General features: G+C 41.0%; 1 pseudogene across 1 annotated transcript; it reads left to right on the forward strand.

Annotated features, from left to right (window-relative positions):
• The first annotated feature begins 21,341 nt into the window (after positions 1–21,341).
• Positions 21,342–25,313, forward strand: LOC103117000 (heterogeneous nuclear ribonucleoprotein A3-like; annotated as a pseudogene). The gene is made up of 2 exons (XR_009551110.1): positions 21,342–21,369; positions 23,818–25,313. The product of XR_009551110.1 is annotated as a heterogeneous nuclear ribonucleoprotein A3-like (transcript).
• Positions 25,314–58,330: the final 33,017 nt, after the last annotated feature.

The raw sequence follows: 58,330 nt of genomic DNA on the forward strand, positions 1-58,330 counted from the left end.
CAACTCTGCCACTAGCTGGGAAAGCAATAAAGGCTTCTTTTTTTTTCTTCTTCTATAGGTTACCATCACTTCTTCTTAAATCATTTTATCAGTAGGGGGCTGGTATAATGCTTTATAGTACAGTTATTAGCACATTTCTCATCTGGAAAATTCCTTAAGATAGTGGAGTCTACACGTGTGGAATGACAACCCTTCAGCTTCATTACTCGGGTGAGACCTTTCCTTTTATAGTACACTCTAATTTCATCTCAGGTGGTTCACTTTCTAACAAAGTCCCAAAACCTAGATATACACCAGTTTCTGTGAGAGAGAGCTTATGTTCACACGTATCCATAAACTACTGCAAAATATTTGCCTGAAAGCAGAAGTACACTAGAGTTTGCAGTGAGTACCTCCCTAATACTTCCTCTCCACTATTCCAAGCTTTGGGTACATGATTGCTCAACAATTTGTTTGGCTTCGTATGTTAACTCTCTTTTCAGTCACCAAGTTCCAGATGTCATCAGGATGCCGGCCAGGCTTCCCTGGACTGAAGACCCCATCAATGTGTCCTGGAGCTCCGCTTCCCCAGAGACCCATCCTACTAGGGAAAGAGAGAGGCAGACTGGGAGTATGGACTGACCAGTCAATGCCCATGTTCAGCGGGGAAGCAATTACAGAAGCCAGACCTTCTACCTGCTGCAACCCACAATGACCCTGGGTCCATGCTCCCAGAGGGATAGAGAATGGGAAAGCTATCGGGGGAGGGGGTGGGATATGGAGATTGGGTGGTGGGAATTGTGTGGAATTGTACCCCTCCTACCCTATGGTTTTGTTAATTAATCCTTTCTTAAATAAAAAAAAAAAGGGAAAAAATAAATAAAAAAATAAACAGTTAAAAAAAAAAAGAAATGAAAGACCTGTATACTGAAAATTATGAATCACTATTCATGGAAATAGAAAAAGACACAAAGAAGTGGAAAGATATTCCATGATCATGGGCTGGAAGAACTAACACCATCAAAGTGAATATACTACCCAGAGCCATATATAAATTTAATGCAATCCCCATCAATGTCCCATCTAATTTTTTTTTTTTTAGGAGAACAAAAGCTACACATGTTTATCTGGAACCAGAAAAGACCTAGAACTGCCAAAACAATCTTGAGAAGAACAGAACTGGAGGCATCACACTCCCAGATCTCAAATTGTATTATAGGGCCATTGTCATCAAAACTGCTTGGTACTGGAACATGAATAGACACACTAACCAGTGGAATATAACTGTGAGTCCAGAAATAAGCCCCCACACCTACAGACATCTAGCATTTGACCAAGGTGCCTAGACTATTAAATGGGGAAAGGGGAGTCTCTTCAAAAAATGGTGTTGGAAAAACTGTGTTTGAAACATGCAGAAAAATGAAACTGAGCCACTATATTTCATCAAATACAAATGTAAATTACAAATGGATCAAGGATGTGGATGTTAGACTCGAAACTGCCAAATACTTAGAGGAAAGTATTGGCAGAACTATTTCCCATATAAATTGTAAAGGCATCTTCAATGATACAAACCCAATCACAAAGAAGACCAAAACAAAAATAAACCAATAAGACTACATCAATTAAAAAAGCTTCTGGGGTGGGTGGTATATAGCATAATGCTTATGCAAAGAGACTCTCATGCCTGAGGCTCCAAAGTCCCAGGTTCAATCTCCTGCACCATCATAAGCCTGAGCTGAGCAGTGCCTGGTAAAAAAAAAAAAAAAAAAAAAAAAAAAACTTCTGCAAAGTAAAAGAAACCACTACCCAAACAAAGAGACTCCTCCAGAATGGGAGAAGATCTTTGCATGCTATACATCAGCCAAGAATTTAATAACCAAAATATGTAAAGAGTTCACCGAATTCAGAAAAAAAAAAAAGAGCCATCCCTAAGTGGGGAGAGAACATGAACAGAATATTCACCAAAGAAGAGATCCAAAAGGCCAACAAACATATGAGAAAATGCTCCAAGTCATTGATTGTCAGAGAAATGCAAATAAAGACAACAATGAGATACCACTTCACTCCTGTGAGAATGTCATACATCAGAAAAAGTAACAGCAACAAATGCTGGAGAGGTTGTAGGGACAAAGGAACCCTCCTGCACTGCTGGTGGGAATGTAAATTGGTCCAACCCCTGTGGAGAGCAGTCTGGAGAACTCTCAGAAGGCTAGAAATGGACCTACCCTATGACCCTGCAATTCCTCTCCTGGGGATATATCCCAATAAACCCAACACACCCATCCAAAAATATTTGTGTATACCTGTATTCACAGTAACAGAATTTGTAGGCAAAAACCTGGAAGCAAGTGAGGTGTCCAGCAACACATGGGTGGCTGAACAAGTTGTGGTTGACACAATGGAAAACTACTCAGCTATTAAAAATGATGAATTACCTTTTTCATCTCATCTTGGATGGAACTTAAGGAATCATGTTAAGTGCGATCGGTCAGAAAGAGAAGGAAGACTGGGATGATCTCACTCATTGACAGAAGTTGCAAAATAAGAACAGAAGGGAAAACACTAAGCAGAACTTAGACTGGAGTTGGTGTACTGCACTAAAGTAAAAGACTGTGAAGTGGGGGGAGGGTTTAGATCATGAAACATGAGGGCACAGGGGGGCCAAGTAGGGGCTGAATTTGTTATGTGGGAAATTGAGAAATGTTACACATGTATAAACTATTGTATTTTACTGTTAGCTGTAAACCATTAATCCTCCAGTAAGAAATCCAAAAAAATCTTCTCATCTCCTTGTGATAGGTGTCTGCAAACACTCTCACCCCTAACTTAGGTCCCCCTCCACCATCATGTACTAGGACCCCTGAGGGACCACCCCATTCTACCTGTTCCCTGCCCCCCTTCCCCAGAGTCCTTTACTTTGAGGCAATACACCAAAAATTCAGTCTAAGTTTTATTTTGTATTTTCTCTTTCTGTTCTTGTTTTTTTTTTCAGTTCTGCCTATGAATGAGATCATCCCATATTCATCCTTCTCTTTCTGACTTTTCTCATTTAACATGATTCCCTCAAGCTCTATCTGAGATGAGGTGAAAGAAATACCTTTATCATTCTTAACAGCTGAGTAGTATTCCATTATGTATATATACCACAGCTTCCTTAACTACTTATCTGCTGTTGGACACCTGGCTTGTTTCCAAATTTGTGCTGCTCCCTTGCAGTTTCTGGCAATTACTTGGGTCTGTGTACTGTGTTCACTCCATGTGGGAAGCCTTTAGGCAGTTCTCTGAAGGGAATTCAGGCAAAAGTGTCTGTGACTTTCCACAAGTGGGGAACCAGGTGATAAGCCTTAAAAGGGGTTCTGAGAGAGGTTCCCTAGCCTCTGCTCTGGATACTCATACCAATTCTGACAAGAGAAATGACCCCAAGATAAAGCTATGCCTTGAAAAGAGTAGTAGAAAAGAATGAGGGGTTCTCAAGGTGAGCTGCATTCCCATAGCCTTCCAACAGCTTCCAGGATTTAGGAACTTGTTTGAATTGCACTCTCAGTCCCACCCCAAACTAATAGTCAACAGCTGTGGGGGAGGAGCCCAGGAATCTATGTCTCAACAAGCCACAGGTGATTCTTATCTAAGTTATATAAGACACACACTATCTCTCGGACTCTTGCACTGGCAGGAATGATTATGGGGATAGAGAAATGAAACAAAAGGACAAAATAAAAGAGAAACAAGCTTGGAGACTGAGTGCAGAAGTGAGGTCACAACGGAGGAAGAATAAAAAAGAGGGTTGAAGGACAGAAGGGGGTCCAGTGGACTTGGTGGTCAGTGTGGTGCGATTCCATACATCAGGAAGAGGTGGGAGATTGTACCCTTAAAACATACATCCTTGCAACACAATGTTCCCTCAATGAAAAATTAAAGTCTGACCAAAAACAAGACTTCAAGGAGAGTGCGTTGCTGTTTTCTCTTTTGTCAACAATCATTCAAGGTGTGCCTTAGCCTAGACACAACCTTCATCCCCACCCTGATAGAAACCCTGAACCAAAGCACTCAGTTGTCATTATGGTTGTGGTCACAATGGTCTGCAATTTTCATCCTTGGTCCCATGAAATTAAAAGGCACAGGGAGCTGAATGAATGTGCCATTGACCAGTCCCTGCTATGAAAGAAAGACTACATTTCCCAGCACCCCCTGCTCTAAGAACTATCTTCAAACAAAGGAAAAAAGGCAAAAGCCCACCACGTCAGAATCCTGGTGGGTTAAGGGGACAGAGGAGGCTGGCTACTGCCCCTGCATGCTGGCCCAGAAAAACTGCAAGCTGACTGTGGGAGAGTCGAGTCACTACGTGGGTTTTTTCTGGCAACTCATCAATGTCTAATAATAAAACCTAACAATAAAATGCCCCAAAATAAAATCCCTTATCAGTCATCATAATAGTTGGTTTTATTGTACCAATAAATGCATGGTGTTGGAAGACAAAGAATGCTCTATTAGTTTGTGGGGACTGAGCACCCCCAACCCCCAAGTAACAATTAGCCCACATTACTATTTTGACAAGAAAGGATTCACAAGAGTATTTTTCCTTTCCTTTCTCTCCCTTTCTTCTTTCTTCCTTCCATCCTTCCTTCCTGGATTTTTTCTATTCATCCCATGAGCTACAGAATATATATATGGAGAGAGAGAGAGAGAGAGAGAGAGAGAGAGAGAGCAGACAGACATAGGCAGCCTGAGCAGCAATCTGACTTACATGGTGCTGGGGATCTAACTCTGGACTTCACGCCTACAAGCCCAAAGTTATACCACTGCTACTCTCTAGGTCAAAAAGTACAACCTAGTAGGGGTCGTATTGTTATATGGAAAACTGGGAAATGTTATGCATGTATAAACTATTGTATTTATTGTCAAATGTAAAACATTAATTCCCCAATAAAGAAATTAAAAAGAAAAGAAATGATATAAAAGTATGTGTTTCTCTCTTTAATTTAATTATTTATTTTTAAATTATACTTATTTATCATTGGATAGAGACAGAGAGAAATTGAGAGAGAAGGGGGAGATAGAGAGGGAGAGAGAAACAGAGACACCTGCAGCCCTGCTTCACCACTTGTGAAGCATCCCCCCTGCAGGTGGGAAGCCAGGGGCTGGACCCGGATCCTTGAGTGGGTCCTTGTGTTTAGTACTGTGTGTGCTTAACCGGTTGCACCACCATCTGGCCCCCATTTTTTTTGTATGTAGTATATAGCTGGATATGTTTATAAGTCATTTTATAGTGTCTGTCCTTTATTTATATAATTTTATTTATTATTTTTTAAGATAGAGGCAGAGTAGCAGATAGGTAGGTAGATAGAAATAAAGAGAGAAAGAAAGAAAGAAAGAAAGAAAGAAAGAAAGAAAGAAAGAAAGAAAGACCATTACTACAAAGCTTCTTTTAATGCAGTAGGGCTTGGGCTTGAACCTGGACTGTATATGTGGCAAAGCAGGACACTATCCAAATGAGCTGTTTCTCAGGGCTCATTGTCTTTTTTTTTTTTTTTTTGGCAGGGACATTTATTTATTTTTATTTTAAAAAGGAGACATTGACAAAACCATAGGATAAGAGGGGTACAACTCCACACAATTGCCAGCACCAGAACTCCGTATCCCCTCTCCTCCCTTGATATCTTTCCTATTCTTTATCCCTCTGGGAGTATGGACCCAAGGTCATTGTTAGGAAGGTGGAAGGTCTGGCTTCTATAATTGCTTCCCCGCTGAACATGGGTGTTGGCAGGTCAATCCATACTCCGCAAGGAGTGACACTCTCTTTCCCTAGTAGGGTGGGTCTCTGGGGAAGCAGAGCTCCAGGACACATTGGTGGGGTCATCTGTCCAGGGAAGTCTGGTTGGCATCATGCTGGCATCTGGAACCTGGTGGCTGAAAAGAGAGTTAACATACAAAGCCAAACAAATTGAACAATCATGGACCTAAAGGCTGGAATAGTGCAGATGAAGTGTTGGGGGTACTCACTGAAGACTATTGTGTACGTTGGCTTTCAGGTATATATTTTGCAGTAGTTTATGGATATGTGTGAACATAGGCTCTATCTCAGGGGATCTGGTCTATATCTAGGTTTTGGGACTTTGTTAGGAAGTGACCACCTGGAATGGAATTAGAGAATACTATAAAAGGAAAGGTCTCACCCGAGTAATGAAGCTGAAGGGTGTCATTCCACACCTGAAGTCTCTGGACACAGTCTGAAATGAAGCATACTGAGGTGGTACTCCTTGCGTTGATTAGGTTGGGATTGGTGAATGCAATGTCATTTGGTATGAATTGAGAGAAGCATGCAGGAAAGGGCTCCCAACCCTAAGGTTCCAGGACTAGGGGAAATATAGGCTCTATAGTGGATATATGAGACTCCTGCTGTCTTAGGGTTCAAGAAGACCATAGATAGTTATTGTTATCATCACATTATTTGGTAATTGGGTCAACTTTGAAAAATCTCTTTATTAGGGTTTGCTATAAAATACCCAACATCACCATAATTTTTGTCCTTTGATATTATTTGTAAATAGCTGTGCCACTGGTAGCTTGTGTTCTCCCTGGTCTAGGCTTTTGAGAGAGTCAACACATCAAAGACTCAGCCTATGTATTAAAGAGACTCAGTCTGTGCTTTAAAAAGTTTGAGACATACAATCAATTTCCCCCCTTCATATTAATTAAATAGTAATTTATATGACTACAAATTCATAGGAGTGTACATAAACACCATTCCTACCACCAAAAGACTGTGTCCCACCCCACCCCCCACCCTCTACCACCCCCGGGAAACTGAATATCCACCCTCACCTTCACCACAAGGTTTTTACTTTGGTGCCCTACTCCAGATTTAGTCAAATCCTACTTTTAGTTTCCCTTTCAGATCTTCTTTCTCAACTTCTGTTGATGAGTGGGATCATCCCATACTCATCTTTATCTTTCTGACTTAGCTCACTTAACATAATTCCTTCTAGCTCTGTCCAAGAAGGGTCAGAGAAGGTGGGTTTGTTGTTCTTAATAGCTGCGTAGTATTCCATTGTGTATATATACCACAGCTTTCTCAGCCACTCATCTGTTGTTGGGCACCTGGGTTGCTTCCAGCTTTTAGCTATTATGAATTGTGCTGCTGTGAACATAGGAGTACACACCTCTTTTTGGTTGGGTGTTATGGAGTCCTTGGGGTATAACCCCAGGAGAGGAATTATTGGATCATATGGAAGGTCCATGTCTAGCCTTCTGAGAGTTTACCACACTCCTCTCCACAGAGGCTGGACCAATTTACATTCCCACCAGCAATATAAAATGGTTCCTCTGTCCCAACAACCTCTCCAGCAATTGTTGCTGCTGTCCTTTTTGATGTATGCCATTCTTACAGGAGTGAGGTGGTATATCAATGTTGTCTTAATTTGCATACCCCTGACAATCAGTGACCTAGAATAGTTTTTCATATGTTTGTTAGCCTTTTGGATCTCCTCTGTAGTGAATGTTTTGTTCATATCCTCTACCCATTTTTGGATGGGGTCATTTGCCTTTTTGGTGCTAAGTTTGCTGAGCTCTTTATATATTTTGGTGATTAGTTTCTTGTCTGATGTATGGCATGTGAAGATCTTCTCCCATTCTGTGAGGGGTCTCTCTGTTTGTTTAATAATTTCTTTGGATGTGCAGAAGCTGTTCAATTTGAAGTAGTCCCATTGGTTTGTTTCTGCTTTAGTCTTCCTTGCAATTGGGTTTGATTCATCAAATATGTCCTTGAGGTGTAGGTGGGAAAGTGTTTTACCAATGTTTTCCTCTAAGTATTTGATTGTTTCTGGTCTGACATCTAGGTCTTTGATCCATTTGGAGTTGATTTTTGTTTCTGGTGAGATAAAGTGGTTCAATTTCATTCTTCTGCATGTTACAACCCAGTTTTCCCAGCACCATTTATTGAAGAGATCCTCCTTCTTCCATTTAATGCTTTGGGCCCCCTTATCAAAGATTAGATGTCCATAGGTCTGGGGATTTATTTCTGGGCTTTCAATTCTGTTCCACTGGTCTGTGTGCCTATTTTTGTTCCAATACCATGCTTTTTTGATGATGATGGCTTTATAATATATTTTAAGATCTGGGAGTATGATGCCTCCATTTCTGTTTCTTTTCCTCAAGATGGTTTTGGCAGTTCTAAGTGTTTTCAGGTTCCAGATAAATGATTGTAGTGTTTGTTCTATTCTCTTAAAGAACCTTGGTGGAACTTTGATGGGTATTGCATTAAATTTGTATATGGCTCTGGGGAGAATATTCATTTTGATGATATTTATCCTTCCAATCCATGAGCATGGGATATCTTTCCATTTCTTGGTATCAGTTTCTATTTCCCTGAGTAGCAACTCATAGTTTTCAGCATACAAGTCTTTCACTTCTTTGGTCAACTTTATTCCTAGGTATTTGATTGATTTTGCTGAAACAGTAAATGGGAGTGATTTCTGGATGTCTTCTTCTTCAGATTTAGTGTTTGCATAAAGAAATGCCACTGATTTTTGTACATTGATTTTGTAGCCTGATACCTTGCTATATTGCCTAATAACTTCCAGTAATTTTCTGCTGGATTCTTTAGGTCTTTCTATGTATACTATCATATCATCTGCAAATAGTGAGCTTGACTTCTTCCCTTCCAATCTGTATCCCTTTGATTTCTTTCTCTTGCCTGATTCCTATGGCAAGAACTTCCAATACTATGTTGAAGAGTAATGGTGACAGTGGACAGCCCTGTCTAGTCCCCTATCTGAGGGGGAATGCTTTCAGCTTCTGTCCATTGAGTATGATGTTGGCTGTAGGTTTACTATATATAGCCTCCACTATCTTGAGGAATTTCCCATCTATTCCCATTTTTTGTATAGTTTTGAGCATGAATGGGTGTTGGATTTTGTCAAAGGCTTTCTCTGCATCTATTGAGATAATCATGTGGTTTTTGGCTTTGCTTTTATTGATGTGGTGAATGACATTGATTGACTTATGGATGTTGAACCAGCCTTGCATTCCTGGGATGAATCCCACTTGGTCATGATGAACAATCTTTTTGGTATGTTGCTGTATCCGGTTGGCCAAGATCTTGTTTAATATTTTGGCATCTATGTTCATCAGAGACATTGGTCTGTAGTTTTCCTTTTTTGTTGTGTCCCTATGTGCTCTTGGTATCAGGGTGATGTTGGCTTCATAGAAGGTGGAAGGGAGGATTCCTGTTTCTTCAATCTTATGGAAAAGCTTAAGAAGTATGGGTACTAACTGTTTTCTGAAAGTTTTATAGAATTCATTTGTGAAGCCATCTGGTCCAGGACTTTTGTTGTTGGGTGATTCTTAATAACGGTTTCAATTTCTTTGTCTGTGATTGGTGCATTTAGATTTTGTAGTTCTTCTTGGTTCAGTTTTGGAAGGGCATATGCTTCTAGGAATTGTTCCATTTCTTCCAGATTCTCTAGCTTGGTGGCTTATAGTTCTTTATAGAAGTTTTGCAGGATTCTCTGGATTTCTGTGGTGTCAGTTGTGATATCTCCTCCATCGTTTACAATTCTATTAATTTGAGTTTTTCTCTTTTTTGTTTGGTGAGTCTGGCTAGGGGTTTGTCAATTTTGTTTATTCTTTCAAAGAACCAACATTTGGCTTCATTGATCTTTTGTATGGTTCTTTTATTTTCGATGTTGTTTATTTCTGCTCTAACTTTAGTGATTTCTGTCCTTCTGGTTGCTTTAGGGTTCCTTTGTTCCTCTTCCTCTAAGTCCTTGAGGTGTGCAGTAAGGTCGTTCATTTGAGCTTCTTCTTGGTGTTTAATATGTGATTGTATGGCTATAAGTTTCCCTCTCAGTACTGCTTTAGCTGTGTTCCAAATATTTTGATAGGTTGTGTCTTCATTTTCATTTGTTTCCAGGAACATTTGAATTTCCTGCTTGAGTGAGTCTCTGACCCAGTGGTTATTAAGCAGTATGTTGTTTAGTTTCCAAATTCTGTGACTTTTAATAATTTTCTGTTTGTTGTTAAATGTTAGTTTTACTCCACTGTGGTCTGAGAAGATACTTGGGATGATTTCAATGCTCTTGAATTTATTGATGCTGTCTTTGTGGCCTAACATGTGGTCTATCCTTGAATATGTGTTATGTGGATTTGAAAAGAAGGTGTTTTCCAGTTTTTTGGGCTGAAGGAGTCTGAAAATGTCCAAGAGGTCTAGTCTGTCAATCTCTTCATTCAATTCTCTTGTATCTTTATTGGTTCTCTGCTTTGTTGATCTGTCTAAGTGTGAGAGTGGGGTATTGTAGTCTCCCACTATTATTGTATTACTATTGATGTATTTTTGAAATTCTTTCAGTAGGTGCTTGATGTATTTAGATGGTCCCTCATTGGGTGCATAGATGTTAATAATTGTTAAGTCTTCTTGGCTGATTGATCCTCTAATCATTATGTAATGTCCTTGCCTATCTTTTATTACTTTATTTAATTTAAAATCTATCGTGTCTATCGTGTCTGAGATGAGAATGGCTGTTCCTGCCCTTTTTTGTGGTCCGTTAGCCTGTATGATAGTTTTCCAACCTTTCACTTTAAGTCTGTGTTTATCTTGTTGTTACAGATGGGATTCTTGCAAGCAGTATATGGTTGGGTTATGTTTTCTGATCCATCCCCCCACCCTGTGCCTTTTGATGGGTGAGTTAAGCCATTGACTTTTATTGATATTATGGATTTAATGTATTGTAGTGCCATTGTTCAAAAAAATTTTTTTCTTTTCTCTGATATATTGCAAGTATTATAGTGATGTTCTTGTTTATAAGAGATCTTTTAGAGCCTCTTTCAGGGCCAGCTTGGTGATGGTTGCCTCCTTTAACTGTTTTGTCTAAGAAGGTTTTGATCCCTCCATCTAGTTTGAATGAAAGTCTAGCAGGATATATTATCCTTGGTTGAAACCCTTTTTCATTCAGGGCTTGATAGATATCTTGCCATTCCCTTCTGGCTTTTAGAGTTTGAGTGGAGAAGTCTGCAGATAATCTTTTGGGTTTTCCCTTGTATGTGACTTTTTGTTTCTCTCTTGCAGCCTTTAGTATCCTTTCTTTATCCTTACTTCTTCTCACTGTGACTATGATGTGTCTTGGTGTCTTCAGGTCTGGGTTGATTCTGTTTGGTACTCGCTGGGCCTCTTGAACCTTGATATCCTTTCTGTTATTCAGGTCTGGGAAGTTTTCTTGTATTATTTCCTCTAGAATGTTTTCTTCCCCTTCCTCTCTTTCTTCCTCTGGCAGGCCAATTATACGAATGTTACTTCTTTTGAGATCATCCCATATGTCTCTGTTGTTGTTTTCAGTGTCTCTCAATCTCTTTTTAAGCTCTTTCACTTCTTTCTTAGTTTTCTCTAACTCATCCTCTGTCTGACTAATTCTGTTTTCTGCTTCTGTTAGTCTGTTTTCCCTTGCCTCAGCTTCTTTCTTCATTACAGCTATTTCAGCTTTCAGTTCTCTAATTGCCTCAAGATAATCAGTATTTTCCTTGGGGGTCTCAACTGTTGTTTCCCTAATACTGCCATTCCTTTCCTCCAATGTTGTTTTCATTTCTGTGATTAATAAGTTTATTATTGCTTGCATACTTTTTTTATCTATGGTTACTTCTGGCTGATTTGTAGTTTCTTCTGGGCTCTTCTCTTCATTCATTGGAGTAGCAGTTTTATTTGTTTTTGATCTACCCATTTTTTTGATTTATGTGTTTCTTTTTTTTTATGCTCTGTTGTTCCTCAGTTGTTGTGTCTTGAGTACAAGTAACACTGTACTAAATACCTTTATGACAATTGCACTCACCAACCTCAGGAATTACAGTAGCAACTGAAGCAAGTATTAAAGCAGTTTAATCGTTACCAGTTAGCCAATTTCTCCAGTCCGTGAATAAATAGTAACCAAATCCCAGTGAAGAAGAAAGAGAAAAGAAAGAAAGGATAGCAAGAATAGACAGTTATGCAAATGTACTATCCACTGTATATTCTAGGGGTAACAAGAGGGGAAATGGAACTAGAGCAGAGATACACACATAGAGAGTCCACTCTGAGTCAGATTTCTTCCCCAAAATAATTCACAAATTCAGAAAGGCAAAGAAGAAAGAAGTGTATGACAAGATAAAAAAAAAAAAAGAGGCAAGAGAGAGAAAAGGGAAAAGATAAGAAAAAGAGCTGTAATTAAAGAGCAGTGAAAGGAAATTCCCAAATGTGTATCAGTGAATTCAAAAAGCACACTGTTTGTTGGTGTGGGGGCTGGAGGTTGTGACTTTGGAAGCTGTAGGATTAAGGAAGAAAGGATGACAATAATGAGAAAAAGAAAAAAAAATAAAGAGAGAGAGAGAGAAAAAAGAAAAAGATAAGAAAAACAACAGTCATAAAAGGGCAGTGAAAGGAAGGGTTTTTTAATGTATTTATTTTTAATTATTTAATTAGCTATGCGGGGTGAGGTGAGGGGGTTGGTTACTTAGAAAGAAAAAAGGCCAGAGGTTTCAGAAGGGTATAGACTTAGAATTAATGATAGTCCCTGGTGGGACAGGAATTTGGTAAAGAAAAGGAGCTCCTAGCAGGGGATCCTGCTAGGAGCTGGTCCCCACGTACTGGTTATGGGGGAGGGGGGGCGGGGAAGGAGGTATGCTTAGAAATTAAAAGGAAGAAAAAAAATTTTTTTCCCTTTTTTTCCTACTCTAATTCTTAACCCAAATTAAGTTATAGTCACCTCCTTGGTGTCACCGCTAGAACCCCTTATTGGCTGGCCTACTAAAGCAGAAAATCCAGGAGATGTGGTCAGAGCTCAGCCACTAGCAGCTTCTCAGTCCGCCATCTTCCAGGAACCTTGGGTCATTTGCTTTTTTGTTGCTAAGGGCTTATTGTCTTTTAATGGGTCCCAAGCATGGGTATTGGTTTGGAGAAGTTATAGGGGATATTAGGCATTTTAAGCAGTCTGCAAATTATTCAGGCCCACTTCTCTTCTCCTAGTGTTTGCATGTTGAGGCAACCAAGCCAGGTTATTACTCTCTTCTCTTATCCCTCCCCCCCTTCTCTCTCTCTTGTTCCTAGCTCCTTTTCCTAGGAGCTAGTTTGTTAGATGATGACTATCATGTCTCAGGTCACTGTGTCCTGATCCCTCAGAGTCAGGGGGTATGGGATGTGTCTTCTTCACAGAAACAGACTTAGTTCTGACTTTTGGCTCACACACATATCTAAGAAAAATTGTGGTTTCATGCTGATTTTTTTTGACAAGTTATGGTCCTTTTAATAAATTGAACAGCTGGCCCAGCTAGCTCAGTCAGTAGAGCATAGGACTCTTAATAAATGAACTTGTATTTCCCTAGTGACTAATGATGTTAAGCATCTTTTTAAAACATGTGTTTACTGTCTTTATATTTTCTTTGGTGAAATCTGTTCAAATGTTTTGCCTTTTTTATGGTTGGTTGTTTTCTTATCATTCAGATATATTTGTCTAGTGAATATTTTATCCCAATCTATGACAAGATTTTTATTTTTCAAAGTATCTTTTAGGGTTGGGCAGTGGTACACCTATTTGAACGCACAAATTACCATGTGTAAGGACCCAGGTGTGAGCCCCCTCTCCACATCTGCAAGTGAAGCAGGTTTGTAGGTGTCTATCTTTCTCTCTTTTTCTGTCTCTCTCTAGCCTCTCAAATTCTTTCTGTCCTATCAAAATAAAATAGAAGAAAAAAGGAGAAAAATGCTGTTGGGCTCAGTGGATTCCCAGTGCTGGCACCAAGCCCCAGCAATTACCCTAGGGTAAACAAAAGCATCCTTCAGGGGCTGAGAGACAGCTTACCCAGTAGGGTATCTAAATCAACATACATGAGGTCCTGGTCTAAGCCTGGACACCACTTGGGAGGACCATAGCATCTGGGGAAGATCTATGGATAGAAGTGTGGTGCTGTGGTGACTCTCCTTCTCCCCCCTCCTGCCACTCTCCCTCTCTCTGAAAATTTTTTAAAAGAGTGGGAAAAAAATCCCAGGAGTGGTGGATTCTTTTGAGTTCCTATTAAGTCCAGGCAGTGCCAGAAAGAAAATCTTGCAATGAAAAAGTGTTTTATTTTTCGGTAAAGTCTGATTTTTCACTTTTATATTTATGAATTTTTTTGCATTATAGCTAAAAAATATTTGGCTAACAATGATTCTCAATCATTTTTCTTATATTTTCATTTAAAGTTTTAGGCTTATATATTTTTTTCTTTTGAGCTATATTGATCAATTTTGAGTTCATTCTTGAATTTAAAGTTTTTTGGGTATGAGTTTATAGTTGTTTCAGCATCATATGTTTAGTAGACCATCCTTTCTCCTGAGCCACTTTTGCATTTTTTATTGAAAACCTGTTGTTAATACATATATGAGTCTATGTACATTTTATGTGTTCCACTGATATACCTGTTTTTATGCTGTTGGCTTTCAACAATATTTATCTCCCTTTCTCTTCTCCCTTCCTTTCTTCCTTCCTATCTATGCCACCAGGGTATGCACTGCATGGCTCCTCCACCACTCCCAGTGGCTTTTCTTTTTCTTTTTTGTTTATAAAGGCAAAAGGGAGAGAGACAGACTGTTGCTGAGGAGTTATTCTGATGCAGTCTCCGCCCCCAGGTTTTACTACACCCAGCGAAATCCTAGCAGTGCCCCCTTCAACCAATCCTGGCCCTACACGTCATCCCTGGTTGTCGCCCTATAAAAATCCCCCTCACCCCCCCTCTCTCTGGGCTCTCAGCTCTCCCTCTCTGAGGTCTCGCTCCCTGCTCTCCCCCCGTGGTCAGGTAGTGGGGACGGCCATTGCCGGCTGGCTCCACGTGGTCTGAACCAAACCCCCCCCATCCTATATAAAGATTTGTGTACCCCTTTGCTCTGGACGTCCGCTCTCTTCTCCGCGGTGCAGCCTGACACCAGACCACCACCACAACAACAGACAGACAGAGAGAGAGAAAGAGAGAGAGATTGAGAGAGACTGGCAGCACTGCTCCAATGCTCATGAAGCTTCCTTCTACAGGAACTGGGGGCTTGAACCTGTGGACAGTAACATGTGTACTCTACTGAGCGAGCCAATTCCCAGCTTCCAGAACAGCATTTCTTTGACTTAGAGAATCCATCAAACTTCCTTAAGCTGGTCCTTGTGCTTCGCGCCATGTGCGCTTAACCCACTGCGCTACTGCCTGACTCCCAAAACTTCCTTGGATTTATTTCTTGTTTGCTTCCTATCTCTAAGGGATAATATCTTTTGTTGCCTGGTGTCCAGTGTCTTGGGGTAGGGGGGGAGCAGTAACTGCCTTCTTTTATAACCCAGAGGAATGTAGTTTTAGAAGATGCCACCCAACTGCAAATTTAGCTATTAACAAGTCTTCTCCACCTGAAATTCTCATCCTTACTGAGAATAGAGGCCACTCTTCCTTGTTAACTGAAAAGTCCCTCTCTCTTCCTGGTGCTTTAGTACCCTCCAAACAATTAGAGATGGATGTTCCACTTATCTTTTTCAGAAGACATGACTTTCATAGTTATTGTAGTTCCCCTGTATTAAATTGAATATTTTCCCCATTTTTGGTTGCCTATTTTCATCATTTTATTGGGTGGGGGTTAATGGTTTATAGTACAGTTATTGATAAACGGGTGGAATTTTTCATCTCCCTGCAATAGGTGTCCGCAAAACACTCTCCCCCCCAACTTAGGCTCATTTCCACCATCATTCACTAGGGCCCCAACACCCTCTCCTTTCTCCTCCTGTGCCAGAGTCCTTTACTTTGGGACATACACCACACTCACTCCTAGTTTCATGCTTTGCTTTCCCTTTCTGTCCTTGGTTTTTAAGTTCCACCTATAACTGCAAGCACCTGGTATTTAGCTTTTTCTTTTGGTTTATCTGACCTAACATGATCCTTCCCTTGTTACGTGAAAGCTTCCTTTTCACAACTAAGGATTGATTTTCCATCTCTTCTTTGCAGAAGACAGAAATCTTCATAATTACTGTGGCTTCACTGTGCATACTATTAAATCAAGGCTCTTTTTTACCTTTTACCAGAGCATTATTCAGTTCTGACTTACAATGGGGCTGGACATCAGACGTGGGACCTTGGAGCATCAGACATGAAAGTCTTTCTGTATAACTACTATGCTATGTCCCCAGTCCACTGAACATTTTTCTTTGATAATCCGAGTAATGCTGCTGTGATTACTTATCCAGCCTGAGAAGAACCCAGAGGAGTAGGGGATTTCTCCCTATGATCTGATAAGAGTTACTAAGTGGGGATAAAATCATTTTACACTCAATCACTCACTCATCTCCATAAGCAACCCATCCTTCCTTCAATTTATCCACTCACCAAGCACCTATTCATTATTCATCCATTGTATACATCTTCACCAAATGCCTATGTAACTCAGAGTAATGAGGACAAAAATACTTAAACTAATCTCAAGGAATTCAATGTCTATTTCAAGAGCTCTCAAAGTTCTCCTTGCCCAAACATGTATAATTATAAATACATTTGCTTAGCCTATTAAGTAGTGCCAGATACTGTTCAAAGATACCTACATGAAATGAGTCATTTAATCTTTACTACAGCTCCATGATGTAGGTACTATTATTATCTCCATCACACATCTGAAGAGCAGGTGAACTGTGTTCTCCAGATTGAGAGTTGCCTAGAGGGACAGGCATCTTTATGAATAACATCACTATGATATAAGTGTAATGGGGGCATAAGAGGAGAGTGACTATTTCTAAAGCATTGGAGACCCCTGATTCCAAACAGAAGACTTATTGAGTATAGAAACCCATATATGGAAATTCCTTAAGTTTCCTATTCATGGAATTGTTGACTTTACATGTACTTCTTCATTACACCTGACCTATTTTGAACAACTTTAGTGACAGAGCATTCCCATCTTTGGCTCCACATGAATGATGGGGAATACTCTAAATTGTATCAAAATCACTTCCTGATAATTTCTGAAAACCAATTCTAGTTGTGTTTTGTTGAGAAGCTTTTCCTAGTGATTTCTGTGTAGAATGTTAGTAGACAGTATGTGGAGAAATAAGAGTGGGGATTGTGGTCTAATTAGTATTGTAAATAAACTCCAACTAAGCATTCTTTATTATCCCTTTTTTTTGTCACCTGGGTTTCACTGCTCTGGAATGACTTTTTTAGATAGAGACAGAGACAAAAAGAGAGAGAGAGAGAGAGGGAGAGAGAAAGAGAGAGAGAGAGGAAGTGTCCCCACCTGCAGGGGAAAAGCTTTGCAAGTGGTGAAGTAGGGCTGCAGGTGTTGCTCTGTCTGTCTCCTCTCTATCATTCTTTTTCCTCTTGATTTCTGGCTGTCTTTATTCAATAAATAAAGATAATAAAAATTTAAAAAATAGAAAAAGAAACACCACAGCATCAAAACTTCCTCTAATATCATGGAGACTAGGTTGGAACCTGGGTAGCTTACATGGAAAAACAGAAAGACTGTCCAGCTGAACTATTTTACCAGGCCCAAAGTGTTCATTTTTACAAGATTTTCTCAGGATCTTTTGAATACTAATGCACTTTGTGAATCTAGGGCTTAAGGTGGGGGCAGAACAAGGTTGTCTTTGGGATGTTTCCCAAATGTATTTGCCCACTCATCTTTCTTGATAGTCACATATTAACACCTCATTGGAAATAGCTGGGGAAGTAAAACTCCACTGTTCCTCAATTATACTTACCATGATCTTTGCTTCCCAAGTCAGCTTTCTAAATGGTTGTGCATATGCACCAAGTAGAGGTGTCTTGAAACTAAGCATCTCTACATCTTTCAGGCTCTTCTTTGTGCATAGTTTTTGGACTCATTTCTCACTCATTACACTTCTGTGGGCAGTTACCATTTGCCAGTGTTCCTTCTAAAGAGTGAGGTTATGTGGCACAAAGCCCGAGGACCGGCACAAAGGTCCCAGTTCGAGCTCCCGGCTCCCCACCTGCAAGCAAGTCTGCAGGTGTCTATCTTTCTCTCCCCCTCTCTGTCTTCCCCTCCTCTCTCCATTTCTCTCTGTCCTGTCCAACAACAACAACATCAGTAACAACAACAATAATAACTACAACAATAAAACAATAAGGGCAACAAAAGAGAATAAATATTTTTTAAAAAGAGTAAGGTTTACTTGGGGTGGGGCTACATAGCATAATGGTTATGCAAAGAGACTCTGATGCCTGAGGCTCCAAGACCCAGATTAGAACTAAGTGTTGTCACCCTCAGTTTCCAGTCTTTAAACTGGTCCTGTTGTATACAGTTGGAAATTTAAGAACACTATCGTGTCTTTTATGGGTTAACTGACCCTCAGCACTGAAATGACAAGTGATGGAGGAGTTTAGAACAACACAGAGAGCATATGTGATTTTTATTTTTGAAGGTTTAAAATGTCATGTATAAGCAAACACTTGAAAGCCTACTATGTGAAGGCACTTGAAGGGTAGAAGTAATGTATTTAGTTGCTCATCCATGGAGCTGATCACTGAAATAGTGAGACAGTCTACAGAAAAGACCAAAATATAAGAGGGTGTCAACAAATGCCCAATTATGACATTGATTAGACTGGTAGGAAACCAAGGAAGAGCCAGTCCTAGCAGCTTTTTATAAAACAAAAAAATTAGTGGCAATATCATTTTACAAAATTGTCAGGCTTCAGATATATTTTCATACCCACACAGGATTTATTTAAGCCTTAGTCATGTGGAATATAGATATTAAAGCAAATGAACTTGGAAAATAAATAAATAAATAAATAAATAGCCAGGATGTCTCTTGTAGAATCCTAGCAGTTTTTACTACTTCCACCCCAGAGTCTCATTTACATCCACTGAGGATGTTTATTATTGAATGTGTTCATATCAGACCACCTCACATTTCTCAGAACTTATATTTTCAATAAGCTTCTCTTGGGTATGCAGATGATTTTAAGTTAGAAAGGACCCAGAAGCTGATTTCTCTTGACAGATATTACCTCCCACCTTATCAAAAGCATTTTCCTTCTCTCACCTAAACCCCCTCCTCCGCTCTTCCTTAGGCATCAGTAATATCACTGTGCAGTATTCCTTGCTAGTTAGAGACAGAGAAAAAGAGAAAGAGAGGGGAGAGAGGTAGAAACAGAGGAGGACAATAAAACAACAAGGGCAACAAAAGGGAATAAATAAATAAAATAAATATTAAAAATAAAAGAAACAGAGGAGATATATCACAGCACTGCTCCACCATCCAAGGACGTCCCCCTGGTGCTGTCCATGGTGTCACCAAATCCATTGCTAAGGTACTCCTGCTGGGTGAACTATCTCCCAGTCCTAGGACATACATGGGGTTGTAATTCCTCTGTGAATGTTATTGAATTATTTTTTTCTTTTGCTGATTTGTCTAGTGTTGCTTTGATAACTCATCTAGGCCCAAGAAGAGCCCAGGATGGGATGGGAGGTACTTTCCTCTATGATGGGCCACATGTGTGCCTTGCTTTGAAGACTCTTTGTGCTCTCAGAGAGTTTAGTGGTGAAACCAGTTCCTGATCCGGAGTACTTTTTCCCACTGATGTTATAAAATGAGTAATGTGTTTTCTGGAAGAAAGTAATGTTTACTTCAAGTCTAAATCATGTCCTGAACTAGAGTCAACCTCTAAAAAAAGGTCCACGTTTAAATGCCAAATCAGAAAGGAAATTTTCTAGGGTACAAAATATTATTCAAAATAAAAAATACAAATGTTTTCTTCCCAAGGCAACTCTCACACCCAAGGCAAGGAGCTTGATGGCTTAGCCCATGGATGTTACAGCCAGTCTGTCCTGTTTCCCACCTCTGCTGTTTAAGTTACTGAATGAGTGAGCTTGGTTTATTATTTACCTTCTCAGCACTTGTTTTTTTCTGTTTTGTTTTGTCTTGCTTTGTTTTGCTTTGCGTTTGTCCTAGTACTGGTGGAGAAGCCTCTTTTTTTTTGGGCCAAGTAGGTACTAAGCATTTGACTGTAGATGTGTTGAAATTGAGACTTTACACATCCAAGAAGCATCTGCTGTTTGTATTTCAGGAAAAGAAAGATAAGGGAGAGGCTGGGGAAATAGCATAATGGTTATGCAAAAAGCCTTTCATGCCTGAGGCACGAAGTTCCCAGGTCCAATCCCCAACACCACCATAAGCCAGAGATGCACAGTTCTCTGGTAATAAATAAATAAATAAATAAATAAATAAATAAGGGGTTGGGCGGTAATGCAGCAGGTTAAACACACATGGTGCAAAGCGTAAGGACCAGCACAAGGATCCCGGTTTGAGCCCCCGGCTCCCCACCTGCAGGGATTTCACTTCATAGGCAGTGAAGCCGGTCTGCAGGTGTCTGTCTTTATCTCCTCCTCTCTATCTTCCCCTCCTCTCTCCATTTCTCTCTGTCCTGCCCAACAACAATGACATCAGTAATAACAATAATAGTAACCACAGCAACAATAAAACAACAAAGGCAACAAAAGTGAAAAAAAATAGCCTCCAGGAGCAGTGGATTCTTGGTGTAGGCATCGAGCCTCAGTTCTTCTAGCGTTTGCCCTTCTTCCGTAGCCAGTCAACAGCGTCAGGTTGAGCCTGATGTAAAGTTTCGAGACCTCCTTTGAATCTGGAGAGGTGGCAGTCATTGACTATGTGGGTCATAGTCTGTCTGTGGGTGCATTGGATCGACCTTCTCGTGGTGCATCTCGTGAGTACCCATTCATTGGGGAAACTGACAATCCTTCCTAGCCGACTGAATCCACATGGATCCCAGTCACTTTCAAAGCCATTTAACTGACTACGGAAGAAGGGCAAACGCTAGAAGAAGAAGTCTGTCTGTAGCCGCAGTAATAACCCTGGAAGCAAATAAATAAATAAATAAAATAATGGAAGGTATAGATAATGTGTTAGAAGCCAGACCCCAACCCCAGCTATAGTCTTCAACCCCTCAACCCCTCCCCATGCCAACTCTATTTTTTCCATTTGTTCAGACCCAGTACATCTTGCCTCCTCTTTCTCTCATTTTTCATACCTCTTTAGCCAGCTTGGCTTTACAATACAATCACTGTAACACTTTTCTACACCTCCACTGCTACAACCCTATCCCAGATGGCAGGAGCACACATCTGGCTTTGTACAATGATCTCCTCATGGATCTCTCTGCTTCTGCCTTCACATTCCTTCTTCCTCCCACCTCCAGGCCACCCTTAGCAGTCAAATCCTTCCAATGGCTTCCTGTCTTTCTTCAGGGAGGAACCAAAGTCTTTACAGACCAGTCAGGACCCCAGCTGCTCCTTGACTTCATCATCCCCCCCCCTCCAGGGTTCCAGCCACACTTGCCTCGCTGCTGTGCTCTTCTACGTTGAGCATGATGGTGTTCCAGGACTTCTTTACTGGCGGTTTGTTCAGGCTCGATGATCACTCTCCCTTCACGTCTCTTCCTCACTTTTATTTTCTCAAATGTGACATTTCCAGTGAGGCCGGCCTCTCCTCCCCCCTCCCCACTTTGCACTACTTACAGTTACAACTCTTCACCACCATTGATTTTCCCTATTTGAATGGCACTTAGCATATTCTACTATACTATGTAACGTTTTAATTTTTATTAGGCTTATTTCCTATCACTTCACATGAGAAGGTAAACTTAATGTTGTGAACAGAGATGTTTGTTTGTTTTGTTCTTGCTGGGTCATGAGGTTCTAGGACAGTGCCTGACACTGTCCTTGATATGGGAGACAGCAAATATTTGTGAAATGAGGAACTGAGTTGCATGGTGAGAAAAGAGAAGACACATGTTTCAACAGAATGGCTCCTATGTCATTCATTTCAAAATAACTTGCAAGCTTTTACAGAGTGTGTATAATGTGCTAGGAAGTATGCCTAGCATTCTTACCAGCATTATCTCTAGAAGTCTGGTCTAAGAACCAATCCTGTCATATGGATCTGCTCTTACCCTTACTTTACACACTGGAAGGCCCAGGCTCAGAGAAGTTCAAGAACTGGTCCAAAGTCAAACAGCTCTCAAATGACAGAGAACCTTGGCTAAAAGCTTTGTGCTTTGCCACACACCGTTAAACTGAAGCTAGTATTTCAAATAGATAAACTGAAGCTAGTATTTCAGATAGACTTTCCCAAGGAGTCTTCTTTTATTCTTACTCTCTGTCATTTTCCCATTAAAATTCCAAGGAGATAAAATTAAAAGATGGTCATTTTCTGGGAAAATTGAGGCCATATTTCAAGTGCCCTGAGAATCATTATCACCCCTATATCAATTAAAGTTTTACTATCCTTGGAAGAGATCAGTGGGATACAACTAGAACTACTTTTTTTTTTAACGTTCATTTATTTTCCCTTTTGTTGCACTTGTTGTTTTTCATCATTGTAGTAGTTATTATTGTTGTTGTTATTGATGTTGTTAGATAGGACAGAGAGAAATGGAGAGAGGAGGGGAAGACAGAGAGGGGGAGAGAAAGACAGATACCTGCAGGCCTGCTTCACCGCTTGTGAAGTGACTCCCCTGCAGGTGGGGAACTGGGGGTTCGAACCGGGATCCTTATGCTGGTCCTTGTGCTTTGCGCCACCTGTGCTTAACCCACTGTGCTACTGCCTGACTCCCTAAAATTACTTTTAATGGGAAATCTTGGGGAACCTGTGGTGTGTTGTTAGGATTCTGAGCACTTGTTGGGGGAAAGCTAAGACTACTTGGCAGTCAATTCTTTTCCCAAACCTGTCCAGCAAATACTTTCATACTTCTCTTTTCCTTGCCACAACTGGGCATTTGTGTTTTCAGTAGTTCGTGTTGTTAAGATCAGTCTGCTATTGAGGGCATTTGGTTTAATTTTCTTCTTCTTCTCCTTCCTTTTTAAAGTTTAATTATTTTTATTTGTCTCTAATTTGGCAGCACACTGCAGTGGTTAAGAGCATAACCTTTTCAGTCATATTGACCAGTTTCAAAATCCAACTTCAACATTTGCTAGCACATTTGAAAAGTAATTTAGGCAACATACTTGCTTTGCTAAATTTCAGTCTTTCTGAGAGAATGCTAGCTACCTCAAAGCTGTTAGGAAGGTTAATTTATACCTCCTTTGTGACAAATGTTAATTACTGATATTTGAAATATATGTTTTCATATAGTTTTACTTTTGTTTATTGTGGCTTAATGTGCTGTAGTTATATTTTTGGGTCTAAGTATGTATCTTGTACATTTTAACTTATGATACTTAAAAATTTTCAGTGATTTTTTAAAATCTAGTATTAGTGAATCAGAACAGCCACCTTCACCAGAGGTTACCAATGTGAGAAATGAGGTATCATTTTAGTTTGAATTAGTATGATAAATAGATAATTTTTTCTCATTATTTAAATTCACATTCTCTGGACCCCTAATGAAACTGTAAATTTAAATAAAGAGAAAACATTATTTATCATACTAACCCAAACTGAAATGATACCTCATAGTAGACTTTTAGATCGTTCATAGATACACATACAAATCTGAGCAGCTATTAATAGCCTCTATCTATAAGAAAATTATAGGTGGGAGTCGGGCGGTAGCGCAGCAGGTTAAGTGCAGGTAGCGCAAATCACAGGGACCGGCATAAGGATCCCAGTTCGAGCCCCTGGCTCCCCACCTGCAGGGGAGTTGCTTCACAAGCAGTGAAGCAGGTCTGCAGGTGTCTTATCTTTCTCTCCCCTTGCTGTCTTCCCCTCCTTTCTCCATTTCTCTCTGTCGTACCCAACAACGATGACATCAATAACAACAGCAATAATAACTACAACAATAAAACAAGGGCAACAAAAGGGAATAATTAAATAAATAAATATTTTTAAAAGAAAGAAAATTATAGGCGTGTCCAGTCTCAAAATTGAGGTAAAACCACCGCCTGGTGGCTCCCAGCCAGACTCCGGCAGTCTCCACCACCCCTGGGGGGGCAGGGGGTCATGATCTAAAGGAACCAGAGCATTTGCAAAAACTGTCCATTGGTGGCCTGAACTTTAAAACTACAGATGATAGCTTAAGAGAACATTTTGAGAAATGGGCCACACCAACAGATTGTATGGTGATGCGAGACCCCCAAACAAAACGTTCCAGGAGCTTTGTGGCTTACTCTTGTGTGGAAGAGGTGGGTGCAGCTCTGTGTGCCCGACCACACAAAGTTGACGGGTGAGTAGTGGAACCAGAGAGAGCTGTTTCTACAGAGGATTCTGTAAAGCCTGGTGCCTCTCTAACAGTGAAGAAAATTTTTGTTGGCAGTATTGGAGAAGACACAGAAGAGTACAATTTGAGAGATTACTTTGAAGAGTATGGCAAAATTGAAAGCATAGAAGTTATGGAAGACAGGTGGAGTGGGAAAAGGAGAGGATGGGCTTTGTAACTTTTGATGATCACGATACAGTTGATAAAATTGTTGTTCAGAAACACCACACTATTAAGGACATAATTGTGAACTGAAAAAGGCCCTTTCTAAGCAAGAAATTCAGTCAGCTGGATCACAAAGAGGTCGTAGAGGTGGCTCTGGCAACTTCATGGGTCATGGAGGTAACTTTGAAGGTGGTAGAGGAAACTTTGGCATAAGAGGAGGTTATGGCGGAGGTGGTGGCAGCAGAAGTAGTTACAGAGGAGGTGATGGTGGGTGTAATGAATTTGGAGGTGATGTGACAACTGTGGTGGTGGTCCTGGATATAGCAGTAGAGGAGGCTATGGTTGTGGTGGATCAAGATATGGAAACCAAGGTGGTGCATACGGTGGTGGTGGTGGTGGAGGATATGATGGTTACAATGAAGGAGGAAATTTTGGTGGTGATAACTATGATGGTGGGAATTACAGTGATTTTGGAAATTACAGTGGACAGTAGCAATCAAATTATGAGCCCATAAAGGGGGGTAGTTTTGGTGGAAGAAGCTCAGGAAGTCCCTATGGTGGTGGTTACGGATCTGGTGGTGGAAGTGGTGGCTATGGTAGCAGAAGGTTCTAAACTCAGAAGAAAAGGGCAGGAGAGAAAGTGAGGGTTGTCAGGAAAGCTGCAGATTACTTTGAGACAGTCGTCCCAAATCCATTAGCGGAACTGTAGAATCTGCCACAGAAGGAGCGATGATCCATAGTCAGAAAAGTTCCTGTAGCTTAAACAGGAAATCTTTCTTGTTCAGGATTGCCATAGCCACAGTTTGCAAGAACTCAGCTATTGATTAATGCAATGCAGTGTCAATTAGATGTACATTCCTGAGGTCTTTTATCTGTTGTAGCTTTGTCTTTTTCTTTTCTTTTCATTACATTAGATATATTGCCCTGTAAATTGTGGTAGTGGTACTAGGAATAAAAAATTAAGGAATTTCTAACTTTTCAGTATTTGTGTAGTTCAGTTTTTCTACATTATAGTACAGAAATATTAACAAAATGCGGTTTTGAAGGTGTTTCTTTGTGAGTTAACAAGAATATCATTGTTAATATTTTGTGTGAATTATGCTAAAGTTAACTATAAAGAAATACCTGCTGACTTGCAGTTTAAGGGGAATCTATTCTTCCCATCTCTAAACCATGAAATGAAGGGGCACTGACATGTGGAAAGAATAGAGAAATATGTATGTTTGCAATGTGTGTTTTAAATAGAATTGGGTATTTAAATTAGCATATTTGTGAATCTAATAGTATTAAGATTTAACTTCAAATGAAAAAAAGTCAAAATTTCCTATTTGGTTTATGTGCATTATCTTTCAAAATGTACTCATATGGTTTTAGTATGTTAGTTTTGCTTGAGAATCCAAACAAATGTTTGGATTCTCAAGTTAAATGTAGAACATTTAAAGTTAAATGTTACTGTTTAGAACAGTAACATTCTACATTTAACTTGGTCACATGTGAACTGCTGACATAGTTTAATTTGGGTATAAAAAATTGTCTACCGCCCTTTGTTAAAATTCTAATAGTGATGTTTTTGCATTTTCTCCTACCTTAAAAATACATAAAAATTGAAAAGTACAGGTGGCCAGGTGGTGGTGCACCTGGTTGAGTGAACGTGTTACAGTGCACAAGGACCAGGTTCAAGCCCCCAATCCCCACCTTCAGGGGAAAAGCTTTGCAAGTGGTGAAGCAGTGTTGCAGGTGTCTCTCTGTCTCTCCCTCTCTATCACCCCCTTCCCTCTTGATTTCTGGCTGTCTCTATCCAGTAAATAAAAATAAAGATAATAAAAAATAATTTAAAAATTAAAAAAAAACTGAAAAGTCCAAGACCACTAAACCAAACTATCTGAGCATTTTTAGTGGCTACCTTTTTTAAAGTACAAGAGGCCCATATATCTTACTCTCCTTGGTTTAATACACAAAAACACAATTTTGAACAAAGGCTCTCATATTGAGAATAAAAATTACATATTGTTGAACCCTTGAAAAAAAAAGAAAAAATTATAAATATTACTAACTTATAAGGGCTTTCCATGAGTAAGAATATTGTCTTTGTCAAAAACGTCTTCTTCTATTTTATTGCTTTCCTTTTCTTTTGTAATCTTTGTTGTACTACATTTACACTTTTAAAAATGTTTTTAGAATCCTTCCTTCACCTTCTTTCTTTCTCTTAAGTTCATGTGTTTCCATTCTCTAATTACCACATGTGAGTGAAATCATCCAGTAGTTATTTTTTACCTCTTTACTTATTTTGCTAAGTATAATCACCTCCAGCTTCATCCGTTTTGTCCCAAAGGACAGAATATCATCTTTTGTAATTGCAGCGTATCTTCCATAGCCTATAACTTCTTCATCCATTCAGGTGTGAATAGGCACTTAGGTTGCTTATATTACTTTGGCTGCTGTGAATAATGAAACTATGAACTATGTCTGTACACAATCATTTAAATTAGTGTTTTTATGTCCATTGGATAACTACTTAAGAGTGGTATTGCTGGATTATATGATATTTCCATTTTTAATTCATTTAAGGACTCTCTATGCTGTTTTCTATAGCATTTACATTTTTCAGAAACACATATGTAACATCTTTTCCTTTATGTCTTCTGGGTATTTGGTTACTGATCTATTTTGTTTCTTCATATTACTTTTTAAATGAGCTGAGGCCTTACATATGTGGATTTTTCATGCTCCTAGACCTTACCCCACTCCCCCAGGATGGTGGGGATAACCAGAACATCAGAGTTATCACCAATGCCATAACACCTCACCTATGGTTTATAGCAAGATACCCTACCAGGTATTTTTTTTTCTTTTAAAAAAAAACTCTTTTACTACATAAACACCATTCCCACCACCAAAAGACTGTGTCCCATCCCCTCCCCCACCACACCCCATGAAGCTGAACATCCACCCTCACCCTCCACCCAGGGTTTTTACCTGGTGCCCTACCAGGTAAGTTTTTTTTTCCTCCTGTCCCTGACCTTTGATTTCTCAGATGTATATATGCTAGAATCCTACTTTTGTTTTAATTTCTTTATTGCAATGACTTTCTATGGGCATTTGAATCACTAACGTAAAGATGTATTTTATTTATTTATTTATTTATGTATAATGAGAGAGGAGAGTGAGCAGACTACTACCCATCTCTAGTTAGGTGGTGTTTGGAATTGAACCTGTGGCCTCTGGAACTTCAGGGATGCAATTTTTTAAAACAAAATTTTTTAATTTAGAAAATGGAAATATTGACATAGGAAATAGAGGTAAGGAAATAGGATAAGAGGGGTACAATTTCACACAATTCCCACCACCAGAACTCCCTAAGGGATGCAATTTCTATTTTTTTTTATTGTGTTGACCCTTCTCCTGGGCCTTTGTGAAATTTTTCAAATCTGTATTTTCATGAGCCAGATCAAATAATTTCCAGTAGTAGGATTTTAGAGACATGTGTATCAGGAAGAAGAGTCTCAGGGCTGCATGGTTGCACATCTGCTAGAGTATACAGTTCACTATGGGAGAGAACCTGGGTTCAAGCTCCTAGTTCCCACTTACAGGAGGAAGATTCATAAGAGGTAGAGAAGTTCTGTATCTATTTTTCTCTCTCTCTTTCTGCCAATAAATAAATAAAGAAATAAAGAACTGAGCAGTGGCACACCTGGTTAAGCACACACAATACCATGTGCAATGACCAGGGTTTGAGCCCCCTGCTCCCTACCTGCAGGAAGGGGGTACTTCATGAGTGGTGAGGCAGAACTTCAGGTGTCTTCTCTCTCCCTCCCTCCCCTTCTCCCATTTCAATTTTTCTTTGTACTATCAGATAAAGTAGAAAAAAAGGAAGAAAGAAATGGCTGCTGGGAGTGGTATATTCATAGTGTGGACATCAAACCCCAGTAATAACCCTGGAGGCAATTTAAATAGATAAATAAATAAATAAATATCTGACAGCTAGGCATGGTGGAGTCATTGTGTAGAAGGTATGAGACCCCAGTGATAACTCTGTAGGTAAAAAAAAAAAATCTCATTTGAAAAATGAATCCTTCTAAAAATGGGTTCTGAGTTGACAAAATATTGATGTAGCAGCTAAATCAGGTACTTTTAACCCAAATTCATTTATGAAATCTGAACCCCTGATGTAATGGTTTTAGGAGACTCCACTCTTGGAAAGTAGTTATTACACCTTGGACACTCCTTAATGGAGCTAATGCTTTTTTAAAAAGATGTTCCAGGTTATAGTGCCTCTGTAGTTAGAAGAGAATGATCTCTGAGCCAGAAAGAGAATTTTCACCAGAGCCCAACCATTCTTGCACCATGATCTTGACTCCCAGCCTCTAGAACTGTGAGAAAGAAATAGGCTATTCATAAGTCCAAACTATAGCAGTCCAACTATCTAAGACACTGGGTAACAGGCACATGAGGATTCATTCTACAGCTCCCTTATTTTGAGTATGTTTGAAAATATCTAGCAAAGGCAGTCTTTAAAACAACATCAATAGAGCAAACAAAGATCATCAGGGTTGTTGCCTTTATCAGAGTTGGCTACGAGGCAGAGACATTGTGTGTTAAGTCCACAGGCACAGTCGATGTGGAATGTGTCAATACCTGCTGTGATGGTGTCTGTGGTATTGATCAGCAAGGCTAGCTGCCCACTGTCAGAGCTGAACCAGAGCTGACCAGCCACCAACACAGTGCTGGACTCTTGAACTCTGGATAGTAGGACTCCTGCTCTCTTGATTGCTTAATGGCTTTTATCTCAGTTCTGTAGGACTCCATGGAGAAACAGAGGTAGATATCTATTCCTTGAGGAAACAAATCATAATAGTAAATTTGTCACTGAAAAGATTGCAGTAGATGACTGTAGTGGCATAGTTCTTGGCACATAGCAAATCAGAGTAACTCATAGGCTCCTAGGAACAAAGCTAAAATAGACTTCCTAGCCTCTTTCCACCAACTGGGTCCTTACTTTCATCTGCTCTATTCCTACTTTATGATTCCTGTTTATTAAACATTTTGTTCTGTTTTATATCTTACCACCTTTAAGCCACAAGTTCCAGATGCTACTATGATTCCATGCTGATTTTCTTTTCTTCTTTTTCTTTTTCTTTTTCTTTTTTTTCTTTTTTTTTTGCCTCCAGGGTTATTGCTAGGGCTCAGTGCCTGCACTATGAATCCACTGCTCCTGGAGGTCATTTTTCCTCCTTTTGTTACCCTTGTTGTTGTAGCTTTGTTGTGGTTATTATTGTTATTGTTGATGTCGTTCGTTGTTGGATAGGACAGAGAGAAATGGAGAGAGGAGGGGAAGACAGAGAGGGGGAAAGAAAGACAGACACCTGCAGACCGGCTTCACCACCTGTGAAGCGATGCCCCCTGCAGGTGGGGAGCCGGGGGCTTGAACTGGGATCCTTACTCTGGTCCTTGTGCTTTGCACCATGTGCGCTTAACCCGCTGTGCCACTGAGCCACCACCCCACCCCTTCCATCCTGATTTTCTTGTGCCAAGAAGACCTTGTTGAATTGACTTGCCAATGTTCATGTTCAGCAGAGAAGTAATTACAGAAACCAGAACTACTGTCTTTTGCACCCCATAAAGAATTTTGGTCCATACTCCCAGAATGGTAAGTGATAGGGGAAGTCAACCAGAGGGCTATGTACCCCCATTCCAGCAGGATCCAAAGCATTTGTCACAAGAAATCTTGTTTTTATACCAGCAATGAAAGGGAAGCAAGTCTGAAAAACAACCGAGAAAGTCAGGCATTGCCTCTGTTATCCAAGAGAGAAGAGGGGAGAAGGAAAGACACCTTGAAGTAGTAATAGGTGTAGGGGTGGCTTAGGAATTGAAAACAGGGCCATTAAAAATGCAAAAAAATTTTCCCCATAGATACAGGTAGATAATTATATAATCATATCAGACCTTGGGAGAACTATTGCAGTTTCTGAGGGAGGGGATGGGTCACAGAACTCTGTGGTAGGAACTGTATAAAATTACACCCTTATTACCTTACAATTTTGTAAATCAGTATTAAATCACTAATAAAATACATCAACAAAAAACAAACCAGGTTACATTGGTTTATTTCTCTCTCCACAAACAACTCTTTGCCAATCATCTTCTTAACACTCACTCTGAATCTGCCAGTTTCACCTCTATCACGCTTATTGTCTACACAGCATTTTTTCCTGCTGCTAGTGATCTTTGATTATGCTTCACTAAAGTCTGCATCCATGCTAAATACTAAACATTACAGTGACCTGGTATGCCTCATCCACATTTGCCCGGCTCCCTACCCTCATGGCTTTCACGGTCCTGCTCAAAGTTTAGTTCATAGGGTACTGGGACAACACTCAAATCTGTGAAGTGTTTCCATTTTTCTTTTTTAACTAACAGACCAAAAATGTAGTGGTTGCCATAGGGAAGGATTTGTTGTTGTTGTTGCTGCCTTGTTTTTGTCCTCTAAGTCTTTGCCAAGGCTTTGTGTCTGCACTTGGTCGTCAATCCCTAAGGACAAGATAACTAGGTACTTAAGGAAACCATCAGGAATCATATCATATTGAATCGGTGTTACAGATCAGTAACACTGGATGTTAAAGAGGCAGAAAATTCCAGATTCTGGGAAATATTATATGAATGTGGAAATAAAGACCAGTGAAACTAAGCATAAATTATTCCCCAGAACCCCACCCCACTAAGGAAAGAGAGACTTGGAGAGGAGGAGAAGGAAGAATGGGGAGGAGGGGAGAGGGAGGGGTGGGAAGAGGGAGGAAGAGGTTACCTCTGGTAAACACTATTTTTTTCATTCTACTAGGGGAAAAAACGGGAACACTTTATAAATCTGTGTGTTGTCTTTGCATAAAGCCAAGCTAACCATAGTATAGTTCCTAGGGGTGAATGATTGTAACACAACATAATGCTCATAATACTACTGGACTATACACTTACAAATAGCCAAATCACAAATTTTAGGCTGTGAACATTTTATCATGATGTATAAGCAAGCTACCTAACTAGACCCTAAGGTATCACAAATAAAATGTAGTAAAAGTCAGTTACATCAATGAAACCAATTAATTCCAAGGGAAAAATAAATCTAAAAAACTTCATGCAGGAGTCGGACAGTGGTGCAGCATGTTAAGCTCACGTAGCGCAAAGTGCAAGGACCAGCGTAAGGACCCGGGTTCAAGGCTCTGGCTCCCCACCTGCAAGGGGGTCGCTTCACAGGCAGTGAAGCAGGTCTGCAGGTGTCTATCTCTCCCCCTCCCTGTCTTCCCCTCCTCTCTCTATTTCTCTCTGTCCTATCCAACAACAATGACATCAATGACAACAACAATAATAACTACAGTAAAACAACAAGGGCAACAAAAGAAAATTAATTAATTAAATTAAATTAAAAAATAAAACCTTCATGCAAGTCACTGGGAATGTCACACTCTAAGTGCATAGTTTTGGGAAGTGCCAACTTGGATATCAGTTATGTTCAAAGCTCAACTCTGCCACTTATTAACTGTGTGACCTTGCTTATGACACCTAACCACCATGAGCCTGTTGTTTATAAAATGAAAATAATGACACCGCACCACAAATCTCTGGGGAGAATTAAGCAAGCTATCACAGACATGACATTCAGCTTGATGAATGTCTCCAAGTAGGCAGCCACTACATGCATTCTTTTCTCCTACAAATGTAAGGTTGTAAATGCACACGAAAGCTTACCTAAAAGTGAAAGTGTAAGAAAAAAAATTAGTGAATACAGCTCAGGGCAGTGGCTAATTGGTTACTGAGCACATATCTTTCATGCATGAGGCTTTGGGTTCAATCCCTGGCATTGCATGAGAGCACCAAGGACTGAGATAAGTGGAAATCCTTGGTTGGTAGAATAATGCTTTGGTGTTTTTCTCCCTTCTCTCCCTCCACCTCTCTTTCTCTCTCATAAAAATATGTAAAGAATTAAAAATTGTGCCAGAGTGCTTTAGTGACAGCACATGTACAAGGGCACGGATCTGCTCCCTAGCAACACTTTCAAAAAATATAAACAAAATGTAGATATAGTGGTTGGGTAATAGATCCTGGCAGAATCTGACCAAGTGCAAGAAGAACATTTTTAATTGTAATAAACAAATAAGATTTAAACATTTCTTAATCATTAGGGTACCTGCTGCCTGTTGTAGTTATGAAAACATTTCCCCCACCCACCCACAATCCAACAGTCCAGAGATAAGATGTCTGAGGTTGGTAAAATAACTCTGACATTCTTAACACAAAAAGATTACCATCTTTGGGTCCAAAGTGGTTGCTTTAGCTCCTGATATCATCTTGAGCTGGAGGAAGCATCCACATTTCATGTAAGGGCATGATTCAGAGATGAATGTTTTCCTCCTCACACCCTTGTGACCTGAACCATGCTGTGAAGGATGCTGGGAGAAGCAAACTTCAGCACTGGGTGGGCATCTTCAGCTCCAGCTCCAGAGTTCCATCTTTAAAGAAGGGGAGCTTGGTGCCACGGACAGCTAGCTTCTCAATACCTATTGTATTCTTTTCAGCTTATAACTCCAGGCTTTCAGAAATAACAAGATGAACACATTCCTCAAACTGAAAGCACAATTTCTTGCATATGAATGTATTCAATAAATGTTTATAGTCCACTTGCAATGTGCAAGGTACTGTTCAAAACGTCACATTCATAGCAAGCTGAAAAGTTTCTGATGGGAAAAATGTCTTGGAGAGTTTGTGGCATAGAAGGACCAGTCTGGCTGAGCCAGTTAGGAGGAGAGGGAAGAGGATGTAAAATCAGAAGGCAGCCAAGAAGAGTGTGCTCACTGATAATTCTTAGCACCAGCACCCAGTAAGTGCTTGATGATTGAGTGCATAAGTAAAAAGTTAAAGATGTAAGGCTATTGGCAGTCATAGGTCTCCTCTGTTCTGTTCATCCTATGCACACCTCTTAGTTCCTGTCTCAGACTCAGAACCATTTTTTTTCTTGCAAGATGTTCCTGGTATCTTTGTCAGACCAATGCTTTCTTATGTAAATGACATTAGGGATAGGATTTGGGAAGAAGACAGACATTTGAGGGAAATGATCTTACTACTTCTCTGTCTTTCTCTACAATTTACAAACCTCTCCAGTTCTCCTGTTTTGTTTTGTTTTTCTTCATGTGGTTTTCCAGATCTAGAACCAGGCTTAAATCCCGCTGTCAGGTCAGACTAAGTTGGGAAAGGCAGCATAAGAGCATGCCCATGTTCAGCAGGGAAGCAATTACAGAAGCCAGACCTTCCACGTTCTGCAACCCACAACGACCCTGGGGCCATGCTCCCAGAGGGATAGAGAATGGGAAAGCTATTGGGGAGGGGGTGGGATATGGAGATTGGGTGGTGGGAATTGTGGTGGGAATTGTGTGGAGTTGTACTCCTCCTATCGTACGGTTTTGTTAATGTCTCCTTTCTTAAATAAAAAATTTAAAAAATAAAAAAAAGAGCAGCATGCCAGGTTGGGACGGTAACTGTTGTTAAAATTCAGCGGCTCCAGCTGGCCGGGCTAGCTTCATGGGCGGGTAACAGAGACGACCAAAGACATACGGCTGGGCAGGGAAGCTGTATTTCTTTATTCAGGAACAACGATTCATAAACTAAACCAAACTAATCACCAAACAGAACTCTGCTGCCTCTTTCCCCCGCGATGGCGCCAAGCGCTCTCTAACTCTGCAACTCTCCAACTCTCCAACTCTGGAACTCTGGAACCCTCCCGGGGTTCCTTGGGGTGGGGCCAAACGGGCCTGCAAAATTAGCAGGACTGATCCAATTTTCTTGGCGGGGGAGAGCTAGAACAACCCAATGTAAAGCATACAACAACTCCCCCTTTTCTTTTTAACTAAATGACTACAGTATCAAGGGTGTGGGGTGAACAGAAACCTATATCGTACAGGCATTTTTAAAAAAAGAAACTGGCACAAACATGGAGAAACATGTAAGCAAGTAACAAGAACCAGTGTGCTGCCAAGGGAAGGACTGAGGGGGCCATGTTTTGCCTCTGTGGGCAAAACTTTATAAGCTTAAAAAAACATTCTTGCCTCTGGGGGCGTACTTGTCTCGACAGGCATTTGCATGGGGGTGGGGAACGGCCTAGAGTCCCAAAGGCAGCTGGCTGCAATTTACTTACTATGAAACAAAACTTGTTATTAGCATAACCAAAGCACAATCTAACGTTTCTAATAGAGAAGGAATTTGAGACTTTAACATATCAACAACGTCTTTTTAACCTTTTGTTACACCTATTCAAGATGGAGACACACCCTAGGTGTGCACAGGAAAGGAAACCTCAGGCATGAGAATAATTAGCATAGCCATTGTGTGATCTACCATTTCTAATAGAGAAGGTAATCGAGAGTTTTACATATCAACAAGTCTATTTAATCTTTTGTTTAGACCAACTTAGTTAAAATATATTGATTGTTAACTAATTTTTACCTCAGACTTTAAATGTAAGTTAATTTTATCTTTATGAGAATTACGTTGAAAACCTTTTTCATTTAACTTTCACTAGTAAGAATTTAGCCTTAAAGTTACTGTTTACCAAACTTTAAACATACACATAAACATGGTCATTAATGCACAAGGAGGGAAACCTTTGTTATGAAGACATGTCATTTCAAACATGAATGTAGGTATGTACTGTCTTAGTTGTTGGGGGGGGTGCGTTGTCCAGTGGTGATCTCTTGGGTAGCTTCACTTCTAGGAATTGCAGGTTGCGATCTCTGTACAAATCTCTGCGTACTCCAGCTTGTCTGCCTTCAGACCGGACCGGCAGCTGGAGATCTCGTGTGCCCAGTTTCGGCAGGGAGCCCGGGGGTCCGGGAGGTCCGGGATCATTGCAGAATTCATAGCACAAGGGCAGGCGGGCCAGCCTTGTAGAAGGCGTGGGCCGAGGTGCCCAGGGGTGGCGGCCATGATAGGCTGCTGCGGCCCTGCCCCATGGCCCTGTCATGTCTGCTGCCCTGCTCACAGTGGCCAAGCAGCATGGAGGGATCACACGTCCAGTGCCCTGCGCCACGCGGTGGAGAGCCGGCTCCTGTGGGCTGGCCTGCGTGCTGGCATTGGGCTCCTGCGTGTTGGCATCGGGCTCCAGCGTGTTGGCATCGGGCTCCTGTGTGGTGGCATCGGGCTCCTGCGTGCTGGCATCGGGCTCCTGCGGGCTGCAGGGCTGCAGGGCTGCGGGCGCAGTGCGCGGGGTTGTCTGGGCGCAGCTGGCTGGCTGGCTGTTTAACCAGGTGGAAACAGCAGCTCCGTGCCTCGCCTCCCACCCGCTGGCTATTCCCACTGGCTGTTCTGAGTTTGCCCGAGCGAGTGGAAACCACAGAGTGGTCCAGAGATAAATGTTCCAGAAACAGCAAAAGTCTCGTGAAGAAAGAGCAGAGGCCTTTGGAGATCTCTTCACAAGCAGAAGAGAAGGCTATAGTACATAGGTAGCCAAATTGTCTTCACTTATCTGAGAGATGCGCAGGTCAGGTCCAGGTGGGCGCCATTTGTTGTTAAAATTCGGTGGCTCCAGCTGGCCGGGCTAGCTTCATAGGCAGGTAACAGAGACAACCAAAGACATACGGCTGGGCAGGGAAGCTGTATTTCTTTATTCAAGAACAATGATTCATAAACTAAACCAAACTAATCACCAAACAGAACTCTGCTGCCTCTTTCCCCCCGCAGCGGCACAAGCACTCTCTAACTCTACAACTCTACAACTCTCCAACTCTGGAACTCTGGAACCCTCTCGGGGTTCCTTGGGGCGGGGCCAAGCAGGCCACGAAATTAGCAGGACTGATCCAATTTTCTTGGCGGGGGAGAGCTAGAACAACCCAATGTAAAGCATACAACAGGTAACCACAGCTGTAAACTTTGGAGCCACCTAGTCTGAGGTTTCATCCCCACTTGCCCAATTATTACTTATTATGATTTCCTTAGGAAAGCACTTAATTTCTCTGACCATTAGTTTATCTATTATTAAAACCCATGATCATAATATCAAAAGCTCTGGAACTAAGTTTTTTTTTGCCACCAGTATTATCATTGGGACTCGGTGTCTGCACTAGGAATGCATCACTCCCAGCGGCCCCCCCTTTTTTCTTCCTTCTTTCTATTTTTATTTGGCAGGACAGAGAGAAATTGAGAGAGGAAGGGAGGCAGAGAGGGAGATAGAAAGATATCTGGAGACCTGCTTCACCACTTGTGAAGGGTTCCCCCTGAAAATAGGGAGCAGGGGCTCGAACCTGGGTCCTTGCACATGGTGATATGTGTGCTTAACTGGGTTCACTACTGCCCAGCTCCCTGGAACTAATATTTTTACAGGAAAACTTAGCATGAAACTATTACCTTCATTTAACCCATGCTAAAATACACTGCTTTTTAAAAACAAACAACTCCCATTAGAAAGTAGGACGAGGACATGTATAGAAATTTCACTGAAGAAGAGATCCAGAGGGTCAACAGACACATGAGAAAGTGTTCAAAGTGTTAAAAGTCACTGATTACCAGAGAAATGCAAATAAAGGCAACCATAATATACAACTTTATGCCTGTGAGAATGCCACATATTGGAAAAGTCAATAACAACAAGTCAGGGAATATGTGGGGATAAAGAGGACACTTCTGTACTGCTGGTGGTAAATTGATCCAAACCTTGTAAAAAGCAGTCTGGAGATTTCTCAGAACACTAGCAAGGAACCTACCCCATGACTCAGCAATTTCTGTCCTGAGGCTTTACCCAAAGGAAACAAAAAGACCAATCAGAAAAGGTCTGTGTGTACCTATGGTTATAACAGCACAATTTGTCATAGCCAAAATTTGAAAGCAACATAGATGTTCTCGGATAGATAAGTGAATACAAAATTCTGGTACATATACATGGTAGAAAACTACTCAACTGGTGAAAAATGATGAAATCAGCTCCTTTGTGTCATCTTGGATGGAACTTGAAAACATATTGAGTGAGATAAAAAAAAAAAGGGCAAATACTAAATGACCTCACTTACAGGTGGGGTTTAGGAAATAGGGACAGGGAGGGAGAACACAAAGTGAAACTTGGACTACACATGGTGTATTGCATCAAAGCAAAGGATTATGGGTAGGAGGGGAGAGAGGGGCTGAAGAGAGCCTTGGGGTCCTGGTGCATGATGATGTAAAAGGACCTAGGCTGTGGAGTGTTCTTTTACAGGGGCATAAGAAATTGTACCCATGTGTCAATAACTACACTGTCAACCATTTACCTCCCCAATAAAAATGGAAAACAAAAACCCCTTTTTGCTGCATTTTTGTTAAAGAAATATTAGTGTGGTTGATTATGAAACCACCATAGATGATACTATGGGAGTTACGTAATTTACAGTGACTATGCTATACTTTATAAAATTTTTAAAAGTTGTGAATTTCAGAACACTGGATCCCAAGAATTTCATATATGAGACTGTGATCTGGCATTGTCTTTCTTAAAACACAGCATCTACAATGGGCATCAGACCATGGCTGTGGTCAGTATATCAGCTTCTAGTACAATAGGGGTAAGGAGAGTGTTTACATACCATTAAGGCAGGTCAGAAAATCCAATTTCAACCTTATGGGTGAGGTGGTTTAATGTGACTCAATAGATATGTGGATGTGGATTTGATCCTGTCAGGTGCTCTCAGGGAATTCTTTGACCTAGCACATTATGACTGGGCCCTCCTAAATCGCTATCGAACAGGGCACAGCCAGTGCGCCGCTATGTTCCATCACTGGGGAGACAGAGACGACCCGAACTGCCCCTGCGGCTACAGACAGACTATGACCCACATAGTCAACGACTGCCACCTCTCCAGATTCAAAGGAGGTCTCGAAACTTTACATCAGGCTCAACCTGACGCTGTTGACTGGCTACGGCAGAAGGGCAAACGCTAGAAGAAGAAGGGAATTCTTGTAATGATCTGGCCTTGACCATTCCCTAGTTAATGATTTCAAAGATGATTTCTTATACATGAAGACTTGAACTCTTGATTATAACCAATGGACACAGAAGCTTAGATGAGCTAGCTCAAAGACTGTCTCTCTCTTTCTCATTACTACGGCATTGTGCACGGGCAATTTCAATGCTTTGGTCTGATTTTTTTCTTTTTAAAAATATTTTATTTATTTATTTTTAATGAGAATGATACAGAGAATAAGAGAGAAAGAAAGAAAAAGAATGGCCAGAGTACTACTCAGCTCTGGCTTATGGTCGTGCTGGTGACTGAATCTGGGACCTCTGGAGCCTTAGGCATGGAAATCTTTTGCATAACTGTTATGTTATCTCCCCATCCCTAGTATGACTTTTTCACAGATAGAAATAGGCAAACAGAGACAGAGCAAAAGGGAGAGCCACCATAGCATGGGAATTTCCCCCAGTGCTATGGCACTCCCATATGGTATGCCATGGGCTCAGACCTGAGCGAAATGTCCAGGAAGACAGGTGTCTTACCAGGGGAGATATTTCACAGACCTCTAGCTCTAAGGGTCTTTATCCCACAGTCAAGAGCCTTAGAAATATTCTAGAATGCGACCCCCCTGCAGGTGGGGAGCCAGGGGCTCGAACCAGGATCCTTGCGCAGGTCTTTGTGCTTTATACTATGTGCACTTAACCCAGAGTGCCACTGCCTGGCCCCCTTGAGTCCCATTTTCTTTCCCCCAAAACTTTTCAGATACTGTTTCATTGTTTTCTGGCATTAAATATGACTCAAATTACAAGAAACATGTGATGCCCCATTGAATCTGAATTCCAGATAAACAATAAAATGTTTACAGCTGAAAATATTGCAGTGAAAAATGTTCATTTTAATGAAATACTATGTTGTTGTTGTATTAAAGATTCCTTTAAAAAAGAAGAAGAAGAAGAAGAAGAAGAAGAAGAAGAAGAAGAAGTAGAAGAAAAGAAAGAAAGAAAGAAAGAAAGAAAGAAAGAAAGAAAGAAAGGAAGGAAGAAAGAAAGGAAGAAAGATATTAGAACTAGGGCTAATAGCCCCATGCAAGTTTAAGCATTCTTTCACTTGTCTCTCCTGTTTCTCTGAAAATCCATGTACTCCATCTACATGGCTGAAGAGCAGTTTACTTTCTAATCCCCTTGGCAGAAAATGGCCATTCCCACTCAACTTCTGCATCATATTTCTTCCACTTACAAACACAGCATAAGCAGGGTCGGACTTTCTTCTTCTAGCGTTTGCCCTTCTTCTGTAGTCAATCAACAGCGTCAGGTTGAGCCTGATGTAAAGTTTCGAGACCTCCTTTGAATCTGGAGAGGTGGCAGTCGTTGACTATGTGGGTCATAGTCTGTCTGGAGCCACAGGGACAGTTCGGGTCGTCTCTGGCTCCCCAGTGATGGAACATAGCAGCGCACCGGCCATGGCCTGTTCGATAGCGATTGAGGAGGGCCCAATCATAACGTGCTAGGTCAAAGCCGGGTTGACGCTTGCAGGGGTCTGTGATGAGGTGTTTGTTCTTTACCTCAGCTGACTGCCAACTCTGTTTCCAAGAGACTGGAACAGAGAAGTTCAGTGTAGGCACAGGGGACCAGATTGGGTGACGAGACGTCAAGGGTTGGACAGGGTGGGCAAAGATATCCGCGTATATTGGCAGGTCCGGTCGAGCGTAAACGTGGGAAATGAACTTAGATGATGCCACATCCCAACGAATATCTGGCGGGGCGATGTTGCTAAGAACTGGCAGCCATGGAACCGGGGTGGAACGGATGGTTCCAGAAATTATCCTCATGGAGGAATATAATTTGGAATCGACCTAGTGGACATGGGGGCTACGGAACCATACTGGGGCACAGTATTCTGCAGTGGAATAGCATAATGACAGAGATGATGATCGTAGTGTGGAAGCGCTCGCGCCCCATGAGGAGCTGGCCAGTATTGCAATGATGTTATTCCTCATGCCCACCTTTGCTGCAGTTTTTATGAGATGTTTGTGAAATGACTGAGTGCGATCGAGAGTAACGCCAAGATAGACTGGCTGGGCTTCATGCCGGATTCTCGTATCGCCAAGCTGCACATTAAGCTCACGTGAGGCCGAGGCATGGTGTAGATGGAAAACAGATGATACCGTTTTTGCAGTGCTAGGGATTAGTCGCCATTTTTTACAGTAATCAGATATCAGAGACATGTCTTTCGTGAGTGTTTCCTCGAGGATGTCGAACTTGCATGCCTGAGTTGCACAGCAGATGTCATCGGCGTAGATGAACTTCCTTGAAGAAGTTTCTGGGAGGTCATTGATGTAAATATTAAATAGCGTAGGAGCCAGAACAGAGCCCTGGGGGAGGCCACTTGAGACAGGTCTCCATCTGCTAGACTTGTCACCCAGATGCACCCGGAATCTTCTGTTTTGGAGAAGAAACGATATAGTGTTGGCCACCTATGGAGGCAGGCATCTTGAGATCTTGACTAGGAGACCACGGTGCCAGACCGTGTCATAGGCTGCTGTGAGATCAACAAAGACAGCACCCGTCTTTAAATTCTTCTGGAATCCATTTTCAATGTAAGTTGAGAGGGCCAGGGCTTGTTCGCAGGTAGATCTTCCTGGGCGGAAACCAGCTTGGGCGGGTGATAGAAATTTCTCTGTAAGATGAGAAATACGTTACAGAAGGGTCGGACTAATAAGCCCTATTCCTGATTCTCTGGGAGGAGAACATTGTCAGGGCTAACTGGCTAAGGGGGCGTGGTGGTATAGAGGAACAGAGTTTTTTGCCCAAACAAGATTGACATTCCCTTGGGGTGTGAAACAGTGCTACAAGCCTCTCTCTCTCTCTCTCTCTCTCTCTCTCTCTCTCTCTCTCTCTCTCCCTCTCTCTCTCTCTCCCTCTCTCTCTCTCTCTCTCTTCTCTCTCCCTCTCCCTCTCCCTCTCCTTCTCTCTCTCCCTCTCCCTCTCTCCCTCCCTATTTCCCCTTTCCTTCTCAATTTTTCTCTGTGTCTCTTCAAAAAAGAAAGGGAAGAAGAAGGAGTAGTGGCCTGGAGTAATGACTTTATCTTGCAAGCACAAGCCACAAGGGTAACCCTGGAGACAAAAAGAAGAGAAGGGGAGGGGGACCTTTAGTAGAGGGGTAACCCAAAAGCCCTTCAATTTGGGAGGGTAAGTACATAAAACCATCCATTTTTGATCAGCAATCAGTGTAAATGGAAGGAGTAGCACTATATTATCTTTTCACATAGATATAGAGGAGAAGGAAGTACCTCCAAGTTCTGCAGCACCACTGACTACAACATATATCTGCAGAAGATAGCAATATTATGGAACTTAGCTCAAAAGAGACATTCTTCTCCACTATCCTTACCTGATTTAGGAAACAGATTTGGAGTTTATTCTCTGGTTTGTTTATGGGGTCAAAGTGCAGCCATCAGTATCTCAAGGGCCTGCTCTCTCACTAGTTTCACTTTTCTGAGTCTCCATCTGTTAATCCAGATTGAAGCCTGCAGTACTGACATCCCCTCATAGGAGTGCTGTGAAATCACATGTGGTCATGTTTACGTAAGCAATTTGTTTCCTTTTTACTGTTGCTGTTACTGTTATTAAGGGCTCTCATGGGAGACCTTCTCTCCAGGCTGGATTAGGGTGAGAAATGAATGAAAAAAACCCTTCACTGCAAGTCAGCTGAGCTTCTAGGAAGTGGTTGGGACAGGATGTATGAGAATACTTAGGCCTGTTATTTAAAGAATTATTTTCCGATCTGTGACTAAAATTCTGACCTTTAACTTCTAGAGTTGCCTGGGAGATAGACAAGTCTGGTTCTTAGAAGATTCTATCTGAGAGAAGTACAACCAGTGTGTTGGAATGAATCAAACAAAGCACAGGATGCTAGACATCATTTTGATTGCCACCCTCACCTCACATCAAGAACTAGCTCTCTCTGCACAGATTTTAAGAAAAAGCAAATATACAAAAGTGTTCTTTTGTAAAGAAATGCAAGATAGGGGGCTGACCAGTAGCACAGTGGGTTAAGCACACATGGTGCAAAGCACAAGGACTAGCATAAGGATCCCGGTTTGAGCCCCCAGCTCCCCACCTGCAAGGGGGTCACTGTCACAAGTGGTGAAGCAGGTCTGCAGGTGTCTTTCAATCCCCCTTTCTGTCTTCCTCTCCTCTTTTGATTTCTCTTGTCCTATCCATCCTCCAGGGGCAATGGATTTATAGTGCAGGCACAGAGCCCCAGCAACAACCCTGGATGCAAAATAAATAAATACAATTTAAAAAAAAGAAATGCAAGATAGTAAAAATGATAGAGGTATGTCTCTTCTGGCCCATCCTCTCTTCCATACATATCTCTTGCGACAGAACTCGGTAGGTGATTGCAGTGCAGTTGTCATTAGAAGTGGAATGTACTCTCCCTAAGTGGATAAAGGTCTGAGACTCACAGGTTTCCATTTACCAGCACCAATAACCAGCTGGATCCTTCCCACAGGACCGCAGAGTGCTCTATTTTACCCTCTGGGTGTATGAAGCCAGCCCAGAGCTGTTCTGAGCCTTGTAGTGCTCCAGTCTAGTACTTGAACGAGTATGCAGAGGACCTTTGAGCCACTTCCATGCAGAGAAAAAGGAGACAGAGTTCAAGAATAACAGGGCTTGTCATCTGTCATGCTTACACATGAGTGGTTTTGGTATTCAGAGAGTCCCATCAGGAGCTAATTTAAGTCAGTCCTCAATTATTTATCTATGTCAGATTTTGTTTACTCTCTTATTTAAGATAGAGACTGCTTCCCTGAAAGCATCATAAACCATTTTGATGAATCTCAGATTTTAACTCAGATGCTTTTCTAATATCTTTGTTACTGTTACTTTTCATTTTGGATCTAACCTTGGTATAATAATTTACTAAAATAAAAAAGGTACAAATGCTAAGAACTCTAACGTAAGAAAATCTACCTTAAAAAACAAGACTCAGAGTTATGTATGTCTTGAAGGCATACATTGTGTATCTTGGAGAAAAGTAGTTCATAACTGACTTCCTTGAGACATACTCTTTAAAAAATGATGTATTAATTGGGGTGGGAGGAGGAAGGAAAGAGAGAGAATACCACATCATTACTCTGGCAAATGAAATGCTGGAAATGGAACTTGGGACTTCATGCTTAAGAGTTTACTGATTTATTCACTGTATAATTATTGAAATTCAAAGCCCAAATCCTAGCTATGGTACTTTCAAATTAAACCAAGATCCCAAATAATTTGGTTATAATAGTAACTATCTATTGCCTTCTTAAACCCCAAGACAGCGAGGAATCTTCCTCATTCTATGAAACTTGTATTTCTCCCAGTCCTGGAACCACAGGGGCTTTGCTAATTTTCCTTCAAGCTGCTCTTGATCCATATTATTTGATATTGCAGCTGCCAGTCTCAACCAAATCAATGTAACCAGTGCTACATCACCATGTTTTACTTTGGACTGTGTTCAGAAACACCAGGCCTGGGATAACAAGCCTCCAGCTGCAATACTGAAGTGAGACCTTTCCTAGATCATGGGACTCCTTAGTTTCATTTTGGGTGGTGTACTTCCTAACAAAGCTACAGAACCTAGATATAGACCAGGACCCATGAAATAGGGCAAATACATACCTTAAAGTAAAAGTGCACAATGGTCTACAGTGACTCAATAAGTGCAGCTAGCAAGTAGAAAGATCTAAAAAAGACACCATAAAATACTTAATAAAATATTTGCTACTTAGATCAAGATACCTTCTTCACCTACTTCCTATTTCAATTCCCTCAATCGCTCTACGTCTAACCCTGTCAAATAAAGTTAAGGACTACAAAAGTTGGATAAGAGCAAGAGACTAGCACACTCTAATGACGGCCTTTTTGTTCACTACCAGACCACCCTATCATTTGGGACCCTAGTCAGGGAATCCTGGGATTCCAACATAGACATGATGGGCTTAGACCTCTAATAGATCCATCTTTCCACCATCTCTGGTCATCTCCATCAGGAACAACATCAGTAACCCTCTTGGGGGCCTCTACAGGACCTTGTTCTCAGTACAGAACAATGGTAGAAATTGCCCACTATCTGAAGGAAGACTGGGTCAACTTACTCTGCCCCTCAAGGAAGACTGATCCTGAAATGAGTGCAGCCTAGAATGTTCCTAGCTATGACCATGGAATGTGAACTCAGAGCAACAGGGATGCAGAGGTTACACAGGCAACTGTGCTGAATATGAATAAACATTGGCCCTAGGTGAGATTGATGGGTTTTATACCTAATGGTATTTATATACTTTTCCCATATTTGGGAGCTACTCTCTGCCCTGATTCAGCTTTCTGGTCCTATTCCCAACTCTGACATCATTTTCCCAGAATATACTTTTAGCCCACCTGCATGTTAGCTATTGGGCTCAATCAAAAAATAGATAGTCATGGGGCCCCTTGGAATATATCTAAAATAGACTAACTAGCTTTTTCCAAAATGGAGACTCTCAAATCTCATCTGCAACATTCTTGCCTTTAGCTTCCTGATTATTAAACAGTTTGTTCTGCTTTATATCTTAATGCTTTTTCAGACACCAAGTTGCAGATGCTACCATGATGCCAACCTGACTTCCCCAGGCAGACGACCTCACCAATGTGTCCTGGAACCCCACCTCTCCACAGCTCTGCCCCACCAGGGAGAGATAGAAACAGGCTGGGAATGTGGATCAACCTGCCAATGCCCATGTCCTAAGGAGAAGCAATACAGAAACCAGACCTTCTACCTTCTGTATCCCATAATAATCCTGGGTCCATGCTCCCAGAGGGATAAAGAATAGGAAAGCTTCGGAGGGAATGGGATACAAAACTCTGGTGGTGGGAATTGTGTGGAATTGTACCCCTCTTATCCTATGGTTTTGTCGATGTTTTCTTTTTTTTTTTTTTTTTTTTTTTGAGATTTTGCTTATTTATCAATGAGAAAGATAGGAGGAGAGAGAGAGAGAGAGAGAGAAGGAACCAATTATCACTCTGGTACATTTGCTGCTGGGGAATGAACTTAGGACCTCATGCTTGAGAATCCAACGCTTTATCCATTGCACCAACTTCCAGACTATGTTTTGTCAATATTTTCTATTTTTTATTTCATAAGTATTTTATGGTCTTGTGAGGTTTCTGCAGCTTGCTCTCACATTGCCTGGGTGGAAAGGTCATTGTATTTTTTCTGCATAGAGAAAAGAGGAAACTGACTAAGCTTGGGGGAAAAGAACACATTTTGTATTGTTTTCAGATCCTTCAAATTTACTAACGTGTCAAGACAAATTCTCTCCTCTTCACATAAGAAAATATGGGGGGGGGGGGAGTCGGCCTGTAGTGCAGCGGGTTAACTGCAGCGGATTACGCGCAGGTGCCACAAAGCGCAAGGACCAGCATAAGGGTTCCAGTTTGGGCCCTGGCTCCCCACCTGCAGAGGAGTCGCTTCACAAGTGGTGAAATAGGTCTGCAGGTGTCTATCTTTCTCTCCCTTTCTGTGTCTTCCCCCTCCTCTCTCCATTTCTCTCTGTCCTATCCAACAACAATGACAGCAATCATAACTACAACAATAAAACAACAAGGGCACAAAAGGGAATAAATAATTATTTAAAAAAGAGAAAATATTGACACGTCATAATCCTACAGCCCTCACTTCTGCCTTGCTCCACTGTTAGCTCCCTCTCACTCTCCTTCTACCTGCCTCACTCCCCAGGTCATCATTACCTATTTTCAAGTATTCTTGCTTTCTAAAATATTTTGTTTGTTTGTCTGTTTATTTGGTTATTGTTCATTTATTTGATAGAGACAGAAATTGAGAGATAAGGAGGAGAGAGAGACCCGCAGCACCGCTATACTACTGATGCTTTACCCCTGTGTGTGGGAACTGGGGATCTGAACCCAGGTCCTAGTACATGGTAACATGTGCACTCAACTGGATGTGCCACTGCCTAACCCAGTCCTGCTACTTTTAAAGAGGAAAAAATGCTAAATCGAACTGTTTAGTCATTCCTCAGAACCCCTACAATAAGTTGTTCAGAAGATCTGGAATCCTAGTATAGTCCAAACTCCATAAATGACATCTCTGATCCTCCAGACCATAATTTTGTTGTTTTGTTTTCACTTTTTTCTTTCAATTTTTTATTTGTTCTTACTCTTCAACTGCAACCTTGTGTGAGAAACATGTTTCACACTACAGTGCTGTCTCTTACACACATATATGCTACCCAAGTCTTTTGTACAGCATGCTCTGACACCACTACATCTATTCTACTGATTCTTTTCTACTTAATTCAGTTTCAGTCTATTATTATAATAATTATTACTGGTAAATGCTCTTTCAAGTCCACAGAACTGACCTCTTGAACCACTTGTTGTTATGATGCACAGTTGAAAAACAGTGATTCAAACTAATACTCACCCTGGTCTTGTATGCAGGAACGCCATGTCAAAATGACTCCTATGTCAAATTTAGGGTCTTCAACCATAATCGGTTGAACTTCAGGAAGATAGTAAGCAGACTGACTCACTCCTTAAGCCATTTCCTGTTTTGGAAAAAAAAAACTGACAGAGAAAGAGAAAGTAACATTTATACTTATCAACTCATTGCCAAATATGCTGGGTGTTTTTCAAAATGCACCTTCCTTAGTCTCCCAACAACTCTCTGTGGTCTGCATCATCCCAACTTTATTGGTCGAAAAATCTGATGAGCGTAGAAAGAGAATAAATAGCATGCCTGGAATGTATCCCAGCAATAAACACAGAGTTTGCATGTAAAAGATGCTGAGTTTAATACTTGACACCACAAATGGCGGAGTGATGTAACAGTTTTCTCATAAATATTTTTTGAGGGGTCGGGCGGTAGTGCAGCGGGTTAAGTGCACATAGCGTGAAGCGTAAGCACCGGCATAAGAATCTCGGTTAGAGCCCTGGCTCCTCACCTTCAAGGGGGTTACTTCACAAGTAATGATGCAGGTCTGCAGGTGTCTATCTTTCTCTCCCCCCCTCTCTGTTTACCTCTCCTCTCTTGGTTTCTCTTTGTCCTATTCAACAACAACAGCAACAGCAATGACAACAAGGGCAATGAAACAGGGGGGGGGGGGATGGCCTCCAGTAGCAGTGGATTTGTAGTGTCGGCACCAAGCCCCAGCTATAACCCTGGAGGCAAATATATATATTTAAAGTAACATATTGTAATTGGGGAAATAACTGGTAGAGTACCAGACTTGCTTGTTTGAGTTTCCCAGTTCAATTCAAGACACACTGAATGTTCCAGAATGGTGTTCTGACTCTTTGCTTTGTGTGAAACTCCCTCTCTTCTATGCAATAAATAAAAATTAATATTTTTAAGTGACACATTAAAGACATACAATGAAAAATATTTACAGCCGGAGCTGTAAGACTTCACAAACCTCAGGCTCCTCCTAACTATACTGCACCATCCACAAGGAAATCCTTCCTTGTTCCCCTTCCCCCATTCTCCTTTTTCCCTTAAATGTGTTCATATGCACCACCCGACTCCAGACCTGCCTTTATGTCACTGTCAACCTCTGGAGACACATGGCACTTTATTTCTCCACAAAGTTCTGCAGTGCTTGGCCACTGAGTGTGCAGTATGTACAGTTTAAACTTTGAGTCTCTCTGTCTCTCTCTCTCTCCCTCCCTCTCTCTCTGTGTTATTTTGCGGCTGTCAGACCACACATGGGCTTTCGCTAATAGGTGCAATCTTCAAAGTTCTCCTTTCTGGTGCCTCATCTGATTTAGTCACTTGAGAATGACTAGCTCCAGCATTTCTAGCTATTTTTAGTTCTTTCCGGCACTGACCTGGGCTGCTCACCGAGGAAGCAGTGGGAGCTGGGGTAAATTGTCTCAGTCTCATCAAAATGACTTGTCAGGCAGTGCACTACTGGCAACTTTAGAGCAAGGGCTGAAAATAATAAATCAAACCATATGTACAGAACTTCCAAGTTGGGAAAAAATACCCCCCCACACACACACATACCCTGCTCCAGCCTGGCAGTTTATACTGCCAGGTTGTCCAACAAAGAATGTGGGAGAAAAAGAGCAAAAGGAAAAAAAAAAAGGAAGAAAAAGTGGTAAGGGTAGGTACACTTACAAATCTGGACCAAGCAATACTGAAAGCAAGGTCATACAGAGAACCAGATCTTGGCTCCCCTCACAGCCCTCCTCCTGAAACTGTCCTCATAGGTTGCCTGGTTTTTCTTGAACTGTGTAAATGAGGAACAACTTGCCAGGATATGTGCTTGGAGAAACCGTGTTCACACCTGGCAACCCAAGGGCAGAAAAGCACAAGGCACATCCCTTTGGTTGTGAAATGTCCTTCTTTAGATGGAAATATCCTTCTTTATTCTTATCATTTTACTGGGGAGTTGATGGTTGACTGTATAACAGTTGGTGATACATGGGTAAAATTTCTCATTTTCCTGTAATTGATTTCTGCAGAACACTCTCACACCCAACTTAGGGTCTTTTCTTCCATCATGCACCAGGATCCTAATGCCCTCTCTATCCCTTCCTTTTTTTTCCTTCCCCAGAGTCCATTGCTTTGGTGCAATAAACCATACCCATTTTGTGTTTACCATTTCTATTCTTTGTTTCTCAAGTTCTATCTATGAGTGAGATCAACTTGTCGTCATTTCATTTCCTTGTCCTCTCCATAAAGCAGTGATGGTAGAGACTGCCCCAGTCTCTAAAGGCAGGTTGAGGTATCCTGCCCTGCCACTTGAGGAAGACTGGTCCTGAACTGAGTGCAGCCTGCAATGTTCCCAGCTGTGACCATGAGTTATGAGCTCAGACCGATAGGGACTTAAAAGTTACACAGGCTCTTCTTCTTCTAGCGTTTGCCCTTCTTCCGTAGTCAGTTAAATGGCTTTGAAAGTGACTGGGATCCATGTGGATTCAGTCAGCTAGGAAGGATCGTCAGTTTCCCCAATGAATGGGTACTCACGGGATGCACCACGAGAAGGTCAATCCAATGCACCCGACACAGGCTCTGATGCTAAGTATAAATATAAATGGGCCCTGGGTCAGGTGGATGGAGATAAATAGTTAATTTCATCCACAGAATTTTTTCAGGGATGGGAGCTACTCACTGCCCTAATCCAACTTTTTGACCCTTTTCTCTACTCTGACATCATTTTCTCATACAATATTTCTATCCAACTTCATGCTAGCTATCAAACTCAAGAAAAACTACTATAGTTGTGGGCCCCTAGAACATGCCTAATGTGCACTTTCTAACTTCCTTCCACCCTAAGATCCCTCATCTCATCTGCTCTATCTCTGCTTTTTGGCTCCTGTTCATTAGTCATTTTGTCTCACTTTATATCCTGCCACCTTCCAGATACCAAGTTGTAGACACTATAAGGATTCCATTCTGACTTCTCTGGGCAGATGATCTCACCGTGTCTTGGAACCTCGACTTCCTCAGAGCTCTACCCCACTAGGGAAAGATAAAAACAGGCTAGGGGTATGGATCAACCTGCCAATGCCCATGTTGAGTGGAGGAGCAATTACAGAAGCCAGAACTCCTAACTTCTGCACCCCAAAAACAATCTTGATCCATACCCCCAGCTGGGAAGAAGTGATAAGAGGAGGAGGAGGATAAGAGGGCCTGAAATATGCTAGATTTCTCTGGTTCTCTCTCACTAATAAATCTTTTGCCTTAGCTATTAAAAAAAAGTCATTAAAAAGAATCAAGAGCAGACACTATTCCTCAGGATACATCATTTTTCTGCACTTAAGTGTCCTTTGATGTTTTTAAATTGTGGTTTTCTGGGCATCATCATAGTCTGAGTGGAAAATGAGAGATCTCTGTTCCAGAGGCCAATATTAGCTCAGTGTGGTATTAACACATAGCTGGAATGTTCTTTTGTGAGTGTCACTTTGTTGGCACCATTCTGCAGCCCAGTGATGCAATGCCTTGTTTTCTGCTTGCCTTACTCAGAACCCTGAAGCAAACAAGTCATCTGATTTAAGAGAAATAGCAACTATTTTTAATAAGTTGTTAGTTAAAAATATCTTCAACCTTTGTGCATGTTACATTTTTGATATTTTTCTTGAATGTGGCAAATAGTTGAATTAAGAAAATTATTATTTCTTGAACTGATTGTTAGATTGTGCATTCATGTTATGCATATAGAATGTATCATTCTTTTCATTTAACTACTTTTTTGTTTTATGTTATTTTCTGGAAAAAATTATTTTTTTCCTGTTAGTTTGAAAGAAACATATTTGACCCTGGTAATTCAATAAACATACGTACCAATCTTGAAGCAATCATTAAACTTAAGTTCTCAACAATTCAAATACCTTAATTCAATTTACTCTGCTGCTGATTTGTATTTGTAGATTGAAAAAAAAATTGTTTGATTTAAACCTATCATGGATGTTACTTCAGTTTACATATGTATATATATATTTACAGCTTTCATTGTTCTTCATTCCTTCTTTGGCTGGAATTTCCTTTATGACTAATGATGAACTTTCAAAATCCAGTCAAGATCAGCACGCCTGAAAATATTGTTAGTGGAAATAGGGTCTGTAGAGATAGTTATTTTTGGCCATCACATTATCTTTTACCTTTCACAGTTGAAAGTTCAACTGTCAAATCTTTTTCCTGAGAATGTTTTGCTTAAGTTACTTTTAAGATGTTTTCTTTGCTATTTTTGACTTTTGGTGTCTCTACAACGTGCCCAGGGGTGGGCTTTTTTAAAAAACAATTTATCATGCTTGGGATTCATTGAAGCTTCATCATCCTCATCATCATGTCTTTGGGATGTGTTGGGGTTTGAACTCAGGGCCTCACACATGTTAAGCAAGTACTCTACCACAGATCTACATCAATAGTTCCTCTTGAGCTTTTTAAACTTTTAGATTGTTCATCACTTGAGATGAATTCTGAGTCCTCATCTATAGCTGCTTACCCCACTTTCTGTCTTCCCCTTCTATAGTTCTAGACACCCTTATAGTTAATAAATTCTGAGTCCTCATCTATAGCTGCTTACCCCACTTTCTGTCTTCCCCTTCTATAGTTCTAGACACCCTTATAGTTAATAAATTCTGAGTCCTCATCTATAGCTGCTTACCCCACTTTCTGTCTTCCCCTTCTATAGTTCTAGACACCCTTATAGTTAATAAATTCTGAGTCCTCATCTATAGCTGCTTACCCCACTTTCTGCCTTCCCCTTCTATAGTTCTAGACACCCTTATAGTTAATAAATTCTGAGTCCTCATCTATAGCTGCTTACCCCACTTTCTGTCTTCCCCTTCTATAGTTCTAGACACCCTTATAGTTAAACCTTTGTACCCTTCCATGTTGCTTAACTTCTTTTTGCCATTTGTTTTGTTTGCCGTTCTGAGTAATTCCTTCTGACCTGTAACTTCTTTAGTTCCTTCTACAGTGATCTAATCTGATCATTAATTTCAGTTACTGTATTGTTGCTATTGCTGCTAGGACCTTGCACATACAAAAAGACTTTGCTACTGTTGGGTCAACTTTTTCATTCTTTTTATTTCAAAAGGAGACACAGGGAGAGGCAAACAGATGGAGAGATTCCACAACACTAAGCTATGATACATACCCATGTGCTGCCGGAATTCGAACCAAGGCTAGGAGCTTGGCAAGGCAGTTGAGTTATCTTCTGGCTTAGTTAATGTATTTATTTATTTTTATCAGAGCACTGCTCAGCTCTGGCTTATGGTGGTATGGGGGATTGAACTTGGGACTTGAGAGCCTCAGGCATGAAAGTCTCTTTACATAACCATTATGCTATACCCCTACCCAGTTACTGTATTTTTATTTCCATGAATTTTTGTCACTTGCAGTGGCAGGATGCAGAAAAAGGAGGTTTGGAGCAGAAAGGGAACGCGATCCTTTATTTGTGCTGGTACCTCGAGTTGGGTGAGAGAGCAGCAGCTTGGGCCACGTGGAGGTAGCAAAAACTGCCGCCTGGCGCAGCAACTTTCCCTGCGTCTAACCACCAAAGTGAAAGGCGGGCAAGAGAGAGAGGTGCAGAAGAAGAAGGGCTTTTATGGGAATAGCTCTCTCGAGAATGGGAAGGGGGAGGAGTAACCATAGCACTTCAGGGTAGGATAATAACTCTCATGAGAATGGGAAGGGGGAGGAGCAACCAAAGCACTCCAATTATCGCTGGGAATCAACAGATGCCTGAGGGCACAACATGGCAGATGTGACTGCATCTGCACAACTTCCCAGCAAATTTTATTAATAACATCTCAGATTTGTTCGTTATTTAAATTTTTCTTATTCCCTACAGACATTATCTGTCTTATTTCTATAAAGTTTTTTTTTCTTTTTTTTTTTTTTTTCCTCCAGGGTTATCACTGGGGCTCAGTGCCTACACTACTAATCCACTGCTCCTGGAGGCTATTTTGTTTTTTTCTTTTGTTGCCCTTGCTGTTTATTGTTGTTGTTATTGCTGTCATTGCTGTTGGATAGAGAAATTGAGAGAGGAGGGGAAGACAGAGAGGGGTTGAGAAAGATAGACACCTGCTGCCCTGCCTCACTGCTTGTGAGGAGACCCCTCTGCAGATGGGGAGCAAGGAGCTCAAACCGGGATCCTTATGCTGGTTTTTGGCGCTTTGCACCATGTGTGCTTAACCCACTGTGCCCGGCCCCCTCTATAAAGTTTTAAGCAATTATTTTACAATGTCTCAGTGTTAGTATCTGAACCTTTTACAGATTCTTCTTTGTCACTCATTCCTGGTTTTCTGTTACTGTGTGATGAATTACTCTGAGTTATTTCCTGGAGGGTTTCAGGAATTCTTTGAATGGCAGAGAAGACTTGCTACTGTCATGGATATAGATAACTCAACTAGACCAATTTAATTTAAAGACTGAGTTTTTGTCACATGCCAGGGTTGTGAATTTGGACTGCAGATGGGTGCAGAGAAGAATCTACAATGACAACGTAGATAAGAGATTTTTCTTAACTTGATCTGCCCAAAGCTAAAGTAGATGTTCTTGCAGTGCCCTACTAGCATGGGGGTGATTCTTCTGTAGCCAGAAGTGCAACATAGGTGTGTGTGTGTGTGTGTGTGTGTGTGTGTGTGTGTGTGTGTGTGTGTGTGTGTGTAGCAAAAGGATCTTTAGGAGCTCCAGTGGCATAATTGGTTAGCACGTGGTACTTACACAGCAAAAGGATCTTTGTTTCTAACAGAACCAGGTTATAAAACAAACAAACAAACAAATACCCCCAAAAGCTAGTTCCCAGGTTTGGTAAATTCTCAGGACAAAAGCATCTTCAGTATTCAGTTCTCTCTTGAGGGTTCCATTTCCACTTGGATTTTGTTCTGATAATTTCTTATTGCTGATTTAACAATTAGAAAAACAAAGTCACCCATAAACTTCTGTTGGGTTTAGTGGGATGATGGTAGAAGTACCTAGGCTTGCGTACATTTCTGGAAACAAAAATCTTCATTTATCCATATACACTTAGTGCTGGAGATGGAACCATTGCTTCATGCATGCAAACCACATGATCTATCCCTGAGTTACACCTCAATCCCTAAAATATTGTAGTTATAAAAAGCAAAGCAAATTTCGGTTAAAAGTTTCTGTCTGCATGTTAGCTGTCAGACTCAGGCAAAAACTAGTAAACTCATGGGCCCCTTGAAATATACCTAAAATAGACCTTACCTATTAGCTTTTTCCAAAGCAGAGAACTCCCGAATCTTCATCAGCAATAATCTTGCCTTTAGGTTCATGATTAGTCAACAACTTGTTCTGCTTTATATCTTATTTTCAGCCACCAGGTTCTAGATGCTACCATGATGCCAATCTGAGTTCCCTGGGCAGATGACTCCACCAATGTGTCCTGGGACCCTGACTCCCCAGAGCCCTGGCCCACTAGGAAAAGAGAGAGGCAGGCTGGGAATATGGAACAGCCTGCCAACACCCATGTTTAGTGGAGAAGCAATTACAGAAGCCAGACCTTCAACTTTCTGCATCCCATAATGACCCTGGGTCCATACTCCCAGAAGGATAAAGAATAGGAAAGCTTCTAAGGGAAGGAATGGGATAGGCAGTTCTGGTGGTAGGAAATGTGTGGAAATGTATCCCTCTTATCTTATGGTCTTGTCAGTGTTTCCATTTTATAAATAAATAAATGTTAAAAAAAAAAAGGAAAAAAAGTTTTAGTGGTGCTGGTTTGCACAGAAGACTCCTGTTTTTTTTTTTCCTAAATCTTCCCCATTATGTAATCAAATTTCTTAATTTTATACCCTAAACTTCTGTTTCTCTATTAAGTATTTATGTTGCCCAGGAGTTGGCATAGTGGCTAGAGCATTGGACCTAAAAGCTGGAGGTCTCTACTGAAATCCCCAGCATTGTATGTGACACTCTGGTTCTCTCACTTCTCACCCTTCATAGTGATAATAAAAGTTTTTTTTTCTTCAGAATTTGAAATATACAACAAATTTTTAATCTCTATCAATGAAGTCTATAGACTCTGTAAGAAATAAAATCATGTTTATTTGCTTTACTTTGTTCTAAAAACTAACTTAAAGTGAGACTCTACAAATTCCATACAGCACCAAGAAAAAAGAAATTTGGTTGAGTGCCTTGAATTCTAATCTCCACTTTGTACTAAACAGATGGAGCTCAATGTGAAGTCTGTGTTACAAACCCCATTAAATAATTAAAAAATTGCAAATGAGACTTTTTCTGAGAAGGTCAGTAGCTTTCAGCAAATTCAGAGGTAAACCCAAGGAAAGCTATTAACTTTTTTTTTTTTATTAAACTACATACGACATAATCATAGGTAAATAAATCACCCTTTCTATAACTTAGTCTCCCAATCTGTATTTTGATGGAACACCTTACTTATTTCACAAAAATTCTGTAAGAATTATTTTAAAGGATATATGAAAAGTTGGAAAGAGCTTTTAAAAAGACCCTTAGTGGGACTGGATGGCACACACTTGGTCGAGCCCACACATTACAGTGCACAAGAACCTAGGTTCATGATGGAAATTACTATTGATAGTGGAAAGTGGAATCCATTAGAGGTCTAGGCCCATCATATCTAAATGGTAATTCAAGGAATCACTGACTAGAGCCCCAGATGATGGGTTAGCCTGAAAGTGACCAAAAAGGCCATCATTAAAGTGTGCCAGTCTCTTGCCCTTACCCAGCTTCTATAGTCTGTACTTTATCTGACAAGGTTAGACTTAAAGTGGTTGAGGGAAGCGAAGTAAGGGGTAGGAGAGTAGGGTATCTAGGCCTAAGTAGAACATATTTGATTAAGTACTTTATGGTGTCTTCTTCTTCTTCTTTTTTTTTTTTAGATCTTTTTACTTGCTTGCTGCACTTATTGAGTCTAAGTCTACTCACTGCAGACTGTTGTGCACTTTTACTTTATGGTATATATTTTCCCCTAACTTATGGATGCATGTGCACATGTGCCCTATCCCTTAGGCCCTGGTCTGTACCTAGGTTCTGTAACTTTGTTGGGAAGTATGCCATTTGAAATGTGTTGGGTAGTATGCCACCTCCCCCTGGCTTCTGCTTAACCATATGCCTATATAGGGATTTACTGATCCAAAGCTTTGGTCTATTTACATAAATCACTTTTACATTTACATAAAGCACTCCCTCCAGGGCATTGGTGGTTCAGTGATAGGATTCTCGCCTGTTCCGCCCCCTCCTTGTCACACTCTGATTTTCACCAGTCACTTTTCTCTCCACCCTCTCTATATCACATCCTGTTTCCACCCTACCTGGAGAGTATAAAAACAGCTGCTCTTCTGATTAAAGACACTTGGAAATTGCTTTCCGGCTCCGAGAGTTCCAGAGTGTATCTCCTGCGGAAGTTAGTGCGGCACGAGTTCCTGATCGCTCTCCCACGCAGCAGCCTAGATCGGCTCCAGTTGAGCTCTCTCCAACCCAGAGAGCACTAGCTCGGGAAGAAGTACCCTCAGGCTATCCCGGCAGAAATGGAACTAGGGAGTCCCATGAATTAGGAAAGGTCTCACTAGAGTATTGGAGCTGGAGGGTTGACATCCTAATCTTGGCATCTCTGGATACAGTCCAAAGTGAAACGTGTTGTGGTGGCACTCGTTGCATGGGTTTGGTTAAGGTCAGCAGATGGAGTATCTAATGGCAGGGGATCAAGAGAAGCAGCAAGGAAAACAAGCAAAGCCCCAGAAGTTCCAGGACTGGGAGTACAGATTTTAAAGAGAATGAAAACCCCAACAATTTGTGCTGTTTTATATCTCACTGCTTTTTAATCAACATTGCAGATGCTGCCATGAAGCCAACCTGATTTCCCTGGGCAGACGATCTCACCAGTGTCCTGGAACCCCACCTCTCCAGAGCCCTACCCCACTAGGGAAAGATAGAAACAGGCTAGGGGCATGGATGGACTTGTCAATGCCCATTTCCAGCAGAGAAGCAATTACAGAAGCCAGTCCTCCCACCTTCTGCTCCCCATAAAGATCTTTGGTCCATACTCCCAGAGGGATAAATAGGGTATCTTCCAATGGAGGGGAGGGGATATAGAACTCTGGTGGTGGCAATTGTATGGATTGTATCCCTCTTATCCTACTCGTGTTAATCATTATTAAATCACTAATAAAAATGTAATGTTTAAAATACAATTTAAATCATAATTAAAAAAAAATAAAGAACTCAGGTTCAAAACCCGTTCCCACACAGGGGGGAAGCTTCATGAGTGTTTGTGAAACAGTGCTTCAGGTCTCTTTCCTCTTCTATCTCCCTCCCCTCTCAATTTCTTTTTTCTAAACACTAACATAAAAAAATCATCTTAAATGTTCTGTGTATTATAGTCTAGTGCTTGTGAGATAGCACATCTACTTTGCCATTTGTACAATCCAGGTTTGAACCCAATTTCCATGACACTGAGAGATGCTTCAGTGCTGTGCTGTCTTCCCCTCCTCCCAGTCTTTCTCTGTCTGAAAAAGTTGGCCTTGTGGGGGTGTGGGGTAAACCCTGGCAATAGCAACAAAAATGTTCCTGTTCAGTGAGGAAGCAGTTACAGACCCAGACCTTCCACCTTCTGCATCCCACAATGACCTTGAGACCATACTCCCAGAGGGCTAAAGAATAGGAAAGCTCCCAAGGGAGGGGATGGGATATGGAGTTCAGGTGGTGGGAATTGTGTGGAGTTGTACCCCTCTTATCCTATGGTTTTGTCAGTGTTTCCTTTTTATAAATAAAATAAAAAATAAAAAAATAAACTAGGAAAAAATACAAATACAAATGCATGGTTGCTTTAGTAGATAGGTGATAGCCAATGACTGAGATAATGACCCAGATATTACAACATAAGAATGAAATTAGCAGGGCTGGGTGGTGGTGCACCTGGTTGAGGGAACATTTTAACAGTGCACAAGGACCTGGGTTCGAGCCTCCATTCCCCACCTGCAGAGGAAAAGCTTCAAGAGTGATGAAACAGGGCTGCAGGTGTCTCTCTCCCGCTCTATCTCCCCATTCCTTTCAATTTCTGGCTATATCCAATAAAAACCATTTAGTTAAAAAAAATAAATTAGCAGTGGCAAATATATCAGAGATTTTCCTGTAAGAACTAAAGGTATTGTTTACCATCTGGAGTTCACTGTTGTATGCAGGATAAGAACCAGATGGGAGGTTAAGTAAGATTATAACAGGAGAGGAAAAGTAGTTTAAGAAGTCTGGTTATGAGTGGGAGACTAGAGCTAGCATTATCAAAGGAATTACCTTTCCTTCCTTCCAGTATGAGAGAAATAGAAACAAGTCTATTTATTAGCTAGAGGAAGGAATAGAAAGATTGAAAAATGGTCTTGTTTTCCAGGCTCTAAAATCTGCTAGAGGTTTTCAGTCTACTCAGGAAGACCTAATCAGAGTTAAACTTGTAGCCAACTTGTAAAAATTCATTAAGCACAATGACTAACCTATTGTCACAGAATACAGAATGTTAGAGAAGTAATAGCTCAGTTGCCAGTAAAGAAATGAAAA

The sequence above is a fragment of the Erinaceus europaeus genome, chromosome 8 (genome assembly GCF_950295315.1).
Source record: "Erinaceus europaeus chromosome 8, mEriEur2.1, whole genome shotgun sequence".
Classification (NCBI taxonomy): Eukaryota; Metazoa; Chordata; class Mammalia; order Eulipotyphla; family Erinaceidae; genus Erinaceus; species Erinaceus europaeus.